Raw genomic sequence first — 72,089 nt, 5'->3', positions numbered from 1 at the left:
GGTAAAGCTTCAACCTTTAGGCTAAAAACTATCGCCTTAGCTTAGTGTTAGTAGGATTAGTTGTCATAAACGTCGTTAGTAACGTCCCTGCAAATTTTGGTTTTTGGGATTTCAGTTTTGAAATTTCTAAGTTAAAAATCATGACCAAAATACCCCTGCGACAGTTTTTGATCCGATAATTTTTCCGAGTTCAGAATACCCTTAGTTACGGCTAATGAAAGCATAGGAACCAAGTTTGATCGAAGAAAAATCGAGCCCCACAATTGTGAAAAGTGGCCGAGCCCTATAGGGGAGGAGGGGGAAAATTCATTTTCCGAAAACTTGTCCTTTCGCGCTAGATTATCGTACCTCGGAGTATGAACTACTTCGTGTAACCTTAGTGAGCATGGATAGCTTAGTTTCCGATAGATTTTGATAGAATTCTGTGGTTTTACTTTAAAGGTTCTTTTGAAGAATTTCCTGAAGATCAAGGAGCTCATTGTGAAGGAACGTTTGAGGAGAACGCTGGAATAACTAGAGGTAAGGGCAACTTACCTTACTAGCTAATGCTTTAGGTGTCGACGCATTCGACTTGATTTACTGTTTATGCACTTGTTTGTGTATGATTGGGAAAATGTTTTCTGAGGCTTCGGCTGACAATGTAGATGATGCATCTACTACTATGTTTTTGAGATTGACTTACATGCTATGTGCTATGTGGGTAATCTAGGATGTGTGGTGCATGATTTATATGCTAAGTGCTACGTGTTTAGTCTGAGATGTATTGTTATATGACATGTTTGATGACGGTGATGATTTAAACTATGTCTTGTACTCATATCTGTGATTCTGAGTAGTGAGAATAGCGGGCAGGTCATGCCGATTTTATTTTGAGAGTTTTGAGAAAGTTCGATAGGACGAATGAGATTCGGGCCTTGTTATGGTTTTTCATGGATCGAGACATTCTCTGGAGTCATTTGGGATTTGGAGATCCCGGGAACTTATAAGATTCGCGATAAGATTAAAAGGATATTATTTTGTAAAGAAAACTCATAAGACATTAAACAACCTCTAAATCTTAAAAAAATGATAATAAACTCGAAAGGAAGCTTGGGATGAAGATCTTAGTTTTTGGAAAACGAGAAGTGTCGTCGGATCCAAGTGTTGAGAAAGTTGAGAAGTTTTGAGTATGTTGATACTCTTGTGCTGTGGGAGCAGTTATGTCGTTGGGCTATCCGAGGGATAAGCCGGGAGACTGATAGTTTTCGAGTATGTCAATACTCTTTGCTCGCTGAGCAGTTTTTGACCATCGGATGGAGATGAGTCGGATGATTCGAAGAATCATCATGAGTACAGTTTATGCCTTCGGGTACAGTTTATGCCTTCGGGTACAGTTTATGCCTTCGGGTACAGTTTATGCCTTCGGGTACAGTTTATACCTTCGGGTACATTTTATGCCTTCGGGTACAGTTTATGCCTTCGGGTACAGTTTATACCTTCGGGTACAGTTTATGCCTTCGGGTACAGTTTATGCCTTCGGGTACAGTTTATGCCTTCGGGTACAGTTTATACCTTCGGGTAATTCGGACATCGACGGGGGATATGATCGACCGTGAGGTTAGGATCGACCTGTTGATTGTCGGGCATAGCGGAGGGAAAAGTCGACCCGCAGGGTTAGGACTGATCCGGCTATGTCAAGGTTGTAAGTGACACTCGGGAGTTATGGTCGACACAATGCCAGTGTTAGGACCGACTCAAACGTGCCCAGCCTACTCTTTCCGGAATCGTCGAGATTGACGTTGCATTGACATATCATGCACTCTAATTATATTCGTTGGGGATTTGGATGAGTAGATGTTGATAAATATCGTATGTGCTTTGATGATTGAATTGTACTAGAGTGTTGATAACATGCTATGTTTAAACCTTAGGGTAGACAATGCAGAACTTATATGTATATATATGACATATATATATATCTATACCCCTTATACTTTACCTGTTGTCTTGTATTCTCTATACTATATTCCGTAAGTTGACCCTTGCGCGTGCTACCTGTGTTTGGGGATGTATGCCCTTTTTGTCAGATGTCGTTGGTGGATTCTTCCGTGATTCCTCGTCGTTCGGGGAAGACCCGGAGCGAAATGACTACTATTGAGCCTTCGACGTGGACCCGGACTTCATGCATGACCAGATGGGAGTCGATGATGAAAGTATGGGGCATGGGTGATTAGAGTCTATTAAGGTTGGGTGTTAGTGTCCTAGCTCTGACTTATTCTTATTTTTGAGGGCTTGTGTTGCTGACACTTGACCTAACATTTTGGGATTGTACATTTTGCCTACGGGCGTTACACTTTTCTATTTTCCGTCATTGGAGGTTACTCGTGACGAGGTCGCTATTTACAGCGGGGGATGCAATATATATTGTATATTAGTTCTGTTGCCTTTCGCATTTGGGTTTTATTTAATTCAGTCTTGTCTTAGTTATTATCAAAAAAAAATATATGTACGTTTTTCCGCATTAAGTTTATTTTGGTTACTAAAGTGACGCCACCGAAATCGGGGTGTTACATTGTGGTATCAGAGCACGGTCGAGTCTTTCTGGAGTTGTTGGGGAATAGGTCTTCTGTGCTAGGTTGTGTGACTCTGCAAAGAGTGAAAATTGATTGTCTGCAAGCGATTTTTCGCTTTGAATTGATTGAAGTTATTGCTTAATCATACTGTATAGTTGTGCCAGAGACTATCTTGTGATAAGTACCAACTGTTTGTTTAACTAAGCATATGATGGTAAGCCCTGACCGAATGGCTTAACTATAGAAGTTACACGAGGTTTAGAATAACACGGTAAACCTAGAAAGTAGTTTTGCACCAATGCGTTTAACAAGAAGTTAGAAGCTGAAGATTGAATCTTAGAGAGATTCCTTATGGGTAGCATACGTGTTATGTTGAGGGTGTGTAGTTCCGTAGCGGAATCATTTAAGGATTTAACATCAGGATATTGTGACTACTGGATGATAGGAACTCATTGACTGTTCCAGTGGGTTTTTCTAAATTTCACCTTCGATAGATTAGGCTTGATCAACTTAATATGAGGGGGTGATATTCGGAATCAGAGCTGGCTATGGACTTTGATAGAAGGATTTGTAAGATTAACTTGATTGGATCCAGGATTAGTCGAGTTGGGAGGAAAAGTTCGCATTAAGTATTAGTTTTCTTGCGAAGGAGTTATAGATTTAAGAAATGGATATTCATTTAGGAAGCATTGAAGAATTAACGGACATTAGAGGTCCAAACTTGGTGAAGGTTCAGGTTTTAAGTCTATGAATTGTTGTCTTAAGTTTCTAGGACTCGAAGTTGGTTAGAATTTGATAGAGAGATTAAGAAGTTGATTGACGAGATGGTGATCAAGTTACAGAAAAGGGAAGTGTTAGTATTAAGATGAACACTTGAGGTTGTCATATTTGGACAAGTTGCTTAAAGTCTAAGAGTGAATGAAACTTGTTATGGATTTCGGTGATACAAGCTAGAGATTAGCGAGTGAATTTTGCTAAGTGGAATGAGAATCTTAGGGTAAAGCTTGACTTCAGAAGCTGGAGATCATATTCGAGTAAGAGTTTTAGTGGTGTTATCATTGATGATTGTAGTTAAACCTCGGCAAGTTGAAAGATGATATGTCTGTTGAGACGCCGTTGGTCAACATTGGGACTAGAAGAGTGAAACAATCGAAGGGAAAGCAGAGTGCTTTAGTAAGAGTTATTTGGAACAAAGACACAGACGATGCCATATGGGAGTTAGAGGAAAAGATCAAGAACAATAGTCAGAGCTTTTACTGGACCCTAAGTTTCGAGGACGAAACTTTCTTTTTGGAGGGTAGTAATGTAAGACCCAAGTTTTTAAGCTTAGAATAAGTGGAAGAGATTTCCATTTACGATTAGGCTTGATGTATCGTGAAAGGAAACCTGAACTAGAGTTTACCAAATGAAATAAATTTATGAAGGAGAAAGTTCAGGAAAAGTCAAAGGATTACATCATGATCGATAAAAGTTATAGTACGATCGTTATACGCTTAAACTAGGTCAGAAACCCTAGTATATAGCTAATTTTCACTTTTAGGCACGACGGAAGTTAATTCCAAAAATCTTCAGAGAAATGTTAGAACTTCTCTTTTTCCATATATCACAATCGTTTCGAGGCGAAACTCTAGGATCTACGAACGTCCGATTCCAATCATCGGAAGTTTGCCGAAACCGAATCCCTGGTATTTCAAAACCCTAGAAATTCTTGACAATGAAGACTTTTTCTATTCAGAGCTTCAAATGAATATTCTACACGCGTACACCCATTTCTCTTGATGATTTCAATCTTTCTTCCGAAGGAAGTTTTCTATTCCGACATTCGATGCAAAAAGCAACTTATCGGGTAAAATAGTTTTATACCGACTATGCATTAGTTGCCAAAAATACAAGGAGACCTCTTTATAGTTTTGGAATTATTTTGCCAAAACATATCTATTAATTCACGGAGAATGACGCCGGAAAAATCAGATTCGCGAAACTTTCATTTTCCCGCGAATTTCCAACCTTTATATATAGCAAAGAAAGGAAGAAAAACTCAAATTTTCCTCCATTTTCTTCATCAAGGCCGCGAGTTCTACAAGGGAGGGAGAAGAGAAGATTTTCTTCATCGTTTGCTTGATCGTCGATCAATCAGTTGCTACTTCAAGGCTTCGAGGTATAGTCGCTAATCCTTACCTCTGATCGCTTTTTCCATAGCTTTTCTGTAGAGTTTTCTGAGCGGATAGTTTATGGGTTTTTGCAAAACTATCCTGAATCTTTCATTTCTGATTCTAAACCTCTTCCTTATGCGCCCAAGATCACTTCTGCCGGGTTAGATTTTCCGTTATGTCGCCGGAATTCCGCCGGAATCAATTTTAGCCTTAAATACCCATTTTTGGAGTTTTTGAGGTAAAGCTTCAACCTTTAGGCTAAAAACTATCGCCTTAGCTTAGTGTTAGTAGGATTAGTTGTCATAAACGTCGTTAGTAACGTCCCTGCAAATTTTGGTTTTTGGGATTTCAGTTTTGAAATTTCTAAGTTAAAAATCATGACCAAAATACCCCTGCGACAGTTTTTGATCCGATAATTTTTCCGAGTTCAGAATACCCTTAGTTACGGCTAATGAAAGCATAGGAACCAAGTTTGATCGAAGAAAAATCGAGCCCCACAATTGTGAAAAGTGGCCGAGCCCTATAGGGGAGGAGGGGGAAAATTCCTTTTCCGAAAACTTGTCCTTTCGCGCTAGATTATCGTACCTCGGAGTATGAACTACTTCGTGTAACCTTAGTGAGCATGGATAGCTTAGTTTCCGATAGATTTTGATAGAATTCTGTGGTTTTACTTTAAAGGTTCTTTTGAAGAATTTCCTGAAGATCAAGGAGCTCATTGTGAAGGAACGTTTGAGGAGAACGCTGGAATAACTAGAGGTAAGGGCAACTTACCTTACTAGCTAATGCTTTAGGTGTCGACGCATTCGACTTGATTTACTGTTTATGCACTTGTTAGTGTATGATTGGGAAAATGTTTTCTGAGGCTTCGGCTGACAATGTAGATGATGCATCTACTACTATGTTTTTGAGATTGACTTACATGCTATGTGCTATGTGGGTAATCTAGGATGTGTGGTGCATGATTTATATGCTAAGTGCTACGTGTTTAGTCTGAGATGTATTGTTATATGACATGTTTGATGACGGTGATGATTTAAACTATGTCTTGTACTCATATCTGTGATTCTGAGTAGTGAGAATAGCGGGCAGGTCATGCCGATTTTATTTTGAGAGTTTTGAGAAAGTTCGATAGGACGAATGAGATTCGGGCCTTGTTATGGTTTTTCATGGATCGAGACATTCTCTGGAGTCATTTGGGATTTGGAGATCCCGGGAACTTATAAGATTCGCGATAAGATTAAAAGGATATTATTTTGTAAAGAAAACTCATAAGACATTAAACAACCTCTAAATCTTAAAAAAATGATAATAAACTCGAAAGGAAGCTTGGGATGAAGATCTTAGTTTTTGGAAAACGAGAAGTGTCGTCGGATCCAAGTGTTGAGAAAGTTGAGAAGTTTTGAGTATGTTGATACTCTTGTGCTGTGGGAGCAGTTATGTCGTTGGGCTATCCGAGGGATAAGCCGGGAGACTGATAGTTTTCGAGTATGTCGATACTCTTTGCTCGCTGAGCAGTTTTTGACCATCGGATGGAGATGAGTCGGATGATTCGAGGAATCATCATGAGTACAGTTTATGCCTTCGGGTACAGTTTATGCCTTCGGGTACAGTTTATGCCTTCGGGTACAGTTTATGCCTTCGGGTACAGTTTATGCCTTCGGTTACAGTTTATACCTTCGGGTAATTCGGACATCGACGGGGGATATGATCGACCGTGAGGTTAGGATCGACCTGTTGATTGTCGGGCATAGCGGAGGGAAAAGTGGACCCGCAGGGTTAGGACTGATCCGGCTATGTCAAGGTTGTAAGTGACACTCGGGAGTTATGGTCGACACAATGCCAGTGTTAGGACCGACTCAAACGTGCCCAGCCTACTCTTTCCGGAATCGTCGAGATTGACGTTGCATTGACATATCATGCACTCTAATTATATTCGTTGGGGATTTGGATGAGTAGATGTTGATAAATATCGTATGTGCTTTGATGATTGAATTGTACTAGAGTGTTGATAACATGCTATGTTTAAACCTTAGGGTAGACAATGCAGAACTTATATGTATATATATGACATATATATATCTATACCCCTTATACTTTACCTGTTGTCTTGTATTCTCTATACTATATTCCGTAAGTTGACCCTTGCGCGTGCTACCTGTGTTTGGGGGGCTATGTATGCCCTTTTTGTCAGATGTCGTTGGTGGATTCTTCCGTGATTCCTCATCGTTCGGGGAAGACCCGGAGCGAAATGACTACTATTGAGCCTTCGACGTGGACCCGGACTTCATGCATGACCAGATGGGAGTCGATGATGGAAGTATGGGGGATGGGTGATTAGAGTCTATTAAGGTTGGGTGTTAGTGTCCTAGCTCTGACTTATTCTTATTTTTGAGGGCTTGTGTTGCTGACACTTGACCTAACATTTTGGGATTGTACATTTTTCCTACGGGCATTACACTTTTCTACTTTCCGTCATTGGAGGTTACTCGTGACGAGGTCGCTATTTACAGCGGGGGATGCAATATATATTGTATATTAGTTCTGTTGCCTTTCGCATTTGGGTTTTATTTAATTCAGTCTTGTCTTAGTTTTATCAAAAAAAAATATATGTACGTTTTTCCGCATTAAGTTTATTTTGGTTACTAAAGTGACGCCACCGAAATCGGGGTGTTACACTTCTCGCCGACCAAGGTGAGGCGCTCTTAAGCCGTTTCAGGAAGGGAAGAGGCCATCTACTACAAAATCATACCTTTCGGACGTTGCCACACTTTCGTTTCATACTAGACAGCGACATATGGGACATTGGTATTTTATTTATGTTTTTTTCCACTTTCTTCTGTGAAGAAAGACTTGTTTGTAGTAATTTGCCGGTAGGGTTTACCAACCAAGAAAGACATGGGATTCTTTGGGCGAAAAAGTAGCTTTCTTATCTTATGAGATTTTTATTGCTTCAACGGCTACTTCACTTCTCTATATGGAATTACTTAGCGTAACTGAACTCAACTAAGCTTACATCTTACTATAGGGTTTTCTAGAACCTAAAGACTCTTAGATAGAGAGTTTCAAACCAAATGTGCAATTCCCCTCCCCCGACAATCCGAGTGGGGAACTAAACCAGCAACGCTACGAAGACTTTCAACAGAACGAGACCTGCCCCTATCCTATATAGATAGTAAATCAAAATAAAATATAGAGTCAGTCGGACTTCCCTTTCCCTTACATAGAGGTCATAAAATACCTATACTGGAGCACACTAACTTAAAGAAATGATTGCCTTGCCTCAGTTACATACTGATTTGATTCCTTGCCAGACCGGAGGGGTACGACTTCGCCCCAACCAGGAGAAACAAGATAAGAATGACTCGCCATTTAAGAAAAAGGAATGGGCCAAGGCTTTTTAGGCTGGTCTAAGATAGCAAGGGAAAGGCCCTACTACAGAAGAAAATGTACCACAGAAAAAAAAAGAGGAATAGGCTGACTGCCTTACTCACTTAAACGATTTAGGAAGTTACACCTTGATGACTTCCCTACCGGTCCAAGGAAAAATAGAATAACCGACATTGCTTACACTGACTTTACCCCTTAACCAACTCGCACAAAACAAGGAAGAAAAGCTCTACTGCTGGTGACAGCTACCGAGACATTAGACTCAGTAACAAACAAAGAAATAGAACTGGACGAGACCTTCCCCTTACAAGCTCAGAAACTCACATAGACACACAACACCGACAACAAGTACAAGGCCTGCCCTAATATTCTACAGCAATACAAAATCATGGATTCAAAAACCAGAGAGTTGGTCCACTAGTTCAATACCTCTGAAAGAAAGGAAAAAAAGTATAAGCAGAAGAAATCCACGTTTAAGACTACAAATGACAAAACACCCTAGAGGGGGACTTCTCGTGCCTTTTGCCTATATCAAGTTGACACGAAGAGGGCTGAGTCAGTAGTTAAATGGCCCTTGTTCTTTTCCGCTAGGAGACATAAAATGACTCCAAAGGGCAGGGTCGGCTTGGAGTGGAGCGAGACATACCATTGAATAGCAAGGGGGTAGCGACTACTTAAGTCTGGCGGAAGACCCTACTAGGACACACCTTCCTATAGCTTAGCCGATGACAATCCAACGAGTTAGAATATGAGGAACTGCTTTGAAGGCTGGCGCTCTAACATTCCCAACGCCTTAAGAAGGAAACTACTATCCCCCCCCCCGAGTAGGTCAAGCAAAAGAATCACTCCATACACTCGCTTCTTTAAGAAGAAGAAAGACTCCCAGGAGAAAGTCATCTCTTTACGCCACTTTAGAAGAAGGGAAGACGCGTAGATCTAAATTAGTACACAGGGATCTGTCCTCTGATTTGCCTTACTAATTTCATTGATAGCAGGGGCGCCTCCGCCTTTCACCTTCTTTAAGGGGACGAGGCTAGGGTCATCTACTACAGCTACCGAGCCTCCACTTCCATGGAATGGATGACGACTCCCTAGGGCTTTCACCTTACGCTCGAAGAAGACGAAAGGCCTTGCTATACCATCTCCAGCGATCCACCATTAGTAGGAACAGATGGCAGAGGTAAGCAGGAAAGCTAGAGCACGATTCGTACGATCTATACCAAACAAAGGAATTGCTAAAAAAACCATTTTCCAACTCTTTCGACGGGACGAGTAGGACCTTCCTGTCAAAATGGAATCTATTCCAAACATATATACCTTGGTTCCTTACTTCGACGGGGTACAAATATCTAAATTTCATATTTTTAGACACGAATAACTGAAAGAAAAAAAACCAATATAGTTATTCATCGAAGTATTATTTATTCAACGACCAGAATTAAACGAGGATATATAGCGCGAAAACGGAGGACAAAAATTCGTTTATTTACATCAAGCTTTCACGGAGCTCATTCAAGACTTACTCGAACTATTTCGCAACAAAAAATAAAAGCTTTGGTTTCGGCTCATCGGGACAGAAATCGGAAAAAAAAAGAAGAGAATTTCGAGGTTTATGGATCAGTCGAATAAATGCAGGAATTGGTGATAACGATAAGAAAAAAAAATATACTATAGTTATAGTAATTTTATGTATAATCTGTACAAGAAGAAATTGCTTCTTAATCGTAAAATAGTTGCACAAATAGCTATATTCAAAGGGAATTGTCTTTTTATGATTGCCAACGAGATCATAACATAAGAATCAAAATTACCCGGAGATCAAACTCCGGGAATGTTCTATCCTAAGAACATTGAATGGGGGTAGAGTACCCAAAGTGTGAGGAGAGTGATACGAATGTGTTAGAGAGAGAAGTTCTAACCGCTAGAGAGAATAACTAAATTTCAATCTGAATATTTCTCAAATGAGCCAAGAGTCCCTTACAATTGGTAACCGTCCCCTATTTATAGGTGTGGAGTTGGGCTTGGCATTACTAATGTATCTTAATGGGCCAGTTGGGCCTCGGGGAGAGAGGCCCAAGTCCCTGGCGCGCTCCCTACTTAAGGCCAAATGCCCCTGGGCGAGGAACCTTGGGGTCTCGCCCAGTCCACAAGACACCGAGCTCGAAGCATGAGAGCTAAGTGTGTCTTTAAGCAGAAAAACTCAAGGCGAAAGCCATAAGAAACTAACCAATGCTAAAACCTAACGCGTTTAACAAAATGAGCAACAGTAGCCAACATGGCCTGGTGAGTAAAGCTTTTAAAATCTATATTTTAGACTTCTTGCTGTGTTCCCCCTTTCCCAGGCGAGCAGAGTCCACAAGCAGTCTTGTGTCAATGGCATTTGGTCCGCTCGCCCCATCACTACTACGCACGCTTTGAATCGTGACACTTTGACATGTGTCTAGTCTTCGCCACGCGTCGCACCCTGAAGTTGTGCCAGGATCAGCGAATCCACTGAATCCCAACTGCTATTTCTGAAATGTCCTTTCGAATCGTAGTAAAGCCTGACAACCTAAATTTAAACCAATAGGCTTCAACTATGGTAACTTTTCATTTAATGCGTCCTTCCCACTCCCCAAAATCCCGCAACTGCCATCGCATCATTTCCTGACGTCATGGGGCATGATTCCCCACTTTTCCTCCATGTCTCTTAACAACTTCCTTTAGCTTCCCCTCACACATTTCCTTCCAAACGTCATTCCTCGCTTAAAAAAGGTGTTGATCTTTTGTTTCCTGCTCCTTGTGCGAACTTTCTCCGTAGTTCATTGCTGTGGCTTTTGTGACTTTCTACTCATCATCCTTTTTCCGGCTAACCCTCGCATATCAGAACAACTTTCACCCCTCGTACCCTTTTCATAATGACACCAAAACGTCAGACCAAAAATCCTAAGCACAAAGTTACTATCGCCACTCCCCTGCGATGCGTTCCTTGTAAGACCCAAGTTTTTAAGTTTAGAATAAGTGAATAAAATTCTTATTCACGATTAGGTTTGATGTATCGTGAAGGAAAACCTGAACAAGAGTTTATTGAATGGAATAAATTTATGAAGGAGAAAGTTCAGGAAAAGGCTAAGGATTGTATCAAAGACGATAAAAGTTATAGCACGATTAGTATACGCTTAAACCTAGGGCAAGAGCGCTAGTAAATAGCTAATTTGCATTTAAAGACACGATGGAAACTAATTCCAAAAATCTTCAGAGAAAAGTTAGAACTTCTCTTATTCGTCTATAAACAAGCGTTTCGATGCGAAACCCTAGAATGTACGAACGCCAAATTCCAATACTCGGAAGTTAGCCGAAACTAAAACCCTGATAGTTCAAGAAACCTAAAATCAACCGACGATGAAGACTTTTTCTATTCGGAGCTTCAGATGAAGATTCCACACTCGTACAACCATTTCTCTTGATGTTTCCAATCTTTCTTCAGAAGGAAGTTTTCTCTTCCGACATCCACTGCAAAAAGTAGTTTTTCGGGTAAAATAGATTTACACCGATTTTGGATCGTTTGATTTAATTCCAAGAAACCTGTTTTGAGTTCTGGAATTTTGTCGCCGGAACCTATCTTAGAATTCCCCGAGGAATACGTAGGAAAAATCGGAATCGCGAAATTTTCATTTTTCCGCATTTTCCAAAACCTATAAATAGCAAGAAAATGAGAAATTTTCACAAAACTTACCCATTTTCTTTCCCAAACCCGCGAGCACATAGGAGGAGGAGGAAAAGAAGATTTTCGCCGTTTCTTGCCCGATTGCTTCACAGTTCGTTGCTACTTGAAGACTACGAGGTATAGATACTATCCCTCACTTCTGATCGTCATTTCTGTCGTCTTCTTCTATGTCTTTCTGTGCTCAAAGTTTGGAGTTTTTTTGTAAAACTGTCCAAATAGCTTGATTTTAGTGTCTAAACATCTTCCCTACGTGCCCAAGAGTACTTCTAGGGGATTACATTTTGCCGAATGTCGCCGAAATGCCGTTGGAATTCGTTTCTATAGGAAATACCCATTTTTAGGCAAAGATTCATCCTTTAAGCTGAAAACTATCGATTTAGCTTAGTGCTAGTCAGATTAGTCGTCATAAACGTCGTTGTTGACGTCCCCATCCAATTTGTTTTTCGAAATTTCAATTTTGAAATTCTGAGCTAAAAATATTGACCAAAATACCCCTGCGACAGTTTTCGATCCGATAATTTTTCCGAGTTTAGATTCACCTTAGTTACGACTAATAATAACCTAGGAACCAAGTTTGATCGAAGAAAAGTCGGCGCACACAATTGTTGTGTGTGGCCGTGAGCTACCCTAGGGGAGGAAGAAAGTTCTTTTTCGAAAACTTATCCGATTTCGTTAGATTATCGTACCTCGGACTATATGCTACTTCGTGTAACCTTAGTGAGTATTGATTGTTGAGTTTCTAATTGATTATGATGGAATTCTGTGGTTTTCTCTTTAAGGTTCTTTTGAGGAATTTCCCGAAGAACAAGGCGTGGATTGTGAAGGAGCGATTGAGGAGAACCCTGGAGGAGCTACAGGTGAGGGCTACGCACTGAACTATTAGCTAATGCTTTATGTGTCGACGCATTCGACTTGATTTACTGTTTATGCACTTGTTTGTGTTTGACTGGGAAAATGTTTTCTGAGGCTTCGGCTGACAATGATGATTATTCATCTATTGATTGTTTTTGAGTTTGAATCACATGCTATGTGCTAAATGGTTAATCTAGGATGTGTGATATCAGCTCTATATGCTAAGTGCTACATGGTTAATCTAGGATGTGTTGATATATGAGCTATGATTGTTGGACTGTGCTGATTTAACTATGCTATTACACATATATATGTGGTGCTGGAGAGTGAGGATAACGGGCAAGTCATGCCAAATTTTTATGAGATTTGGAGAAAGTTTGACGGACGAACGGAGTTCGGGCCTTGTTATGGTTTTAGTTGATCGAGACATTCTCTGGGAATTACTTGGGATTATGGGATCTTTGAAACTTCTAGGAATTACGATAAGACTAAATGGAAACTATTTCTACAAGGAAAATTCATAAGATATTAAACAACCTCTAAACCTTTAAATAATTATAACAATCTCGGATGCAAGCTTAGGACTGAAATATTAGTTTGGGAAAATGAGAAGTGTCGTCGAATCAAAGTTTTAGGGAAATTGTAAGTTTTGAGTATGATGATACTCCTTCGCTCTTTGAGCAGTTTGTTTAGCCATCCAAGGGATGAGCCGAGAAGCTTCACTGAGGCGTGAGACCTCGTGGAAAGCATGGATCTTCACTGAGGCGTGAGACTTCGTGAAAAGCATGGAACTTCACTGAAGCGTGAGACTTCGTGCAAGTGTGTAAATTCACTGAGGCGTGAGACCTCGTGAAAGCATAAAACTTCACTGAAGCGTGAGACTTCGTGATTGTATAAGACTTCACTGAAGCGTGAGACTTCGTGAAAGCATTGATGACTCGAAGAGCTACCGTGAGTGATTGCACTCTTTTTATGATTAATTGTATTTTGTCGCAGAATCGACATTCACCTTAGGGTATTCTTTTTAGAGACAATAAGTTAGCTAGAACACGTGGCGACGTGTCGAGTGAGGTCGGAGACGTTGTTTGGCTAATCACTTTGCATTCATGCACTCATTTTGAGGTTAATACACGGCGGGATACCGGACCTCGGTGGATTCCAAAATGGTCATAAGACCCGGATTTCCATATAAGAACACTGCGGTGATTCTTAGTAGCGGACGGAAATGGCAGACCCTCGGGTTCACTGCTGATCTGACTACACTTTGTGTGGTATAAGAGACACGCGAGCAGAAATGGTCCCACCGTGGCTGGTGTCTGACTCGTTGATGCCCATCCTTCCGGAATGCATCTTGTCAACCGGCATTGCATTTCACGCAACATGCATACTAACTTAGTCGCTGAGTGTGATTGATACTTGTTAAACCTATTTGATGCATGCTAATTGTTATTATCGTCTTTTATATTCATTGTGAAATATACAACTCTATGATGCTATCTCTAACTTATAAGCCTAAGTGGCTACTCCTTATCTTTACCTATTGGATTTATTATTTACATAATTCTTTGGTGTTGACCCTTGCGTCTTCTGTGTGTGCTTTGGCGGACTACGCCCATTGTCAGATGTCTATGGCGGACTGGTTTACGATGGTCCACCCTTCGGGGGGGGGGGCCCGGTTTAAGATGCTGGACCAGGATGACCCCGGTTCATGGGTGGTCGACCCCGCTGGCCACCGTGCAACTTATTCGGGGAGGATTATGGAGGACCGCGTCGACCGACTGGGACACCTGACGGAGGGAGTGCTGAGGAGGTACACTGTGAGCTTCAACTTACCACCCGGCGTGCACTGCGGACCAGGATTGGGAGCACCACCACCACCGTCATCTTCTGATGATGAGGACCTGTGGGAGAGACTTCTGCGGAGTCTAGCTCACCCACTATCGCTATCATAGATGATTTTGGCTCGGGCCTTAAGCCCGTGAGGCCAGCACAAGAGCGCATCGGGGTAGCGAGAGGAGGTAGGATGGTGTACATAGACTCGGACGACGATCACGCTAGCATGTAGTTTTGAGTGCTAGTGTGAGCTCCTCGAGACAGGATTAGTGTAGGAGTAGAGTCTTAGCTCTGACCGTCATGTTTCTAGTTGGGGACAGGGTAGTTTCCTGCCGATAGCTTTTTGTGTGGTTTCTCTACGGAAATCACAGAGAGTTGGTTGGACTAGGGGGTCTTGCTTTAGGCCGTTTGGGCTAACTTATTCTCATTTTTGAGGGATGGTGTTGCGGACACTTAACTTTTCCTTTGGATTGTACATATTGCCTACGGGCGTTACTTTCTACTACTTCCCGTCACTAGAGGATACTCGTGACGTGGTTTGTTTCTTACAGCGGGGGCTGCAAACATTATTGTATATTAGTTCTGTTATCTTTTGTTGTTGAGTTTCATTTCTTTTAGTCTTAAATTTTATTATCAAAAAAAAATATTCATGTTTTTCCGCTTTAAGTTTCTTTTTGGTTACTAAAGTGACGCCACCGAAATCGGGGTGTTACATTCATCCTGTCGCCTCGCCCCCTCCGGGTGGGGCTCCCCTCAAAGAATAAGAAATCATTGGCTTCCGGACGAAGACCTGGGAATCGCTGAAAACTCCCGCCATAAGGGTTTTGCCCCCGGAACGATGCCTAACCAACGGTCCAGCATAAAGAAGAAGTCATCCATTTGGGAAATTTCTTCAGAATCCGGCGGGTTTTGCCACGAAAAACCCCTTGACAATCTTATGTACTACGGTGTCTGCGCAGCCTCTGAACGCCCTTGGATCCGTCCTCAAGACAACTACGTGGGTGCTGACCGTTTCTTCTACGCATACGGGTATATGCTCACGACCTTGGGCATCAAATTTCCTTTTTCCCCCTTCATTTGCTCCGTGCTCCATAGCATCAATGTTGCCCCTAGTCAACTTCATCCCAACAGTTGGGCTTTTTTGCGATGTTTCGAGATCCTTTGCGATGCGATTCAGCAAGATCCTGAACCTTCCCACTTCTTTTATTTCTACCGTGTGTTTGCTCCACCGTCGCCACCACGTAGCTGGGTTTCCCTGGAAGCCAGAGAGGGTCGCCAACGCTTTAACCCCCCTCTGGCCCACCATTACCGTTGGCTTGGTTCGGAAGTTCTTCAAGGTCGTAGTGTCCCCCGAGTATCCCGAGGTTTTCACCCACAGGGATGGTACTGCCCGATTTCCCCTCTACTGGACCCAGGAAGTGTGCCAAGTAATCGACCCGCCCAGGGACTCCCTGACCCCAGAGGACAAAGCTGTCATCGATTTCCTGGCCAGACTTCCGGTTTTAGACTGCGCCCGTGTGATTGGTAAATCCTTCTTCCTTATTTATTTCGTGTTTTTTATTTCCTGCTAGCTTATCCTTGCCCCCTCTACCTTAGAACAATTACATCACGCCAACGGAGAGCTTCTATTCGCCTTTGAGAAGAAGAGAAATGTCTCGTTTCCCTCACGAGTGAATTTGAAGGGCGACAAGACATCCCTGCTGAGGATCCAGGCGAGTGGGAAACGACCTATTGGCGAGGAAGACCCTCGTCCCTCCCCAAAGAGACTACAACCCGCTCCTGCCGCATCGCCCTCCGGTAGAGAGGATTCTACTCACAAGTCGAGCCAAACCGGTGAGCCTTCAAAAGTAATACCGGCCTCCTCATCGAACACCCAAAGCAATTTAGTCGACAGACCCTTTCCTCATTCAACGGCTGCTCCATCGTCTCTTGGTCAAAGCTTAGAGCTACCCGCCAGCGTTCCACCGCCGCCGCCGAGTCGCGCCACTGCCCCTTCCTCGAGCCCCGCAAGCCAGGGATCGCCGTGCTCCCTATCTTTGACGCCCGCTCAAGTGGCAAGGATGGATGAGGTAGTTAGCCAGCACGGCTTGGATAAAGTTTCCGAAGGTGCTTTGGCGATAGTGCTCCACGACTTTCATTGCTACAATCCGTCTGCCAAGGATGCAGATGGGTTGCGATCAGAGGTGGCTCGCCTCCGTGGTCTCAACGCCAAATTAAACGTGGAACGTCAAACGTTCCATGCCCAACTGATCGCCAAAGAAGCCTCCTCTTCCAAAGAGCTGGCCAAGCAATCCAACCGCGCTGCGATTAGCTTAGAGTTCCGAGATAGGAAAATTTCTGACTTGGAAAAAACCCTCGCAGAGATGCGGCAGGAGGCGCAGTTGGAATCTAATGCGAAGGTGGACATAGTAGCCTCCAAAGATCAAGCCCTTTCTTTGATGGAAACTAATCTTGAAAACCTTCGTTCTGAGCTGGCGAAGAAGAACGAGGCCTTATCTTCAGCAAGGACTCAAGCTCAACTTGACGCGAAGGCCTTAGAGGAAAAGATGAGATCAGATGCTGCCGCAAAAGTCGTTTTCGAGCGAGACCGCAACTTTTTCCTCGCCAAAGCCCAAGTCGAACACCTCCACCCACTGATTGACCTTCGCCAGATGGGGGCGTTCAAAAAGGTCACCCCCACAGGGTTGGTTGGGACCGACGATCCCCCAGGCTTCGTCGCCGAGCTTTTCCTGACCAAAGAAGTGTAGATATGTTGGTCAACTCTGTCCAGATGATTTGATCCCTTGTCTTAAATGAGAATTCCAGATTTCTTTTGTTGTTTTGTTGTTTATTTTGTTTTTTCCTTGAAACTTCAATCGAGCTTACGTCCTTTTTCTCTGCTGACGCTGTTCTTGCTATAAACTCTTGGGTATAAACACCCCGCCAAGAAGGCTCTGGCCTGTAAATCATGCGAGTTGTTTTCCCGGAGAACCCTGTCATTTTCTTAACCGCTTCCCTCCAAATTCCGACGGTTATCGTTGACCACCGGCCATGAATACTTAAGCCTTTATTGAGAGTCACATCTTTTTCAAAGAAAAACTCCTCGAGAAACTGCTTCAACAATAACTCCCTGGAGACAGAACTGGGCTTATAAATATTAATCAAAGCATAACAGTCCTCACATCAAATTTGCTTTTTATATCATCGTTGCAATGGCTTCCTTCATAACCCTCATCGAAGAACTAAGGAAAAAATCCTTTGGTGAAGACCTTTTCATCAATGTTAGGCATCCAGAGGATCCTAGCATCTACCAGCGGATCAATCAGCTACTGGGAATGGATCTGAGCCTAGAGATGGACAACATCCTCAGATGGTTCCTCGGCTTCGTGGAGGAGCTGCAGGATCTCTTCTAGCGGGAGCTGGACAACTATGCCAAGATACGTGCAATGGAGGCTTCTCTGGAGGCCATGGAGGAGAGTTCTGAGAAGCAGGAGGTTTGCCGGAGCCTGACCCGACTGGAGTACGAACAACACTGCCTAGAGCTTGAAAAAAAAGAATTTCGTCGTCAATGTATGCTTATAAGGAGAGATCCTCCATTTTAAAAATGTAATGCATTGATATTAATAAAAGTTTTGTTTCTTGAATGACTTAGACATGTCTTATTATGAATGTGTTAAGCGACAAGCAACGAGTCAGTAAAATGACTAAATAGGCAAAGGTTAAATGAGCAGGCGAGGCAAATAAATGAATAATTAAATAATCAAAATAATTAAAGAAGCGAAGGTTAGATAAGCGGCCGAGGCGGGCGGCCTGCTACTTATCTCGCCTTCCATCGTTCGCCGCTTAGCACGTGTTTTCAGTGCTTTAGTCCGAATTTTGCATGAGTAATTTTTCGAGAGTGTGCTGCGTATAACTAAGACTTCCGCTCGGTATTTGACCGAGGCTTTTGTTCACACGCATATTTCCCGTAAGAGCAGGTGTGGCCCCTCCAGCCTTATTAGGTGGGGACTTACAGTTGCTCGGGGCCCAATGACCATATGAGTTTACCCGAGACTTTCAGCCTAGTTAAAAATGCTTCCCACGTTTCAGGAAGACTTGACTCGCCCATATTTCGGGGAGGTTCTTTGGATAAAGAGGCTTATTCGCGCACCCCGCCAACGGGTGGCGACAGGAAGCTCATCCACACATGTCTCCTGCAGGGGCTACGGTCAGCGCCGGACTTTCCGGAGCGATCCCTAGACATCAAGGTCGTGTTGGGATCTCCACCTTTAGGGAATTTTTCCCACCAGGCTGTCGTCTCAGTTTAGTAGTTAGGAGTATTGCTGAGAATATCCTTTTGTATTTGTTTTGCGTAAATTTTTACATCGAGGGATGCCTCGTTAAAAAACTCACGTGTCGGAGAAAGAGAGTGCATTTTTATTTTTAGTCCTAGCTTCCTGGTTGTTTCCTTGGTCAGAGTATCACACCCAATATTCCATCTCCGTTGCCCTGCTTGACCTTCTTGTCGTAAATAGGAATTCATCCTTGTTCATCCTCCCACTCGGCGTGCCGGGCCGACTTCATCGGCCTCTTACTCCCATCCACTAGCTGCTCGCTTTTCCTCTTATCCTGACGACTCTGCCACTGTTTATCCTTTCCTCCAGCCTTCCGAGATAGCCGGTTTAATGTGGGCAGCCCCTTGGAAGTGGTTCCTCTCTGCTCCCAACCAAAGAGGTCGACTTTGTCCTCTACCAGCTCACTTAGGCGTCGCTCCTGCTCGATGGTGAGCCTGGGCTCAATCGCCAGTATACCTCTATTGGTAGCATTCATGTCCCAGCTCTCGCCATGCCACTCACTATCTGTTCGAGTAAAGGATCCACTCTTCCCCGCCCCTTGGGGTTCCTCGTCCTGATCTCTCCTTTTCTTCGCACCGTTCACCTTCTTGCCGACTTGCTTTCTTTGATCGCCTGAGTCGCTCTGGCTCTGCGCCGCTAGATGCTCTTGCTCGCCTTCGGCTACCTCGATCTCATGACACATGTGTCCGTCGCCAGCTCCCCTCCTACCATACAAGTTAAGGTAATGGTCGTGGCATTTCCTGGCCCCCTTTTGGTCTATTGCTATCTTCCCTATCCTTCCGCAGAGTAGCGGATACTTTACCACAAGGTGGGCCGTGGATATCACTGCATGGAGGCGGTTTAAAGTGTTTCGCCCTATGATGACGTTATAAACTACCAAGACCTGTAGGACCAAATATCTTATCTTCAAGAGCTCGGCGTCCTCGCCCACTCCAAAAACTGTGTCCAATTCCACATAGTCGCGTACCTGAACTTGCTTCCCCGAGAAACCTACCAGGTTTCCTGTGTATGGCCTTAAATCCTTGTCTGTCAGTCCCAACTGCTTGAATGCGTCTCCGTAAATTATATCCGCCTAGCTACCTTGGTCCAACAACACCCTCTGTAACACCCCACTTTTCGTTATTAGGTTATTTATTATTTTATTTTAATTATTATACTATATGGTAATTTGATAATTTATGTGATTTAATTTGATGATTAATTGATTATGTGATTTAATTAGATGATAAGATCATTAAGTGATTTTATTAGATAATTAAGTGATTATGTAATACAGATAAATAAGGTTTTTGGGTTTTATTGTGATATATGGAGCGGAGCCCACTATTATTACTAGTTTAGTGTTAGGAGAGATATAAGTAGAAGGAAAGAAAGAAAATTAGGATTAGAGAAGCAACAGAACAGAGAAACACGTGAAAGGTGAAGGAGAGGAGAAAAGGTGGAGAAAACCTAGAATTTGATCTTCAAGAAGAAAAGGGTCTAGGAGGCTTTGTACCGGTGTCATAGAAGGTAAGGGTTTGAATTTACCTTGTATAATTGTAGAATAACAGAGGTTGAGTTTAACATGAAGGAACCCTCATCTTCTTTGAAAATTCAGAACTGAGAGACTGTGTTGAGTGTTAACATGTGGTGAGCAAAATTGATTTTGAGCGAAATTGAGGTTCTAGGGAAAATTGGGTTCTATTCTGTTCTGCCCGCAGATACCCTAACAGTCTGTGTTGTAGAGAGCATAACTCTCTCTACAGAATTCCATATTGAGTGAAACCAATTTTGTATGAAAGCTAACTCATAGGGATATGTTGGGTAATAGTTTCATAATTTTTCAATAGCTGGTTCAATACCAGAATCATTTGCAAGTTCATTATGTTTCTGCCCGCAGACACCCTAGCAGCCTGTGTTGTAGAGAGCATAACTCTCTCTAAAGAATTCTGAATTGAGTGAAACTAATTTTGTATGAAAGCTAACTCATAGGGTTATATTGGGTAATATTTTCATAATTTTCGGATTGCTGGTTCAATACCAGAATTATCTGCAAGTTCACTCTGTTTCTGCTCGCAGACACCCTAACAGCCTGTGCTGTAGAGAGCATAACTCTCTCTACAGAATTTCAAATTGGGTGAAACCAATTTTATATGAAAACTAACGTATAAGGCTATGTTTGGTAAAATTTTCATAATTTTTGGAGTGCTCGTTTAGTACCAGAATTATCTGCAAGTTTGCTATGTTTCTGCTTATTTCTGTGATTGATTCTGGAACCGGTTCTAGTAATTGATATGATACATTTGATGATTTTGTGTTGCTATTTTGTCAGTGGAATAGTGAATGATTTGATAATTATATTGAAGTGTTATTTTGTGCAATTTTGGTGTGATTTCCGTTATGGAATTTGGTGAGAAAATATGTTATATATTTGGGGCTGGAGTGGTCTCAAATTGCATGTTTTAATTTATGAGTTTTTGCATGAAATACACTTCATTTAGTCAAGAGGCAACGTGTCGGTTTTCATCGGAAAACGGAGGTTTGTCCCTGGTTCTGGAAGTCTGGAGTGGACTTCATTGGTGGTTAACTGTCTGGAGTGGACGCGGTGATACCGCTAAGGTTAACAATTGGTACCACATGCATACATTAGAGTCTCACACACTAAGTTTCACGTTTTCAGTGGTTTTATGTGTTTGGTGAATTGTTGGTGAATTGTTTTGCTGTTGTGGTAAAGTCGAATTATTATTCTTCTTAAAACTTATAATTTTCCGAAACAACAATAAGAATTATGAAACTGTCTTGAGAGCAAATATTATAATCACTTAGATTTTAAAGAAAAGGTGAAGAGTTTATAAAGCAAAATCTGAATTGTTTACTTGCTCTTTGTTATGCTATATTTTATACAACGTAAGTTCTTACCCTTCTGTTAGAATGATGTTCTATGCGACATCGCTCAGGTACTGGAGGTAGAGATGTGGCTCATGAGGAGTAGCTTCGGAGAGTCTTAGCTTATGTTATTATTATTATTATTATAATAAAATAAGTGTCTTGCTCTGTAATGTAACACTTGGTAGATATTTTACGTTACTTTTACACTTCCGTTGAGAGGATTTTATAACCTCTCCTTATGGAAGATGTTGAATGATTTTCTAAATTATGGTGATGTCGTACTGTTGATGGCCGAAGTGCTTATGAAATTCAGTTCTGAGTATGATGAAATTTATTGGAATATCATGAAAGATAGACCTATTTAAATAAGTGATTTTATGCATCTTAGTATTATCTGGTTGGTTTAGAAATTTTATTGCCAGAAATAATTCATTCTTTGGAAAGCATATGAACTTATAAAGTTTCAAACATAATCAGTGTTAATTTTAATCAGTTTTCATGAAGAAGTGTAATACTCCCTTGATATGTTTTTAAACTCTGATAAACGTTTTTAAATAAAACAATGGGAAAAAGGGGGTGTTACACCCTCTGCACATTGAAACCTTTAATTCTTACCATTGCCACCAAGGGGCATCCGTATGGGTCTTGATTCCCTCAAAATCTGCGGACGATATCAAGGGATACCCTTGCACTGATGCTGTTACCCCCGCTTGTCTTCGTCCTACTGTTGGTACGCCATCGCCACCCTCAAAACCCCCAACAATCACGTTAGCCGTTTCCACCGTTCCTTTGCCCTCGCCGCTGTCAGCTTCTTCAGCCTCCTTCCTCTTCGCCGCCCGTGGCTGCCTCGCCCTGATTAGCTGCCTGATTTGACCCTTCAGCGTGAAACAATCGGTGGTGTTATGACCTTCCAAGTTGTGGTACTCGCACTACTTGGGCTGATCCTTCGCCTTGTACCCTGGGTCCATTCTGCACTCGCCCTCCCTTTTCATGTCTTCAATTCCTGCTTTCAAGAGTAATTTTGTCAACTCCTTACCTGAGCGCCCCTTCGGCCTCGTTCGCCGGCTTGTTTCCGCTGTTCGCTGAGAACGCCGGTCCCTTGCGTTTTTTCTTCCTGAACTGGGTAGCCCTCCCTTGTTTTTCTTAACAAATCGGTCAGCTTCTTTAACCTTCCGCTCGTGACTTGCTTCCTCATCCTGTATCCGTTTCCTCGCCAGCGCCACCTTCGCTGCCCTCTCGTGCTTTCTCTTGTATGCTTCAATTTCCTCTTCTAGGATGTAGTCTTGCGCTCGGGCGCGGACTTCCGTCAATGAGCATGCTAACTCCCTACTTAGTTCGCGGCTAAACTCTCCCCGGGACAAGCCGCCTTTGAAAGCGCACACGCACATGCGTGGCTCCAATTCCTCGAACCTTGCGGCTGCAGCACTGTATCGCTTCATATACTGTTTCAAGGTTTCACGCTCCCGCTGCCGAACATCAAACAAATCTTCGATCGTTCTCGCGGAGAAATGGTCGAGGAGTTTTGATGAGAAGTCGCGGAACTTGGCTAGGTATCCCTGAGGCAAAGCCATAAACCAGTCCATAGCTGCTCCTCGGAATGTGGATGGAAGCATTCTACACTTTACCACGTCAGAAACTGCGCTCATCGCCATCTTTGCATTGAAACGAAGTAGATGATCCTTCGGATCGGTTTCCTCATCGTACGTTTCCAACACGAGGTGTGTCATACCGTCCGGCACGGTCACCTCTCGTACTGCGGCCGAGAAAGGTTTGACCTCAGCAGCGGCCTCAGCTTCCTCTTCTTCTTGATTCCATTGCCGAAGGTGATAGTACCTCAATTACTCCTGCAGACACTCATTTTGCAACCGTAAGTCACCCCTCAGAACGCGGCGCGCCTCTGAACGACGATGTCTATCTAACCTCGCGGTGCGCGAGGAAGAAATGTAACTTCGTTCCGGTTCCTTGCCACGTCTTTAGCGAGACGGCTCCATCAGGCTCTGTTGATGAAACGAGAATTCAACCAAAAGCCTCTGAATCGCGCAAAATATCACAGAAAATTGAACTTCCCGGAATCAAATTGCAAATCGCGCGGGAACCAAATCACAATCCACCAAGAAAAAACTGAAGAAAAATTGGGCTGAGAAACGAGCTTCACTCAGCTGAATCACGATCCACGTAGTCCGGGAATCAAAATCTACTGATCCCCACAGACGGCGCCAAATGTTCTATCCTAAGAACATTGAATGGGGGTAGAGTACCCAGAGTGTGAGGAGAGTGATACGAATGTGTTAGAGAGAGAAGTTCTAACCGCTAGAGAGAGAGAGAGAATAACTGAATTTCTATCTGAATATTTCTCAAATGAGCCAAGAGTCCCTTACAATTGGTAATCGTCCCCTATTTATAGGTGTAGAGTTGGGCTTGACACTACTAATGTATCTTAATTGAAGGTATGAAAAACGGTAGAAAGGGGGGGTTTGAATAACGTTTTCAAGATAAAGCTTCCACCTTAAAGATTTTGACAAATCTTTCGAGAACTTAAGTGCTAAAGATAAGAGATAGAAAAGCACACAAGGATTTTATCCTGGTTCACTTGATAAATCACTCAAGCTACTCCAGTCCACCCGTTAAGGTGATTTCTTCCTTCTTAGAATGAAGGCAATCCACTAATCAGGTAAGAGTTACAACTGCACTTGAAACCTACAAGTGACTAACAATTACACTGACTTAGCTCACACTAAGATTCACTCTCTTAGTCTTCTCTAGGATCCGATCAACCTTGATCTCCTAAAGGAACTAAACAAACTGTTTATCAAAGAATTGTTTACAAGAAATTTGCTTCTAAAAAGCTAATAGTAAACTCAATGAATTTCAGATGAAAGAAAGCTTAGAAGAATTTGAATTTGTCTTGCGCGTATGTGAATGCTTCTAGCCGCTTCTTTCAGTCTTCAACCTCTTTATATACTCCAAGGATTAGGGTTGAGCGTTGCATGGGAAATGCTACCGTTGGAGGGCAGTTCTGGAAAATCCAGCTTCTGCTGTGTCTGAGACTGTTAGGTAGGTCGTCAGGAAGGTACAGTTGCTTTTGTACTTGGATAGCGACTTGACCTTTAAACCTAGGAGACTTCTGATCAGGGGAAAGCTTCATGTTGGAACTTGTGAAGCCGGTTGATCAGAGTCAGAGGGAAAGCCCAGATCCTCTGACCATTGTTTCTTCTGATTCTGAACTCAGAGGGAAGTACATGGTCTTCAGAGTATCTTGCTTCTGGACATCAGAATTTCACTAATCAGCTTCTGGATCTTCAGAGTCTTCTACACCATCAGAATATCTGAGCCTTCAGTGTTTCTTGGTTATCAGACTTTCTGGATCTTCAGAACTTCTAGTGACTGAGTCCACATCAGAGTTTGTATAACTTCAGAACTTCTGAAGCTTTTCCACTGTTCATACTGAACATGGTGAATGCGAAAGCGTTGCTTGGGTCGCTCTTTATACACAGTGCTTCTGATTTGTGTGAGATTGAGTTGAGGTCAGAGCCTGTAAATAGCACACTCAGAAAAACACGTTAGAGTACCACAATTGTTCATATCAAAAGGTTAACTTGTAATCATCAAAACATAGAGTTGTACTACTAGATCCAAACTTGATCTTACAATCTCCCCCTTTTTGATGATGACAAAACTAAGATTTTTGATGAACAATTCTTAAACATTAAACTGAATTCACTCAGAGTTTAGAGATATAGAACAAGACTTATCCTGATGTGAATAGTTTATCTTGCTCATTCTGAATTCAAGTCACTGCTTGATTCTGAGCTTAGCTCCCCCTGAATCTAATACTTGATGAAAACATTAGTAAAGTCTAGATTCTGAGCTAAATGATATAAGAGTTCAGAGTGAAAAACTTATGACATAGATGAAAATAGAGTAATCAGAGCGCATAAGTAATCAGAGTCACGGACAAGGTATCAGAGTCTTGGGTATCAGAGTCAAATTAGAATCACTTCAGAAGAAGTGAAATGTATTCCTTGTATTTTCCCAGTGACACATCTATGGTCATAAAGGTGGAACTCTTAAATTCTCCAAAAGAAAAATAAATCACACTAACACATCTTACACATCAAAAACTGGGTTTACTCCCCCTTTTTGTCATAAGCAAAAAGCTTGGGGTGTGAAAAACTTAGCTTGAAGTACAAGGTACTCCCCCTTAGAGAAGGTCTAAGTTTAAAGAAAATGAAAACGATGCATGAATCAGAGTTAGGCGAAATAAATAGAAGAGTTAATGCAAGATAAGAACGTTTACCACCGGCCAAGGGAGTAAAGAGGAGGGTCAGTTACCAAGAACTTAACCTCGAGAAACTGTAGGAGCATTAACTTTCAGAGAGAAAGTGAAGCCTATATAAAGCGTTGGAGAGAGGGGTAAGCTTCACAATATCATACCAGAGAAAAATGGCATCATACATGATCGCATTAGAGGAGCTGAGAAAGAGAGCCTTTGAGGAGGACTTGTTTCTCAACATTAGGCATCCAAAGGGTACAACAACCATCTCAGAGCTAACACGGACACTGCTGGAGGAGGACCTGTGTCCAGAGTTGAAGAGAGACTTGAGGGAATTTCTTGCCTTCGTGGAGGAGGTGCAAGAACTCAGCCAGCTTGAACTAAAGCTGTTGGAAGAAAAAGAGATCTTGGAAAAGAAGCTCAAGACTGCAGAAGAGATTCTGGAGAGGGATGAGCTAAAAGACAGGCTCAACAACATCCAGTATGCACTGGAGCGTCTGGAGAAGGAGAGGTCAGAGCAGCGCCAGGAGTGCAGAAGAATGAGGAGGGATCCTCCATTCTAGGATTTTAGGAAAAAGAAAGAAAATGTATGATGTAAAAGCGGTTATGATGAATAATAAAAAAATTGCAAACATAATGTCAGATATATATATATATATATATATATATATATATATATATATATATATATATATGCATAGATAATCACAAACGAGCAAAGTAAAGATTAACAAGAAAGAGCCAGAGGTTAACGAAATAAAACACAGATAAAGAAAAAGAAATCAAAACGAAGAGATCCTAAAGCTAGGGTTTATCAGATCGACGCAGAAGTTCCATCATCATTTGCTTCATTTCAATCAGCAGAGACTCATGAGCGTCAAGACGTTGTTCCACAATGTCGAGTCTGGACGAGTTTGGCTGTGTAGAACTAGAAGGAACATTCTGAGCAGCGTGAGGAGCTGGAGTGGAAGCAGAAGCAGCAGGAGTAAAAACTACGGGTGCAAGTGCTTGGCATCGAAGAGCTTCAGCCTCAGCTTCAAGTCGTTCTGTCTCTAATCTGGCTTGTTCAGCTTGAGTTGCTGCTTGACGTGCAGCTTCTTCTGCTTGTTCTTTCTTTCTTTTGGCTTCTTCAATAGCTTCAAGTAGCTTATGTTTCTGTTCTTGTTCATGAAGAGCCACCCTTCTAGCAAGCCTTTGCTTTGTAGCCTCGATCCTCTGACTTCCCTCTGCATGCAGGAGCTGCATCATAACTGGAACTTGAGCCACTAGCCAAGTGCTCAGATTGTTCCACTCTTCAGCCACATGTTCAGCATTCTCGCTTAGGTCAGTCTGACCTTGCACATTGCGTAGCATCAATGAGGCTTCATGATATAAAATATTGATGCACTCAGAGAGAGATGTGGGTCGGAGGTGAGTGTAAGGAATTATAGAGAGGTTGGTTTCAGGAGAGGCTGGGTGATTGCTGCTGTGAGCTTCAGAGGCACCTTGTGGAGAGCCAATGTTAAACATTTGAGCATTTGGTTCAGAGGTTCCAAGGTGAGGTTCTGAAGTTTCAACCAGAGGATGGGGTGATCTAACTGAGGAGTGGTTAGACACAGATTGTTCTGGTTCAGGTTCTGGTTGAACAGGCTCTTGTTGGTTAGGGGCAGGGTGAGCTTGTTGAGCCAAAGGGTCTGCCTCATGTAAAGGATTGGCCAAGATAGGTTCATCTGGGTCAACTAGACGTTCAGGTCTAGGGCCAGGATATCTCCTAGGGCTTGGACAAGTGAGATAATATTCTTCTAAGGTAGACACCTTTTCTTTTCTAACTTCCATGAATTTTCGAAGGGATTCAGAGTTGTTGGAAGGAGAAGAGTCAGCAACATTTGTTGGGAAGGATACAGGTGTAAGGGCTGTGGAAGAGTCTGTATCCGTGGTTCTGGGAGCCAGACGTTCTGATGCTCTTGGGACAGAGTGATCAGAGGTTCTGGGTCCAGGTTCTGTTTGGTTAGGCTCTGGTTGCTCATGGATGATGGGTTCAGAAGTTAATGGGTTGTACTGGATGGTAATGGGAGAGGTTGGTTCATCTGGCCTAGAGGGTTGGTTCTGGAGCAAATTCCAGAGAGGTGCTTCAGTAGGAGAAGGTTGAAAAAATGAAGACCTTGGGGAATGTGGTGGAGAGGTGGTTTGTGCAGCTGGTTGGGACTCAGGAATAGGAGTGAGTGGATTTGAAGATTGTTTGAGCATGGCTGACATGGGGAGTGCATCAAATAAATTCAAATCATCATCAGAAGCAACTGCAGACTTACTTGATTGTGCTGATGATCTTGTCACTCTGGCAGGAGTTTCAATCCTTCTGATCACTTCAGCAGCTGGTTCCACCCGAGTAGGCTTCACCACAATTCTGACCTGCTTCTTCTTCTTCTTAGGAGAAGGAGGACCATCCTCATTATCACCATCATCACCATCATCTGGCTTGCTGGTTTCATCATGTTTTCTCTTGGATTGACCAGCCTTCTTCCCTTTGGTCAGAGGGACATCTGATTCCTCAGAAGATTCTTCTAGGATCATCTTCCTCTGAACTTTCTTCTTGATAGGAGAAGGAAACTCTGGAGCTGGAGGTAGTCTGCTGAAGAATTCATCGAGATCAATTTCATAGCCTTGAGCCCTTAGGTCTTCAACATAGCACCTAATGGCTTCAGGATTGTCTGCCTGTGTCCACAGAGGGTAGTCATTCAGAGGCACCCTTCTACTTCTGATTTCAGAAGATGTGTCTTCATGGGCAGGAGCAATCTTCTTCTTGACTAGGCCCATTTTCTTTAGAGAATTCGCAGTGAAGACATCACTGACAATGGTGGTCAGATCCTCTGTGCATCCAGCATTTACCAGATCTTGAATGAGGCCACTCTCAATGAAGAGATCAGACAACAGTCTCCCAAAGGGAATATACTTGATTGCTGACTTGATGGAGGCAGTGGTACGAGACTTCCGGATACACTCCTTCAAGTAGGAGAACAAGAAGTAGGGAAGGCAGATCTTCTTCTTGTCTTGGATGAAGAACAACATCGCCTTCTGGTTGAAGTTGATGTAGTCTGGGGAACTGCCCTTTGGTCTCTGGTGTATGCAGTTGAGCAAAATCTTGTGCCAGATCCTGAGCTTGGGATGAAGGTCCATCACTTTGTAATTAGTCTTGCCCGGTTTGTAATTGGTGTACAGGGCCTTGTTGGTCTCATCCTTCGTCTTGGGTTTCAGCTTCGATTCAGTGAATTGGAAACGATACCCAAGAGCAGTTTCTGCACCCAGCAGATTCACGAAAGACTTCTCTGTAATGATGATCTTCCTTCCAAGAATGTGAGATACCACCTGAGTATCATCGCAGTCGGCGTGCTTCCAGAATTCCTTGATCAGTTTGTCATACACCGGTCCTCGAAGCCTGTTGAAGTAATTTCCCCAACCTTGAGCTTGGACTTCAGGACGAAGATCATACCCATTTGTAGCAAGGTTGTCGAGGTCGAATCTCCATTCTGCCAGTACTTGAAGTTCCTCAGGAGCATATACGCAGTGAACGGCACAGCCCCGTTCTGCAATCGGAATAATCTGCTCTTGAGCTTGACCTTGATCTTGATTCGGATTCTCAGGACCTCTTTGACCTGTTGCTAGACCAACTACCATATGAGGGAACTGGGTTGCATCTGCAGTAGCTCTTCTGGTTTGACTCACCATTTTTGGAGCGGTTGAAGGTTTAGGTAGAAGATGAAGGTTGAAAGATGAAGAGAGATCGAGAGAGAAATCGAGGGTAAGCGGTTTTGAAATAGCAGAAGAGAGAGAGAGTAAAAACCGAAAGTGAAGGAGATCGTGTGTGTATAGTGGGTTTTGACAAATAACCGTTGTTGATTCAAAAAGCAATTTAAAATCAACGGTTGAAAATTAAAGATAGATAGTAACAGTAAATACACATATCACACACAGGAGAGAAGCACATCTACACGCAACATGACAGACTGTCACACGGGCACAAGGAACTATGCATCAGAAATACTGACACACGTGTTGCTGTCTCAGCTTCAGAGTCAGTACCAATGGGTACACACACTCTGATTGAGTTACCTTCTAGACTAGACATCTTCTGATCAAGAAGTATCATAGTCAGAGGTTCTGATCCATCTTCACTCTGGACAAAAGTCCATGTTCAGATTTTTCAGAATAAAATTAAATCTATCCTCTGCTAAGGGCTTTGTAAAGATATCTGCCCATTGATGGTCAGTATCAACAAACTTCAGAAGAAGTACGCCCTTCTGTACATAATCTCTAATAAAGTGATACTTTACCTCAATGTGCTTTGCCCTTGAATGCAAGATAGGATTCTTACTCAATGAGATTGCAGCAGTGTTATCACAATAGATTGGGATATTGCTCTCAAGGATCTGATAATCCTCCAGCTGATGTTTCATCCAGAGCATCTGAGTGCTGCATATTGCTGCTGAGATATATTCTGCCTCTGCAGTTGATAGTGCAATGGTTGATTGCCTCTTGCTTGCCCATGAGACTAGATTGCTTCCCAGAAATTGACAATTTCCAGAAGTACTTTTTCTCTCTGTTCTATCTCCAGCATAATCAGCATCACAATAACCTGAAAGCTTATACTCTGATGTTTTCTTATACATCAAGCCAAGGTTAGTGGTGCCTTTCAGATACCTTAGGATCCTCTTAACAGCAGTTAAGTGGGTTTCCCTTGGATCTGATTGGAAACGAGCACATAAATGAACACTAAATAGTATGTCTGGCCTAGATGCAGTTAAGTATAGAAGTGAACCTATCATGCCACGATAGAGCTTCTGACATACTTTACCACTTTTATCTTCTTTCTCCAGAATGCATGTAGGATGCATTGGAGTCTTGGCCACTGTAGATTCCAGCATATTGAACTTCTTCAGAAGTTTTTTAGTGTACTTGCTCTGATGGATATATGTTCCTTCTGGTGTTTGATCAACTTGTATTCCCAGAAAGTACTTTAATTCTCCCATCATACTCATCTCAAATTCAGCCTGCATCATCTCAGAAAATTCTTTGCATAGAGATTGATTAGCAGAACCAAATATAATATCATCAACATAAATTTGCACAATTAAGATATCATCTTTATAAGTCTTGCAAAAAAGAGTTGTATCTACTTTACCCCTTACAAACTCATTCTCCAGAAGGAATGAGCTGAGTCTCTCATACCATGCTCTGGGAGCTTGCTTCAGACCATAGAGTGACTTCTTCAATTTGAACACATGGTCTGGCTTCTTCTCATCTTCAAAACCTGGGCGTTGATGAACATAGACTTCCTCTGAAATATAACCATTTAGGAAGGCACTCTTCACGTCCATCTGATGTAGAACTATGTTGTGATTCACTGAGAAAGAGATCAATAGTCTGATTGCCTCCAGTCTTGCTACAGGAGCAAATGTTTCAGTGTAGTCTATTCCTTCCTGCTGGATGAAGCCTTGAGCAACTAGCCTTGCCTTGTTTCTGACTACATCTCCTTTCTCATTCAGCTTGTTTCTGAATACCCATTTTGTTCCAATTACATGGACACTCTCAGGCTTCTTCACTAAGCTCCAAACATCGTTCTTGGAGAATTGATTCAATTCTTCTTCCATGGCCAGAATCCAATCCTTGTCCTGAAGAGCTTCATCTATGGACTTGGGTTCAATTAAGGACACCAATCCTTTCAGACTGAGCAAGGTCTCTTCAGAGGGTCTGAAGGCTGATCTGGTTCTGACTGGTTCGTCTTTGTTGCCCAGAATCAATTCCTTAGGGTGAGCTGCAGTGATTCTGCTCTTCTTCAGAGTTTGTGAGTCAGAGGGACCAGCTTCTTCCTCTAGTTCATCTTCCTCTGGCTCAGCTTCCTCTGGAGCTTTGCCTTTGTCAGAAACATTAATGCTTAAATCTGCAAACTTCTCAACTAGCTTTGACTGGTCAGAGTCAAGCTTATCGTCAAATCTAACATGAATAGATTCTTCAATAGTCTTAGCATCAGTATTATAAAATCTAAAACCTTTAGATCTCTCAGAATAACCAAGTAATAGACATTTAGAAGATTTAGCATCAAATTTATGCAATCTATCCTTAGTATTGAGAACATAACAAACACAGCCAAAAGGATGAAAATAAGAAATGTTGGGTTTTATGTTCTTCCACAATTCATAGGGAGTCTTATTCAGAATTGGTCTCACAGAGATTCTGTTCTGAATGTAACATGCTGTATTTACTGCCTCTGCCCAAAAGTGCTTAGCCATGCCAGTTTCTTGGAGCATGGTTCTAGCCATCTCCTGAAGAGTTCTGTTCTTCCTCTCAACAACACCATTTTGTTGAGGAGTTCTGGGACAAGAGAAATCATGTGCAATTCCATAGGAATCAAACAGACTCTCAAACTTGTCATTCTCAAACTCTCCACCATGGTCACTTCTGACACGCACAATCCTACAAGCCTTCTCGTTTTGCACTTGGACAATGAAGGTAGAGAACACAGCATGAGACTCATCCTTGCGGGTTAGAAACTTTACCCATGTCCAGCGGCTATAGTCATCAACGATAACCATCCCATATCTCTTGCCACCTATAGACTCAGTTTTCACTGGTCCAAAAAGGTCGATATGCAGAAGTTCCAACGGCCTTGAGGTTGAGACAACATTCTTTGCCTTGAAAGGGACTTTTGTGAATTTCCCTTTCTGACATGCTTCACAAAGAGCGTCTGAAGCAAACTTCAGATTGGGTAAGCCCCTGACAAGGTTTAGCTTGCTCAGCTGAGAAATCTTTCTCATACTGGCATGCCCTAACCGTCTATGCCATACCCACTGCTCTTCATTAACAGACAGAAGGCACTTCACATTCTGAGCCTCCAACTCAGATAATCTGATCTTATAAATGTTGTTCTTCCTCTTGCTGTTAAACAGAACAGAGCCATCGATTTGACTTACAGCCCGGCAGGACTTTTGATTGAATATAACATCATAACCCTTGTCAGCTAATTGACTTATAGACAAAAAGTTATGTGTTAAGCCGTCTACCAATAACACATTATCAATGCATGGACTACTATCTACACAAATAGTACCAGTACCAACAATTTTACCCTTTTCATTTCCTCCAAAGCCAACTTCGCCTCCAGGCTTAAGTTTTAGCTCTTGGAACATACGCCTTTCTCCCGTCATGTGACGCGAGCATCCACTGTCCAGATACCATGATTGGTGTTTCAGTGGAGCTATCAAGGATATCTGCAACATAGATAATCTTGTCCTTAGGTACCCACTTTCTGGGTCCTTTCTTATTAGTTACCCCAGAGGTTCTGATCACCTTGGGTGTCTCAACATGATATTTTAAAGGAATATTTGCATGATATTTAGACATAGAGAAGGATCCCTTTTTAAGAGGGTTTTTAGCAACTTTAGCAGGTAAAGGATCAGGCAATATGGTACCAGAGGGAACAAAACATTCATACAAGGATTTAGCTTTAGACACAGAGGGCTCATTTCTAATTGGTTTAGAATAGCCAATGCCATGCATTCCATTTCTGCTTACGCCATAGATCATTGAAGCCATTAAGCTTCTATCCACGCTTTTAGCTAGGAATCTTTGAAAAGACTTTTAATACTTAGACTCATTTCTACAATCAGAGGCATCACAAGCAACAGTTTCTTCTAACTTAGCAATCTGGTTCTTAAGGACAGAGTTAGAATTGATCAAAGCATGATTATCATTTTTCAAATCAGAAATAATTTTCTCATGTTCAGAAGGAGTCTTGGAAACAGCAGATAAGTCCTTTTTCAGCTTCTTATGCTTAGACGATAAGGAGTTATATTTATCCATGATATCAGACAATGCATGTTTCAGTTCAGAGGTAGAGAAAGAAGCGAATACCTCATTTTCATCGTCTGAGTTAGGATCTCCTTCTGATTCTGAGTCAGAGTCAACAGCTCCCTTTGACTCTGCTTCTTTGTCTTTGACAATAGCCATGAGTCCTTGGACTTCACCATCAGAGTCAACATCCTCTGACTCTGATTCATCAAATGTCACCATCAGACTCTTCTTTGTCTTGAAGTGCTTCTTTGGCTTCTTGTCCTTCTTCAACTTTGGACAGTCACTTTTGTAGTGCCCTGATTCTTTGCACTCAAAGCATGTGACTTCCTTAAGTGAGGACTTCTTCTGACCTGAGGATTCAGACTTTCCTTTTGCCTTTCCAGAGCCTTTGTATTTGCTCTGCCTGTGCTTCCAGATGCGATTGAGTCTCTTGGAGATCAGAGTCAGCTCATCTTCATCAGAATCTTCTGATGCTTCTTCAGATTCCTCTTCTTCAGCTTGAAGAGCTTTTGACTTCTCAGCCTTAGCCTTTTCAGATTTAGATTTCAAGGCTATGGACTTTTTCCTCAGATCTTGCATCTCTGAGCGCTTCAGCTCATGGCATTTCAAAATGCTGATGAGTTCTTCTAAACTCATATTCTCAACATCTCTCGTGAGCTCTATTGAAGTCACTAAAGGCATCCAACTTTCAGGAAGACACCTGATGACCCTTATGACATGATCTTTTGTTGTGTAGCTCTTGTTGAGAGGTCGTATGCCAGCTACAAGCAACTGAAATCTGGAGAACATTTCTTCAATGGACTCATTTGTCTCCATGATGAAGGATTCATACTTTTGGATCAAAGACAATGCCTTTGATTCTTTGACTTTCTTGTTTCCTTCATGAGACATCTTCAGAGATTCGAAAATGCCTTTCGCAAACTCACGATCTGTAATCTTCTGGTACTCTTCATAGGAAATAGCACTTAGAAGAATTGCTCTTGCTTTGTGATGTTGTGAGTACAACTTCTTTTGATCTGCAGTCATCTCTGACCTTGGGATCTTCTTGCCATCTGCATCAACTGGACGCTCGTAGCCATCCACAATAATATCCCAGAGATCTGCATCGAAACCCAGAAAGAAACTTTCCAGTCTATCTTTCCAATATTCGAACCTTTGACCGTCGAACATAGGAGGCTTTGCATTGTAACCATCTCTTTGAGTTTCACTGGTGGTGGCAGCCATTGTTTTTCACACCGGCCCGGATCACTGAACACTGTTAGGTGTGGTAATCAGAACTTGCGCTCTGATACCAATTGAAGGTATGAAAAACGGTAGAAAGGGGGGGTTTGAATAACGTTTTCAAGATAAAGCTTCCACCTTAAAGATTTTGACAAATCTTTCAAGAACTTAAGTGCTAAAGATAAGAGATAGAAAAGCACACAAGGATTTTATCCTGGTTCACTTGATAAATCACTCAAGCTACTCCAGTCTACCCGTTAAGGTGATTTCTTCCTTCTTAGAATGAAGGCAATCCACTAATCAGGTAAGAGTTACAACTGCACTTGAAACCTACAAGTGACTAACAATTACACTGACTTAGCTCACACTAAGATTCACTCTCTTAGTCTTCTCTAGGATCCGATCAACCTTGATCTCCTAAAGGAACTAAACAAACTGTTTATCAAAGAATTGTTTACAAGAGATTTGCTTCTAAAAAGCTAATAGTAAACTCAATGAATTTCAGATGAAAGAAAGCTTAGAAGAATTTGAATTTGTCTTGCGCGTATGTGAATGCTTCTAGCCGCTTCTTTCAGTCTTCAGCCTCTTTATATACTCCAAGGATTAGGGTTGAGCGTTGCATGGGAAATGCTACCGTTGGAGGGCAGTTCTGGAAAATCCAGCTTCTGCTGTGTCTGAGACTGTTAGGTAGGTCGTCAGGAAGGTACAGTTGCTTTTGTACTTGGATAGCGACTTGACCTTTAAACCTAGGAGACTTCTGATCAGGGGAAAGCTTCATGTTGGAACTTGTGAAGCCGGTTGATCAGAGTCAGAGGGAAAGCCCAGATCCTCTGACCATTGTTTCTTCTGATTCAGAACTCAGAGGGAAGTACATGGTCTTCAGAGTATCTTGCTTCTGGACATCAGAATTTCACTAATCAGCTTCTGGATCTTCAGAGTCTTCTACACCATCAGAATATCTGAGCCTTCAGTGTTTCTTGGTTATCAGACTTTCTGGATCTTCAGAACTTCTAGTGACTGAGTCCACATCAGAGTTTGTATAACTTCAGAACTTCTGAAGCTTTTCCACTGTTCATACTGAACATGGTGAATGCGAAAGCATTGCTTGGGTCGCTCTTTATACACAGTGCTTCTGATTTGTGTGAGATTGAGTTGAGGTCAGAGCCTGTAAATAGCACACTCAGAAAAACACGTTAGAGTTCCACAATTGTTCATATCAAAAGGTTAACTTGTAATCATCAAAACATAGAGTTGTACTACTAGATCAAAACTTGATCTTACATTAATGGGCCAGTTGGGCCTCGGGGAGAGAGGCCCAAGTCCCTAGCGCGCTCCCTACCTAAGGCCAAATGCCCCTGGGCGAGGAACCCTGGGGTCTCGCCCAGTCCAGGGAAGGTAGTAGAATAGAGATTTGTGTGATAAAATAGAATTCATACGTTAAAGTTATCAAAATGAACAACCACGCTCCATACATAAGAAAAAAGAAAATTGGCGAAGAAGAAGAAATCTTTTTTCTTACAACACAACAAAATCAAAATTTCCAGTATCGGTGATTGGTTAAGATAGTGTGAATGGAATAATTCCATTCACACTATCTTAACTTTTAAAAAATAGATTAAATTAAGAAGAAGAATTTATATATAATATAGATTCTTTTAGTGTACTGTGTTTCAAATTTATGGTTTCGATTTTTGCAAACTGAATCAGCTCAATTTGCAATTTTAGATTAAAAAAGACTTTCCCATTGGGACCAAATGGTGATCCATTAAGCGGGGAAATCATATTTCAATTAAAAAAAAGATTATGCCCCAAATTTTACAAGAACGGACTAAGACGGTCAACTACCCAGCAAATCCTAATATTTAAATACCGTTACTGTATAGCTAGATTTCGTTGCGAAAGACCTATTACTAGATATTTTATGGGTAGAGCCAAAGAGTGTGAACTGTACAAGTTAACAATAACATTGATTAAATGAAGATTCAATGAAAGAAAGGGCTCCGGTGTATAGAGAAGACCTCACCGTTTAAAAAGTAATCATAGAAACGATGGAACCCGCAATTTCTTTATCTATTTCTAACTCTCACCTAAGCGACGAAAAAGTACCTCCTATTTTTCGAATTCGCAGTTTCAGCAGCAATCAGCTTCAACCCAACAACCTCAAAGAGCCTCAAGCGCAAGAGCAGGTTCAACCAGCGCTGCTACAACATTCTTAGGTGAGACCTGAAAAATATCCCTTTCCGCTAGGTCAGTCTCAGCAATACCTACAAATTAGCCTCTACCTCAACTTCAGGGGTCAGTCAATACCTGGCAAGCCCCTGCTCAACCTTACCAAGATCCTCAACCTTCTATCCAAATCATCCCGCTAGTAGCTCACTAACTCTGCCTGGGGTGTGGGGGTACCTATTATTCGTCGGCGGTTCAGCGCACCCCTACTCACTTAAAGGATGCTGCTTAATTACGAAGGAAATTCTTGATTAATTGGGTTGGATCTCCATGTAACCCGGCTAAACTGAGTAAGACTGAGATCTCCTCCCCAACTAACGAAATCGGGTTGGCGCAGATACAACATAAAGAAAAGCCACCGGATGTTGACCCACCAATCTCGTCTTCCTCGAACTCGGAGCAACAAGGAGATGAGAAGACTGAGGTTTCTACATCCGCGAATGAGGCCAAAACCGCCCTCTATTTATAGGCTTGGGGTTGAGCCTAGTGTCCTTAACCGTCCTTAATGGGCCAGTTGGGCCTCTCGGGAGAAGGCCAAATTCCTGGCTCCTGCAGCGCCCTGAGGCTAGCGTCCCTGGGCGAGGGCCCCAGGGGTCTCGCCCAGTCCACAAGTCCACAAGAGGAAGAAATAAAGATAGGGTGTAGTACCTAAAGTGAGAGGATTACAATGTGAGAATCTAGAGAGAGAGGGAATGTAACTGAATTTCAAGTTTGTTATTTCTCAAATGAGCTAAGAGTGGCGGTGGTGGCGGAGGAGGAGTCGGTTGCTCGGGTTGCTCGCGACGAACCTCCTCATGGTGAGGCCTTCCCCTCACGCGCGCGGTGGAGAAACGCGCCTCTGCTCCAGCGTTTCGTTGCTTCGACGACGGCGAGTTTCCATCGGATTTCGATCGCAAACCAGAATTTCTAACCGAAACTCAAAAATCAGAGAAAATTGCACAAGATTTCAAACTTCTCTCAACCAAAATCACAATCCACGTAGTCCGGCAATCGAAATCTACCGATCCCCAGAGACGGCGCCAAATGTTCTTGCCAAGAACATAGAGATAGGGTATAGTACCTAGAGTGAGAGGATTGCAATGTGAGAATCTAGAGAGAGAGGGAATGTAACTGAATTTCAAGTTTGTTATTTTTCAAATGAGCTAAGAGTCTCTTACAATTGGTAACCGCCCCCTATTTATAGGCTTGGAGTTGGGCCTAGTGTCCTTAACCGTCCTTAATGGGCCAGTTGGGCCTCTCGGGAGTAGGCCCAATTCCTGGCTCCCGCGCCGCCCTGAGGCTAGCGTCCCTGGGCGAGGGCCCAGGGGTCTCGCCCAATCCATCAATAAATAATTATATAATTGTAAAGGAAATATAACGAATCTTAAACCGACAAAAATAATTTTAAATTAGATGTTCATCAACTTATAAGATGTAATAGTCATCCTATTAACAACAAAATTAAGTGTTAACGCCGGGTAGAATTTACCACTGTGTTGATTATATTAGTCAAATCATTACTTAGAAACAAAATAAAATATTAGAAACAATTCTCAATCATAATAAGGATGAAGACTTTAAAAAAACTTAGATTTATACCATTAAAGCAAATATTTGACTTTCGTAGTAATAACTCAATCTTAAAGAGGAAAATATGATATATATGAATATTTATTTATTATGTTTAAAACAACAACAAAGAAATAAGTTGATAGAGACAGCTAGTCAAAGAAGTTTGAGAACGCCACTGGTTCACCATTAAAGTAAATCCATTATAACTCCGTTGATTAATAGTTTGGCTGATCATATTTTGAAGCTCTAACATATTCGGTTTTGATTGTATGCTCAGTAATTATTCAATCTTGTATTCAAATTTTGAATTGAATTGCAGATCACACAGGTATCTTGCCTGATATCAATACAATTCGCACAACAATAATAAGTATAGAATATAAATAAATTACCTAATTTAAAGAGAAATTTAAGGGATAAATAAATTACATAACTTGAAGAGAAATCTATATACTTTGAAAAGAGGGAGGTTGTGAGACCCATCTAGCTGATTTGGAACTCCAAGAATAACTCTCACCCAACCCCCCTCTTTGGCTGACAAGTGTCACTCTCATATTGATTTGGACCAAAATATTACCAGCTCATTTTCATTTGAGTTTTGTATGGATGCCTATTATTGAAAGTATTTTGAATAATGAATCTCTTAAAAAGTCAATTTAAGACTCTAATTCATCATTTCTCTCTGCATAATTTGAATCTCTCTCCATCATTTGATTTCCACAACTCTTAGCCTCTCTTGCTCTTCGGCATTCATTCTCGGTATTCTTCCATATTTTCCATTCAATCGACCTGTTAGATCTGAATTTTTTCCGTTAACTATTAATAAGTTGAGTGCTTTTTCAATTGCAGGTGATGATTACCAGATCATGGTTTGGAACTACCTATGCACAAGTGAAGTCTAGATTCTATTTTCTAAGATATTGTCTATAATGTTAAAATCGATTTTTTCTCCCTCTTTAATATTCACTCATAAAGATTGATTTTAGAAAGAAAAGTTTCATGTGATATATCATGTGCGTTGAATGTCTCTTGAAATAAGAGGGTTGAAAACATTTTTTTTAACCTCTGGAAATAGGATTGGCAAAAAGGTGTTGGAGAAATTCAATTTTTCTGAGGAGCCTACCTCTAAAAAGATTTTGGCTGGGCAGAGCAAATTTTCAAGCCGTTATGTGAGAACAACCCAAAATCTATACTCTGTCTCATGTTAAAGGAAATTATAAAATTTTAGTTACACGTTTATTATATAATGTAATATTGTACATACAAGTCCATTCAAATTTAGGGAACATATGCTCTTTTAGCTTTTTTTCTTGATTCATGTAATGTATTTTGTTTGTTTTTGTTTTCGTCAAACCCATCTCTTCATCTTCTTCTTCCCCTCTTCTTGTTCCCTCAATTACTTCATTATTTTTTTACGTTTGTCATTAAATTTATTTCCTTTCTCACTTTTAAATTACTTTTCTTGTCTTTATCTATTTCTTTCCTTTCTCACCTATTAATTCCCTTTTTTGGTCAATTTTAAAAATTCGTATCAATTATGAATTATTAAAAGATACTAAAGTGATCAATTAATTGTACTTTAAAAAGCTTGACTAATTTTGAATTTTTGTGGATTAAGTGCAAAAAATAGGATTTTGTCCGTTTTTTATTTTTTATAAAAAAAGGAAATAATGACCAAATCAATTAATCAATTTTAGTATCTTGTCAAAAATAGAATCAAGACATTATTGCTATTTAATTCATTTTAATTGTATTCAATTTATTTCCTTATTTGTAGCAAAATAAATGACGACATTGGTTAGTGATTCAAATTTTAAATTTCTTATTTTGTAAAGCATTAATTAAATGTTAATTGCTTTTTATTCTAAATTTATTTATGAAAAAATTAATTGGTTTTAATTCATGACTAATTTATATCAAAATAGAACATTAAATTATTTACATTTAATCTCATTTAATTGTATTCAAATCATTTTCATATATACAGCAAAATTAATGACGACATTGGTTAGTGGCTCAAATTTTAAAGTTTTGATTAAGTCAAAGCATTTATTAAATATTAATTGCTTTTAATTCTGAATTTATTTACCGTAAAATTAATTGATTTTAATTCTTGACTTATTTATAAAAAATAAAACACGACATTATTTCTATTTAATCAATTTTAATTTTATTTAATTCATTTCATTATATATACTAAAATTAATGACGACATTGGTTAGTAACTCTAATTTTAAATTTTTTATTTTTTCAAAGCATTTGTTATATATTAATTGATTTTAATTCTGAATTTTTTTATGGAAAAATTAATTGCTTTTAATTCTTGACTTATTTATAGCAAAATAAAACACGACAATATTTGTATTTAATCAAATTTAGATGTATTAAATTCATTTCCATATTGATAATAAATTAATGACGACATTATTATTATAAAATTATTTTTAACTGCTTTTAATTCTAAACGTATTTCTAGCAAAATTAATTAGGACAATTTTTATTCTAAAATCAATTTTAATTGCTTTTAATTCTCAACTTAATTATAGCAAAATTAGTGATAAAATTATTATTCTTTACTTTTTTAAATTTTTTAATTCTGATACATATTTAATGATTAATGATGCATATTTCTTATTCATTCTAAACTGAATGGTATCTTTTAATTTATTAGTTAAAATATTTTTAAAAGAGTTATGTATTTTTCATCAATTTATGCCCGAAATTATGAACTTATTTAATGGTAATTAGTTACCACATTACATAATTCATAAAAAAAATTAAAAATCACGTATGCTATGTTTTTTTTTATACATATATTTTTAGTCAATCTCATCCTTATAAATCACGTATTTAAAAAAACAGACCCCAATTTATTATTTAATAATAATATGATTTGAAAAAAGAAATTAAATTGAATTGAATTATGAGAAATTTATTACACATTAATATTCAGTTAAAATTTCAATTAATTATACCATTAATTATTATATTCTTTAAATAGTTTTGATTGCTTTTAAATCTTTCCTTTATAATAGAAAAATTAGTGGCAACGTTAAGTACCTTAAATACGTTCATTTATTACTGTAATCAATCCAAAAAGTTCATCAACTAGATAATTAATTATTAATAATTGACTAAAAAAATTAAATTATTTAATAAATTAAATTTTTTAACTCCATCTAATTCTGACATTCCATTCAAATTTCAGCGCAGACAATTTCATGTTACTTTATGTTTTGCAATGATTATAAGTAAAAGTCAGGGGCAATCTTTATCTCATGTTGGACTGTATTTACCAATGCATGTCTCTACTCATGTGCAGCTATATGTTGCACTTTCTAGAGTTAAATCTAAAAAATGGTTGAAGATGAATCATAGATGAAGAAGGAGTTGTATCTAACACTTGGTGTATCAAGAAGTCTTCGATAATATTTGACATGTAAGTGCTGATTTATCTTACAATTAATTTAAATTTCAATTTTATTAATAGGAAAACTGATATGGTTATTCTTTTTATTGTTGGCAGCATAAAAAGATGTCAAGCAGTTTATTGATCATCTAATTGGAAGGGTTATTGGCGTTTATATAAGGTTTGTGTTACATTTTCAAATTATACACAATTTACATTTGTATTGGTTACTGATTATTACTCTTATATAAATTTTTTCCTTTGTAGGTTCTATAGCTCAAATATGCTTGACTGACAACAAGATCAGTTATGCAATTTTTATCATTAATCATAGACTTCAACTTCTAATAAGCGTTAATGTTGTTTGAAGGTATGAAAAACAGTAGAAAGGGGGGTTTGAATAACGTTTTCAGAATAAAACTTCCACCTTAAGATTTTATCAAATCTTTCGAGACACAAGTAAAGTGCTTAAGATAAGAGATGAGAAAAGCACACAAGGATTTTATCCTGGTTCACTTGATAAATCACTCAAGCTAGTCCAGTCCACCCGTGAAGGTGATTTCTTCCTTCTTAGAATGAAGGCAATCCACTAATCAGATAATTGTTACAACTGCACTTGAAACCTACAAGTGACTAACAATACACTTACTTAGCTCACACTAAGATTCACTCTCTTAGTCTTCTCTAGGATCCGATCAACCTTGATCTCCTAAAGGTAAGTTAAACAACTGTTTAGAAAATATTGTTTACAAGGAAATTGCTTCTTAAAAGCTTGTAGTAAACATAATGAATTTAATGAAGAAAGAATGCTTAGAAGATTTGAATATAGCTTGCGCGTGTGAGATTCTTCCAACATCATCTTTCAATCTTCAGCCTCTATATATACTCCAAGGATTAGGGTTTGAACATTGCATGGGAATGCTACCGTTGGAGGGCAGATCTGGAATTTCCAGCTTTTGCTGTGGCTGAGAATGTTAGTTTAGGTCGTCAGGATAGTACATTTGCTTTTGTACTTTGGATAGTGACTTGACCTTTAACCTAGTAGACTTCTGATCAGACGAATGCTTCGTGTTGGAACTTGTGAAGCTTGTTGATCAGAGTCAGAGGGAAGCATGGATCCTCTGACCGTTGTATCTTCTGATTCTGAACTCAGAGGAGAAGTACTTGGTCTTCAGAGCCATTTTGCTTCTGGACTTCAGAGTCTTCACCTTTCAGCTTCTGGATCTTCAGAGTCTTCACCTTTCAGCTTCTGGATCTTCAGAGTCTTCTACACCATCAGAACATCTGAACCTTCAGAGTGTCTGGGTTATCAGCACGTCTGGATCTTCAGAACTTCAAGTGAGTCGAGTCCACGTCAGAGCTTGATTGACTTCAGATCTTCTGAAGCTTTTCTACTGTTCAGAATGAACATAGAGATTGCGAAAGCGTTGCTAGGGTCTCTCTTTAAGCATAGTGCTTCTGATTGGTGTGAGATTAGATTAAGGTCAGAGCCTGTAAGAGCACACTCAGAAAAACACGTTAGAGCATAGAGTTGTACTACACGATCAAAACTTGATCTTACATTGTTGTCATTGTTGTGTTTATTTTATAGGGTCCCCTAATGTGCACCATTTTAATAGTGGTGTAAAATTGCACCAATGCTTTTGACCTGATGCATAGGTTACTCAAATAATTTAATGTTTTTATTTTATGAATTAATATAAATAAATTTACAAATTAATGTTTTTTATTTTATGAGTTAATGTAGATAATAAGATAAATTTACAAAAAAAAACGTGGTTGGGTTTGACAGAGATGCAGAGGCAGGAGGGTAGTCCACCGGTTAGAGCAACGACGTCGACCGAGCTGAATGTCGACGGAGGGCGAGACCGATTTCGTCCAGAGTGACGGCGGCGAGGAGATGGCGAGGCTATGAAGGAGACCAGCAGTTCGAGTACGGTGCAAATTTAGATCTGCTTCTCCTATTGGATGCTAGAGAAACCAATTTCACCAGAAACCCTCTTCCTCTCTAGGAATCAACAACACATCTGAGTGTGTTTTGGAATACAAAAGAGACATGGGAACTTGGATCTCTCCTTCACCAGAAATTTGTATTTTCATACCAATTCCAGGCTCAAATGTAAAACTGTGATGGGTCTTTCCCCTCTTCGTTGGTAGCAAATTGAGCTCTATCCAAACCCAGATCTGCTTCTCCTCCTTTCAAAGATTCTCTTATTTCCCATTCACAGCGAAAGAAGGACATGCAATTGTGTTTCAGTTCTCAAAACGGAACAGAGCATCACTTACTACCAACGTCCTTCGCTTTCAACGGTCGTCGGCGACGTCGTCAAATACAAATTGCGCCTCCTCGTGATGGTCTCTCATTCACCCTTTTCATGGGAATCCCTTAGCTTAACTCAGATCCGTCAAGTGGGGTGGCTGCGGTGGCTCTCGCCATTGAAGCAAATTTGTTATCAATTCCAGTACGGTGGTGGTGGTAACCCTCACCGTTGATCTCTCCGTCGCTACTGAAGCGAATCGTGAAGCCGCTTCTAGTGTGTCGGTGGCGGCGACGCTCGCCATTGAAGGACATTGGGTGCGCCGCTACCAGTGGTGTGGCGACGATGAACAAGCCCTGGATCCTAATCTTTCCTGATCTCAAATCTACAAGCCCTAAATGGTCATAATGCATATTGTCACATTTTCAATTATTAAATTCTAAAAAGGGAACTAACCGGTTTTACCTGATGTAGCCGGTCAAATGCATTGGTGCAAATTTACAACAGTTTTAAACTAGTGCACATTAAGAGTTACCTTATTTTATTTCAATTTCAATGTAATGCATTCCTTAAAAACTTGGTTTTTATTACTATTCAAATGTTGACATAGTGAGGTATATACAACATCATCAAATTAATATTTTTACTGTGGTCCATTCATCTACGTGTTTGTAACATATGTTCGGTTCCATATCTCATCTACTTACTAAAAAGAGCCTAAACTAAGTAAAAACATATTTCTACTGATTCATCTTTACAATAAATTTAATCGTAGTGCAACACATAGGTAAAGAACACTAGTTTAAGGATAAATTACCTAATTTGTGGGTACTGTAGGAAGGTAATAGAACGCGTGATTGACAACGACACTAAAGAACCATGACGGCGGCTCAATGTGGCTGTGAGCAGCGACGATGGGAGTTTCAGGTAAAGGATCAACGAAAGAAACTAAAAGAGCAAATTGACAACATGAGAAAAGATGATTTAGGATGAGGGTTTGATGGGTATATTTTTTTTTTGCTGAACAACGCAAGTAGGGATATATTTTCCTTAGCCATAACTATAAGAATAGAAAATCATTCTAACAAATATATCAAAAGAGGATGAGGAAAATAATCTAATTACTCAACAACATTTATGTCAAACACATACACAATAATCAACTTACACAATTATCAACACCACATGAAGCAAGTTGCGTACTCGAGTGATCTTCCTCATTTTTCCTCCATGCCAACCGGTTCACGGTAGAGGCACATAGGGGAGGCGATGGCTGATGCAGTATTAGTAAGGAGTAATCTAGGTAAATCATAGATAATTAAGACAAATCTTTTAAAATTTTAATATTTTATGAAAACGTTTCTCAGATTTAAAATTACCTTTAAAAAATCGGTTTCAAGATTTGTTATGAAAATAAATTTTAGGTGAAGAAAAAGTTTATTTTTAGAGTATTAATTAAATTTTATGTTATTTTATTAAATTTTTGGATTTTTATTTAATTAAGGATTTTATGAGTTTTTATTGTGATTTGGTAGTTTTTATTAATTAACTTTTTTGGTATTTTTATTGAATTTAATTTTTAGTTTTTTATTTAATCTAGGTAAATCTTTTTTTTTAGAAAGGTAAAAGTATATTAGCAAAAAGCTTGAGAGCAAAACTCTCAAGCAGCAATTACAGATCAGTCGAGCTCGGAACCAGAAAAAAGAAACCATCGAGCCCGGCCAAAAACCTACCTGCGACAAAAAAAAAATTAGGGCAAATCTTTTAAAATTTTAATATTTTATGAAAAAGTTTCTCAGATTTAAAATTACCTTTAAGAAATCGGTTTCAAGATTTGTTATGGAAATAAACTTTAGGTGAAGAAAAAGTTTATTTTTAGAGTATTAATTAAATTTTATGGTATTTTTATTGAATTTTCGGATTTTTTATTTAATTCAGAATTTTATGAGTTTTTATTGTGATTTGGTAGATTTTGATAGTTTTTATTAATTAATTTTTATTGAATTTTTTGGTTTTTTATTTAATTTAGGTAAATCTTAGATAATTAGGTCAAATCTTTTAAATTTTAATATTTTATGAAAAAAAGTTTCTCTGATTTAAACATCAAAAGTTATCTAACAAATTGACACGTGAAATTTGTTATCTAACAAATTGACACGTGGAATTATGTTTATGAGAATTACTCTGGTACTACCACATCAATAAATGAGTCTGATGTAAGTTCTTCTTTTATAATATATATTGATTGATATTGATTTTTATGGATATTGATATTGATATTAAACCAAAAAAAAAACTCTCAACCTTCTTCTTCTTCCCACAAAAACACTGAACAAAATTCAAAATTTGAACGCCACCAATCACCCAAATAAATTGTATACCCTCTAGAAAGCAGAGATATCCAAAACCTGAACAAGAACTCTTATAAATATTATTAAAATAGTGTTTAATATATATTTTATGTACTATTAATACATATTTATTATAAAATATTATTTAATATTTATATATATTTATATTATAATAAAAATAATTTAGTATTTAAAGGGTTTGACTCAAAACTGCATCTTTTGAATACTAGTTTGAGTTCAAAATAACATTTTTAAAATTCAGAGTAAAAAGGAGATGATATTGTGGCATGTCGTTTACTATTTTGTACGAGCATTAGCGACGAGAGTATTAGTCATTGCTTTTGGTGGTGGATACTCTAGACTCATTGTTGAGCCATGCATTTACTATGTTCCCAACTTGAACTAGTAATTAAATAAGTTAACATTCCTACTTGGATAGTGAAATCTTGGTTTAGCCAAGGATTGGACGTAGCTCCATCGTTTGTGGGTGAACCAGGATATATCACCGAGTTTCTATCGTTTATCATCTCACTTATAATTATCCGTTTTACCAAACTATTGCGAAAATATTTTGAAAACTTATAATCGTTTGAAAAACTCAAGTTTTAATTATAAGAATACAATTCAAATCTCCCCTTTTTTTGATGCAAACTCTTCATTAGCGACCACTAATTTTATTTTTGAAGTATCATAGAAATCTGCATTAAGGAACAAAGCATATTCCTCAAATAATCGCTTGATTACGAAATTCTTACGTTAATTTCTCAGTTACCACACTGAACTCTCTCTTTTTTTATAGCTATTTCTTTCTAGTGTCCTACGTCAATATCATTAGGTGTATACCACATATACACATGGCGTTATTAGTTAAACGGTAGCACATATACATCTTAAAATCCTCAACAATGATTCCTAAACATAACTACAGTAAAAACATTAAAAAATACATTTTTCTGTGGATTTTTCTTCGGAATTTCCTACGGATTTTGTTACGAATTTTTCCTTCAATAACTTGTGAAGCAAAATCTGCAGGAAAATTCATAACAAAAAGTGGTGTTTTTTATGTCCATACTATATGAGTGTTTATAAATCATTATTGGGTACAAATCCCCCTTTTGAATTTGAATAATAATTCATTAACACTCTACTTTTTATTATATCTCATTTCCACATATTTTTCTTATTACATCGTTGATTTTTCTCATTCTCATTAACACTCTTTTCTCATTCACGCCATCAGTCCTATAAGGTGGAGGTAGAAAAGAGTGATGAATTACTCTTTTGAAACCCATGTGACTTAGTTGATTTTGGTAATGAAGAATGAATATATAAAGATAGAAATAATATATCCTTGCGTTGCAGGACAAGGACCTGAACACCGAGGAGAATCTTTTTTTGTTGTCTTCACCAAGGTATCTCCACAGCCGATAGTCGTGAGACTAATCCCTCGCCCCGCAGTCAGCGCACTAAGCGGTAGGGAGTTGACCAAAGAGTTTTCTCTATTCTCAAGAGTTGAGATTCAAACCCCCAATTATTTGCTTAAAGGATGAAGTGCTGAACCACTACACTAATGTGGACTGGGCGAGACCCTAATGTCCCTCGCCCAGGCGCGCCAGCCCGGGGCGACGTGCAAGCCAGGAAATTGGGCCTTCTCCCGGGAGGCCCAACTGGCCCATTAAGAGAAGTTAGGGGCGTCAAGCCCAACCCCCAAATCTATAAATAGGGGACGATTACCAATTGTAAGGGACTCTTAGCTCATTTGAGAAATAATAAGATTGGAATTCAGTTACTTTCTCTCTCTAAGCGGTTACACTCTTACTCTCTCTAAGTCCTCACATCACGATCCTTTCACTCTAGGTACCGTACCTCATCTCTATGTTCTTGGATAGAACATTTGGCGCCGTCTGTGTGGATCGGTATATTTCGATTCCCGGAATACGTGGATTGTGATTTAGTCGAGAGAAATATGATTTTTTGTGCAATTTTACTTCGATTTTTGGATTTTCGGTGAAACTCTAGTCATCTAACGGAACTTGATGCAGTCACGTCGCCGACGGTGCAACGAGGAGCTGGAGCAGAGGCACGGTTCCCCACCGCGTCGCGTAAGAAGGAGGCTGCGCCGCGAAGAGGAGCATTGTGCACGAGGTGGCGACGTAAGACAGGAAAACGATTGTTTACAGGAGGAATTAGAGCACTATCGCCTCAAGCAGTGGGGTGAAGAAGTGAGGGAAGCCGAGGCCGTCGCGAAGTTCGAGTCGTTCTCAGCTGCGGTGAGAGAGGTGGTCATACCGGATGACATGAGGAGCCTTGTGTTGGCAGTGCACAGCGGGCAAACTAATCCAAATGATCATTTGCTTTACTTCAATATGAAGATGGAAATAAGCGCAGCTTTCGATGCGGTGAAGTGCAGGATGTTCCCATCTACATTTAAGGGCGCGGCGATGGCTTGGTTTATGACTTTGCCAAGGGGATCCATAGCAAAGTTCCGCGACTTCTCGTCGCAATTCCTTATTCAGTTCTCTGCAAGCAAGATCGAGCAGGTAACAATTGAAGATCTGTATGACGTTCGACAGATGGAGCGAGAAACTTTGAAGCAATACGTGAAGCGATACAGCGACGCGTCCATGAAAATAGAGGAGTCAGAGCCTTAGGCATGCACGCGCGCTTTCAAAAATGGATTGTTGCCGGGAAAGCTTAACAGCAAGCTGAGTCGGAAACCAGCGCACTCGATGACAGAGGCTCACGCCCGGGCGAGCGCCTACATCCTAGAAGAGGAGGGCGATGCATTCAAGAGGAAACGTGTAAAGGCAGAAAAAGTAAGTGGCCGAAGGAATGTGTCGCTGGCGGGAAAACAGATACGGAGAAAGGAAGCAAATAGTTCGAGAAAGGAGGACGTTGAACGTCTACGCCCGCGGCGGACAACCGGCCCTCGCCGGCGTGGGAGGCCAAAGAGGTGCTCGAACGAAGAATTGGCAAAGTTACTCCATGCGATGGAGGTGACGCAAGCAGTTGAGAATGGCAAAAATTGAATTGATTCATGGCGAAGGGTGGAAGGTCAGACAAAGTGGTGCGAATATCACCCCTTGGAAGGCCATGACACCAGTGTCTGTTTCACGTTGAAAGGCAAAGTCGAAAGGTTGATCAAAGCGAGGCGATCACGAGCAACGGACTTCGAATCAGACAAGGACCAACAGGGTGGCCGTCGGCGAGCGCCAGCAGCAGGCAGGAAGAGGACGAAGGTGGCAAGGAAGAAAGGAGCTGAAGAAACTTTCAACAACGATGTCAAGTCATCAGTTGAAACAATCAACACAATCGCAGGGGGCTTCGACGAGGGCGGCAGCACGTCGGCGGTGAGACGAAAGCATGAGAAGACGGTACCATCAGTACAAAAGTATCCGACCCCATTTTGTTGTCAACACCCAGATATAGTGATATCGTCGACAGATTTTGAGGGGATTGAGATGCACAAGGACGATCCAGTGGTGGTAATGGTAAGAATCAATGGCTTTAATGTGCAAAGAGTGCTTCTAGACCAGGGCAGTTCCGCGGATATCATTTACGGAGATGCATTTGATCAGTTGGGATTAACGGACAAGGATTTGAAGCCGTACACGGGGACCCTGATAGTTTTCTCGGGGAAGCAGGTCCGGGTGCGCGGCTACGTGGATTTGTTTACGGTCTTTGGGGTTGGTGAAAACGTTGAGCTTCTACGCATAAGGTATTAGGTCTTGCAGGTTGTGGCGGCATACAATATCATCATAGGACGGAACACGTTGAATCGCCTCTGCGCAGTGATATCAACGGCTCACCTGGCGGTAAAGTACCCAATGATTTGCGGTAAAGTAGGGAAAATCGCAGTAGATCAGCGAGGGGCGAGGGAATGCTACAACAACTGCCTTAATTTGTATGGTAAGAAAGGAGCTAATGATGGGCATAGGTGTCATGAAATTGAAGTCTCTGAGGGCGGACGGGAACAGCCAACTGCGCAGGACCAGAGCACCGCAAGCAGACAGGAGTAGCAGATCAGCGAAAGCGTAGAAAGGTCAAGAAAAGAACAAAGTCAGGACAGAGAAAATCGAGAGATATGGTTGAATGAACAATCTACTTGCACCATTGATAAGAGGCGTTGGGAGAATTGGGATATGGACACATCCAATAAGGGCGTGCTAGCAATTGAGCCCAGGCTTACCGCCGAGTAAGAGGGGCGCCCGGATAGGTTGGTAGAGGACAACGTGGACCTCTTTAGATGGGAAGAAGAGGAGGCAGCTCTCCGGAGATTGCCCACATTCAACATGCCAGTACAGTTGACGAGAAGAAAGGTGAAAAGGGCGGAGCTACAGGGGGCAAGCAGGGAAGTTGGTCTGACTCAGGGTAATGGGAAGACGGAGGAAGAAGGGAACCAGCCATAGTGTCGTCAGGATAAGAGAAGGAATAATACGAAGTGCGAGAAACCAGCGGAGGCCGCGGGTATGAGGCCAACAAAGGCGGACCGACGCGTCGAGCGGGAGAACGAGGTAGGAAAGCCTCCCTTTTACTATAGGGTCGTCGAGCAGGGCGACGGGCCGAAGGATGGGGTGTTAGGTGTGGTGCTCTGATCAAGGGAGCCGGCGACAGAGCAAGGGCGCGGCGAGGAAACTGAAGAACTAGGACAAAAATAAAGATGCACTCTTTTTCTCCACCACTGGAGTTTTTTAACGAGGCATCCCTCGAATGTAAAATCTTTTTACAAATCAAATATACAAGGATATTCTCAGCAATACTCCAAACCCTCAACTGAATTGAGACGACAGCCTGGTGGGAAAAATTCCCTGAAGGTGGCGATCCCAACACGACCTTGATGTCTGAGGATCGCTCCGGAAAGTCCGGCGCTGACCGTAGCCACCCGTTGGCGACGTGTGCGGATAAGCTTCTTATCCCAAGAACCTCCCCGAAATATGGGCGAGTCAAGTCTCACCGAAACGCGGGCGAGCATTTTTAACTAGGTCAAGCCTTGGGCAACCCACATGGCCATTCGGTCCCGAGCAACCATAAGTCCCCGCCTAATAAGGCTGGTGGGGGCCACACCTGATCTTATGGGAAAAGCGTGTGAACAAAGCCTCAGTCAAAGACTGAGTAAAAATCCTAGTTATACCCAGCACATTCTCAAGGTTATTCACGCGAAATTCAGATTCAAGCACTGGAGACATGTGCGAAATGACGACATAACGTAAGGCGAGACACGTAACGGGTCGCCAGACTCGCTCATTCATTCATTCATTCATTCATTTATCTGTTCACTATGTATTTGCTCATTCATTCATTAAATCACGCAATCATAAAGAAAAATCATTTTATTCATTACAATTTTGAGTACATTAAAAAGGAGGGTTTCTCCTCATCTCTTGGTATCGGTCGAGCATTCCAGCCAGTTACCTATCTAAGATGCGCCTCTGAAATATCAGCTGCGCCATCTCATTCTTGCACTCTTCTTGTAAGACCCAGATTTCAGAACTGGATTAAATAATTATTTTTCCGACTCACGCGTAGGATCGGTGTAAGCGTGATAGGAGTTTGCTTTTTGGGAAAGTTTAATGAAGAAGAAAGTTCAGGAATTGGTTGAGGATAGTACCATAGACGTTTTAGGAGTTAGCACGAGTCGTCTGCACACCCGCCTTATGGCGAGAGTGTCCAGAATAGGCTAATTCCGCTCTTAAAGAAAAGTTTAAGCGAAATTCTAAATCCTTGGAAAAATAAGAAGTTCTCTTTATTTTTCCCTCGACCAGCGTTTCATTTCGGAACTCTGGACTGTACGCACGATAGGTTTCATTTCTCGGAAGTCTGACGACGCTAAATTCCGTTCTCTCAAAACTCCAAATTCAAACGCTGAATGAAGACTTTTTCTATTCGGAGCTTCTAACGAAGTTTCCATCCGCATTGCCAGTTTTCTTTCGACGTTTCCAATCTTTCTTCAGAACGAAGTTTTGTCATCCGACTTTCTTCGACGTTTCCAATCTTTCTTCAAATTCAAGAGACTTGTTTTGAGTTCTGGAATTCTGCCGCCAGAATCTCGCTTAGAATTCACAGATGAACGTACTGCAAAAATCGGAATCGCGAAATATTCATTTTCCCACAATTTCACTCTTCTATAAATAGAAAAAAAATCACAAAACTCTCCCATTCCCACTATTTGAGGCCGCGAGCAAGGAGGAGAAGAATGAGAGGGAGAACTTCGTCGTTTCTTGACAGATCTTCGTGCTGTTCGTTGCTATTTCGCGACATCGAGGTACTCTTGCTTATTCTTACCTCTGATCATTCTTTTTATCGCGTTTCTTTATCTCTTTCTGAACTCAAAGTTTCGAGCTTTTCGTAAAATTGTTCGATTTTCCCGATTTTTCTTTTGAACTACCTTCTATAGTTGCCCAACAAGCTAAATCACTCGCCGATGCGCGCCGATTTCGATCGAGTCGCCAAAGATCTGAAAAACTGTATAAAAACCCATTTACGCACATATTGAAACTTTATCTTCGAAAAGCCACAATCCGACTTAGTGCCCTTAGGATTAGTTGCTATAAATGTCGTTGTGAACGACCCCATCAAATTTGTTTTCCGAAGATTCAACTTTGAGTTTTTGAGCTTTAATTTTGGACCAAAGTGCCCCTAACTAGTCGTAATTCGACCCGGTCGTTCTAAAATTTTTCCGACAATTTATTTGCCCTAGTTTTACCCTAAAACTACCTAGGAATTAAATTAGATCGAAGAAAAAACGCCGGAACCCTTTTTCCCTTGAGTGGCCGAGAGCATGTTCTTGAGGGGGGAGAAATTCGTTTTTCGCGATAACTCGTCCTCTCGTGCTCGATTGTTATACTCCGAAGCTTCAAACGCTTTGTCTATCGTTAATTAATTTTTTTGTGATCTAGCTAATCGATTTTGTATTGATTTTCGCTTTGTTTTCTCCAAGGTTCAGTTGAGGGAACTTTGGGTATTACTGAGCTAGATTGTGAGGAAAACCGACACCGCGAGGCTGGAGCAACTCGAGGTTAGGGCAACTTACTTACTAGCTATTGTATTGTAGGCGTCGATAAATTCGACTTGAATATTGTTTGATATTGAATATTGCTTGGATTTTATTTATCGCTTTGAATTGGAAAATGTTTTCTGGAGGCTTCGGCCGAGTAAACTTATATGAGACGTGTGTCTCCGTTTTCTGAGAGGCTTCGGCCGTTTACTGGTTTCTGTCTTATGATTTCCGCACTGAATTATTGTTATATTGATATTGTTATTGAACTGTGCGCTTTGTCGCGACTACGGAGTGTGGTATCATGGAACGTCCTACTTGTATTATTTCGGGTTGAATGAACAACCCTAGGCAAGTCCAAACCCGAGGTTTGAGATTAAGCCTATTGGAACACTTAGGCTTTCCCCGGGGGATTACATTTGGCGGGATTTTGGCAAACTTGGAATGATTAGAATTTGGAACTAGAGATCTTAGGGAACTTAGTTTTCAAGAATGAAACTCATAACTTGAATAATCCAACTTTAAATAATTTTATTAAACAAATAAAACCATAGGGAACTTAAGTGGAGAAATGATTGCGAAAGAAGGGGAAATGTCGACAAGTTTTGGAGCTGCTGAGATTTGATGGTCGTCACGAGGATGAACCATAGTGACCAGAGATATGTCACTGAGTACGATGCGTACTCCGGCTATTTACAGCCCAGTCATAGAGTCGACTTTGACCTTCGGGTATTATTGAATTAAGAGTCGTAGCTAAACATTATATGGTGATGACGATACCATGTTTGGCTAACCATATTGCATCATGCATACATTCGGGGCTTGAGACGATCGGAGGATCGGGCTTCGGTGAAGTTGAGACGGCTTCAGTCGGCTTCACGAAGGTTTGAGACAGTCAAAATATTGGCCTTCATCGAAGAACACCAAGAGTGTATCTTCGGCATAGCGGGCAAAATGGTTCAACCAGGAGGGGTTAGAATTGATCCGACTATGCATGGGTTAGTAAGTGACACCCGAGCGGAAATGGTTAAACACTAGGCCGGTGTTAGGACTGACTCGATGGTGCCCATCCCAATTGACTTATCCGGATCATTTGAAACACATTGCAAACATACATGCACCCTGACTGGAATTGTGTGCTATTGTCTATTGAATTATTGTTAGAGCCGATAACATGCTAGGAATATATATAAACATATATATATCTATACCCCAATCACATGTTGTTTGTATATTTACTCTATTTCGTGAGTTGACCCTAGCGCCTTTGCTTTGGTTTCATGTTTGTGTTTGGGCGATCGGCCTGCTGCCAGATGTCGATGGCTGATTGGTTTTCGATGGTCTCTCCCTCGGGGGGGATCAGGTTTGAGCTGGTTGACCGACATGCCCCCACCGCTTGCGTGATCGATCCTGTGGATCATCGGGCGACGTATCGGGGAAGGGTCATGGAGGACCAGACTGATGAGCGTGGACGTCTGACGAGAGGAGTTCTACGACGCATGGAGCTGAACTTCAACTTACCACCTTCAGTGCGATGTGGACCGGGCACTGGCCGGAGACCACCTTCACCACCTTCATCTTCATCCGACGACGAGGATCCATCTGAGATCGAGGCTGATTCTGAGGCACCTGTCCCGCCACTTCCTGCTACTGTTGTCGATCCTACCGACGTTGCGTCATCCTCGAGGCTTGTGGAGCCGAAGAGGGAGCCTGTTGTTCCGTCTGCCTCTTGTCGTTTTCCGTTTACTCCATCACGCGGCTACCGCTTGGAACCCCTGGTTCGTGTGGTGGAGGAGGATGTCCTTCCTGAGGAGGTAGATGTTGAAGTGGGTTCGAATAGGGTTGTACGCAGGACAGTCAGGAGGGAGGTCGTGGACTTGGACACTGAGATGATCACGGTGGACTCTGATTCTGACACTGATGTCGACTACTACGTCGGAAGCGACGAGGAGGAGGAGGAGGAGCTTTGAGCGGTACTGGAGGGTAGGTTTAGGCAGGAGTCATATTTTGTGTAGAGCTCTGATTCGTTTTTTTTTTGGGACAGGGTAGGTTCCCGACGCATAGCTTTTTGTGTGGTTCTCTTGCTGAGGGATAACAGAGAGTTAGTCGGACTGTAGGGGTCTTTTCTTAGGCCATTTTGAGGGCCGACTTTCTTCTGGAGGATTGTATTTATAACTTTGTCACTCACGTTTCTGGATCTGTAAATATTTGCCTGTGGGCACACTACTTTGGAGTCTTTGCGAGAGCGCGTGACGTTGGAGTGCAGCTGAGGCTGTACCTGTTTATATGATGTACATCGGTTAGGTTTAAATTGTGGGATTATGTCTTTATCTTTATAACATTTTCATTTCAACAAAAGAAACAAACGAAAAAAAAAAATACATGTTTTCCGCTTAAAGTTTATTTTTAAGTTACTTAAGTGACACTTGGAAATCGGGGTGTTACATTGTGGTATCAGAGCTTAGTCGAGTCTTTTGGGAGTCTTTGGGGAATAGGTCTTCTGTGCTAGGCTGTGTGACTCTGCAAAGAGTAAAAACTTGATTGTCTGCAGAGCGATTTTCGCTCTAATTGTTTGCGTTTACTACTTAAACTTTGACCTTATGATTATTATCCCTACTAGGATCTTATTCAAAGTTGCTCGTGATTTAACTATAGAAGTTATACGAGGTCTAGAATAGCACGCTGAGCTAGGAAGGTGTTTTACCGATGTATCGATTAGGAAGCTAGGATCTTAGGGAAATACCTTATGGATACTATACACATGATATTAGGGCGTTTAGTTTCGAATCGGAGACGTCATAATCTAGAGAGTAGGAGAGACTCAGATGTGCATGGTATTCAGTGGTTCGAGATTTCGCTGATATTTTTCCTGGAGATGTACCTGGACTACCGCCAGTACGCGACGTGGAGTTTTTGATTGTCATTGTACCCGGAACCGGACCGATTTCGATCTCACCTTACCGTATGGCACCTGCAGAGCTAGTGGAGTTGAAGTCTTAGTTAGAGGATCTTTCGGCAAAAGGATTTATTCGACCAAGTGTTTCACCGTGGGGAGCGCTAGTGCTTTTGGTCAAGAAGAAAGACGTAAAGTCTAGATTGTGTGTGGACTATCGACAGCTCAACAAGGCGACGGTCAAGAACAGATACCCGATGCCAAGGATAGATGATCTGATGGATCAACTTCGAGGGGCTGCCGTATTCTCCAAATAGATTTGAAGTCGGGCTATCATCAAATCAGAGTGAAGACTGAGGATATACCGAAGATTGCTTTCAGGACTCGCTACGGACACTACGAGTACCTAGTGATGTCGTTTGGAGTGACGAATGCACCTGCTGTTATCATGGACTACATGAACCGTACTTTTCATGAGTTCTTGGATCGGTTTGTGGTGGTGTTTATCGACGACATTCTGATCTATTCGAAGGACGCTAAGGAACATGAGGGACATCTGCGTCAAGTTTTACAAGTGTTGCGGGAGAAAAAGATGTATGCGAACCCTTCCAAGTGTGAGTTTTGGCTTGAGGAAGTCAAATTCTTAGGTCATGTTATCTCAAAGGAAGGCATAGTTGTGGATCCAGCGAAGGTGGAGACTGTTTTAGCTTGGGAACAACCGAAGACAGTGACAGAAATCAGAAGTTTTGTGGGCTTAGCTGGATATTATAGACGTTTCATTGAGGGTTTTGCCAAGATTGTTGGACCCTTGACTCAACTTACGAGGAAGGATCAACCTTTTGCATGGACAGAAGCGTGTGAAACAAGTTTTCAGACCATGAAGGAACGTTTGACGACGTCACCTGTGCTTATTTTGCCACAACCGGAGGAACCTTATGAAGTCTACTGTGATGCTTCACATCACGGCTTGGGATGTGTACTGATGCAACATCGGAAAGTGGTGACTTATGCTTCGAGACAGCTGAAGACTCATGAGAAGAACTACCTGACGCACGATTTGGAGTTAACTGCTATTGTGTTTTCGCTTAAAATCTGGAGGCATTACCTCTATGTTTGTACTTTCACGATATTTAGCGATCACAAGAGTCTAAAATACTTGTTTGATCAGAAGGAGCTGAACATGAGACAACGACGATGGATGGAGTTCATCAAGGACTAAAAGTTTACGTTGCAATATCACCCTGGGAAGGAAAATGTAGTTGCTGATGCTTTGAGTAGGAAGATGCATGTCTCGTCAATGATGGTTAAAGAGCTGGAGTTGCTGGAACAATTTCGAGATATGAGTTTGGGTGTGACACCGTCTGAGGGAATGCAGAAGTTCGGCATGATCAGAATCGCCAGTGGACTGATGGAAGAGATTAGAGAGCAACAATTGCAAGATGTGTTTCTGCTAGAGAAGATAAACTTGGTGACTCAAGGGAAAGACCCGGAGTTCAGGGTAGGAGCTGACAACATCCTACGATGCAAAGACAGAGTATGTGTACCCAACAACCCAGAATTAAGAAGGCTAATCATGGATGAAGGACACAAGAGCAAGTGGAGCATTCATCCTGGAATGACAAAGATGTATCAAGACTCAAAACTGAATTTCTGGTGGCCGGGAATGAAGAAACAAGTGGCCGAGTATGTAGCTGCATGTTTGACTTGTCAGAAGGCGAAGGTAGAGCATCAGAGGCCTGCTGGTATGCTACAGAGTCTAGACGTGCCAAAATGGAAATGGGATAGTATCTCCATGGATTTCGTGGTGGCTTTGCCAAGGACACAGAAGAGGTATGATTCGATTTGGGTAATTGTGGACCGTTTGACCAAGTCTGCACATTTTATACCAGTGAGAACTACCTATAACGTGGAGAAGTTGGCTGAGATTTATGTGGCCGAGATTGTTCGACTACACGGAGTGCCGACGAGTATTGTTTCTGACCGAGATCCGAAGTTTACTTCGCACTTTTGGGAAGCTCTTCATGAGGCGTTAGGAACCAAACTGAGATTGAGTTCGGCGTATCATCCACAAACTGACGGGCAGACAGAGAGAACTATTCAGTTGTTAGAGGATCTACTACGTGCTTGTGTGTTGGACAACAAAGGAAGCTGGGATGATCTTCTGCCATTGATCGAATTCACCTACAACAGTTTTCATGCGAGCATCGGTATGGCACCGTATGAGGCTTTGTATGGTCGAAAGTGTAGGACACCTTTGTGTTGATATCAAGATGGGGAGAGTTTTTTAATTGGACCGGAACTTCTACAACAGACGACTGAGAAGGTTAAACAAATCAGAGAAAAGATGAAAGCTTCGCAGAGCAGACAGAAGAGTTATGCCGATCAGCGGCGCAGGACCCTAGAGTTTGAAGAGGGCGACCATGTGTTTTTACGAGTTACTCAGACTACCGGAGTTGGCTGGGCTATTAAGTCGAGGAAGCTCACACCAAAATTCATTAGACCTTACCAGATCACTCGCCGTGTTGGGCCAGTTGCGTATCAGATCGCGCTACCACCGTTTCTTTCCAACATTCATGATGTTTTTCACGTGTCGCAGTTGAGGAAATACATTCCAGACCTGACACATGTAATCGAGCCAGACAACATTGAGCTGAAAGATGATTTGACTTTTGAGGCACCGACATTCAGCATTGGGGACAAAAGAGTGAAACAGCTGAGAGAAAGCAGATTGTTTTAGTGAAGGTAATATGGAACAACGACACGGTTGAAGCTACATGGGAGTTAGAAGACAAGTGTAAGACCCGGATTTTCGGAACAAGTTAATTTCCGACTCACGCGTGGAATCAGTGTAAGTGTGACAGGAGTTTGATATTTGAGAAAGATTAATGAAAAAGAAAGTTCAGGAATTGCTCGAGGAATGTGGCGTTGTTTCTTTCGGAGCTAGTGCGAGTCGTCTGCACACCTGCCTTATGGCGAGCGTGTCCAGAATAGGCTATTTCGCTCTTAAAGCAACGTTTTGAGTGAGATTTCGAACTCTCGGAAAATTTAAAGTTTCTCTTTATTTTTCCATCGACCAGCGTTTCATTTCGGAACTCTGGACTGTACGCACGATAGGTTTCACTTTTCGGATGTCCGCCGACGCTAATTTCTTTGCTTCGAAACCCTATTTTCGAGCAATGGATGAAGACTTTTTCTATTCGGGACTTCTAACGAAGATTCCGTTTGCCAGATTTGTTTCGACGTTTCCAATCTTTCTTCAGAAGGAAGTTTTGTCGTCCGGCGATCACAGCAAAAAGTAGTTTTTCGGGACAGATTTAACTTACACCGCTTTTGAGATTTTCGATATCGTTTTCCCATATCATAGATATTTGTTTTGAGTTCTGGATTTCTGACGCCAGAATCTCTCTTAGAATTTCTCGGTGATCGTGCTGCAAAAATCGGAATCGCGAAATTTTCATTTTCCCGCGATTTCACCCGCCTATAAATAGCGCGAAAAAGCAAAAATCCTCTCATTTTCACCATTGGAGGCCCAAATTCGTGGAGAGCAAGGGGGGAGGAGATTTTCGCGAAAACTTGACCAATCTTCGTGCAGTTCGTCCCTACTTCTAGGTATCAAGGTAACTAACACGATTCCTACCTCTGATTGTTGTTTCTGTTGCGTTTCTGAAGTCGTTTCTGTGCTCTAAGTTTTGAGCTTTTTCTAAAATTGTCCGATTTCTCTGATTTCTCGCTTGGGTTATGTTTCTTATGTTCCCCTGAGTCTAAAACCTCTGTCAGTAAACTCTGATTGCGATTCAGTTGTCCAGGATCTGAAAAATTGACTCAAAACTCTTTTTGTCTCACATTTCGAAACTTTATTGTCGTAAAGCTATAATCTGACTTCGTGCCTTTAGGATTTGTTGTCACGGATGTCATGAGGATCGTTGCTGTCAAATCTGTTTTCAGAACGGATAACTTTGAAGTTTTGAGCCTTTATTTTGGACCAAAATGCCCCTGCGTAGTCGTATTTCGGCCCGATTGTCCGAAAATTGTTCTGACAGTTTCTTTGCCTTAGTTTTACCCTAAAACTACCTTGTGAATTGATTTGATCAAAGAAAAAGAGCCGAAGCCCTTTTTCCTTTGAGGCCGTGGACTATTTCCTTTAGGGGGGAGTTTTTCGGTTTCGAAAACTTGTCTTTTCGTACCTGATTGTCCTATTCTGAAGCTTTAATGCTTTGTCTATCGTTTATGTATTGTTTTGCGATCGAACTAATCGATTTTGTTTGGATTCTGCTTTGTTTTTCTCCGAGGTTCAGTTGAGGGAACTTTGGAAGACTCAGAGCAATTGTTTGAGGAGAACTTTGTTTGCGAAGCTGGAACAGCTCGAGGTTAGGGCAACTTACATATATATTAGCTATGATTTCATAATAGGCGTCGATAAATTCGACTTATGCTTTGCTATGATATTGATTATGATGATGGTTTATTGTTATGAATGTTTTCATAACTTATGATGTTGATGTTGTGTTGGATTGAGCGTTTTGACGCGACTTCGGAGTGGAGATTCATTGATCTGGTGATCTTTGACATTTCGGGTTGGATGAACAACCCTAGGCAAGTCCAAACGAGGGGTTTGAGGCTTAGCCATTTGTTGGGATTCGTTTGAATACTTAGACTTTCCCCGGGAAACTTCCTTTGGAGGGTTTTTGGAAAACTTAGAATGATTAGAATTTCGAAAACTAGAGGCTCTGGGAGACTTAGACTTTGAGAAGTAAACTCATAACTTGACTAATTCAATTCGAAACGTTTTTACTAAACGAATAATCATAGGAGAACTAAAGGGGAAAATATTTACGAAAGACGGGGAAAAGTCGGCTTTTGTTGTGGGTTTGGAGAGTTTTGGAATTGGGGAAAGCCACTAAGGTGAGCTATGGTGATGATTGAAAGTCACCGAGTACTCTAGTACTCTTGGGAGTGTTGTTCGAGTCGTGCTGTATTGACCGGCACAGACTCTGGGTTTTGTTTGGGCTGTGTTGTATTGACCGACACTAGACCCTCGTGTATTCTTGTTGGTGGAGTTGTGTTGTATTGACCGACACTAACTCTTGGGTTGTTTTGAGGTTGGGTCGGAGCAGTTTTTGACCATCGAGATTTGATGAGTCAGATGACTCAAGAAGTCATCAAGGGTGATCCCACTCCTTTCATAATTAATTGTCTTTTGTCGCCGAATCGACATATACCTTCGGGTACAGTATATCTATATACCTTCGGGTACAGTATATCTATATACCTTCGGGTACAGTATATCTATATACCTTCGGGTACAGTATATACCTTCGGAGCTTCACTGAGGCGTGAGACTTCGTGAAAGCATGGAACTTCACTGAAGCGTGAGACTTCGTGAAAGTGAGTAAGCTTCACTGAGGCGTGAGACTTCGTGAAAGCAGAAACTTCACTGAGGCGGGAGACCTCGTGGAGACGGGAACCTTTGCTGAAGCGGGAGACTTTGCGGAGGCGTGCAACTTCACTGAAGCGTGAGACTTCGTGAAGGCGCGAAACTTCACTGAAGCGTGAGACTTCGTGAATGTGTGAGATTTCACTTAAGCGTGAGACTTCGTGAAAGCGTAAGACCCCATTGAAGCGTGAGACTTCATGGAAGCGTGAGATTTCATCGTCGTTTACCCTAGGGCAACGACAGGGAACATTGGTTTAGTTGGATACGTGTGTGTTGGGAGGACGATACATTGTTTGACTAACCTTATCACCTAACTTCATATGTTGAGATTATGATGATTTGATGTTGATGAACATCGTTAGGTATTAATGATTGAACTGTGTAGGAGATTCGAGAACATGCTATGTATATACCCTAGAGTAGGCAATACATAACTTATATGTATATATATACAACATATGTATATATTCCCTTTATCACAAGTTGATTGTATATCTATTGTATTCTGTAAGTTGACCCTAGCGCCTTGGCTTTGTTTGTATGTTTGTGTTTGGGCGGTCGGCCTGCTGCCAGGCGTCTGTCAGCCGGTTCGTGATGATTCGTTGTGCGGGAAAGACCCGGAGCGGAACGACTATTACTGAAGCTTTCGACGAGGACCCGGACTTCATGCTTGATCGAGGGAGGGTCGATGATAGTAGTGTGGGGTATGGGTGGTTAGAGTCTTTTGGAGTTGGTTGTTACTGTAATAGCTCTGATTCGTTTTTCTTTTGGGACAGGGTAGGTTTCCGATGCATGGCTTTTTGTGTGGTTCTCTTACGGAGGGATCACAGTGAGTCAGTCGGACAATAGGGGTCTTTGCTTAGGCCATTTTGAGGCCGACTTTCTCCTAGTGGTTTGTAATTATAATTTTCTCACTTACAGTTCTGGTCTGTATATATTCGCTTACGAGCACGCTACCTTGGAGTCACTGCGTGTGCGCGTGACGGGATAGTGCAGCAGAGGCTGTACCTTTGTATATGTTGTTTATCGGTTAGTTTAGTTGTTGGGCTTTGTCTTTACTTCTTTATCGTTTTGATTTAAAGGAATCAATCGAAAAAAAATTACCTGTTTTCCGCGTAAAGATTATTTTTGGTTACTAAAGTGACACCTGGAAATCGGGGTGTTACATTGTGGTATCAGAGCTTAGTCGAGTCTTTTGGGAGTCTTTGGGGAATAGGTCTTCTGTGCTAGGTTGTGTGACTCTGCAAAGAGTGAAAATTGATTGTCTGCAGAGCGATTTTCGCTCTAATTGCTTGCGTTACTACTCAATCGGATTGAGTGGTTTGTCTAGTGCTACCGTATGGTTAGTACTAATCGGACGTTCGATGGGATATAGGATGGTGGATCTTAACCGGATGGCGGAGGCTACACGTGAGCATCATCAACGACTGATGGCGACAGCAATGTATCAACAAAGAGGAATGAACCGAACTGGAGCTGGGGGACCAATGAGGTCAGGTTCCCAAGGCTACAACGGAAGGAAGAGCTACCATAAGTGGGGACCATATCAGCGTTCCGAGGGAAGAAATATTATCTCAAGAGAGTACAAACCGACGACTGCTGATACTGGGGGGGAAGCCAGTTGGTGACAAAGGAGTGACATGTTTTCGTTGCAGAAAGTTTGGGCATTTTGCTAACAAATGCTCAGTGATTGGACGGAGATGCTTCAAGTGTAACCGAGAGGGGCATCTAGCTGTGAACTGCAAGACCAAAGAAAGTCTATGCTTCAATTGCAACCAACCGGGACATTTCTCCCAAGATTGCAAGGCACTCAGGGGCGAATCATCAGGGAATGTTGGGAAAGGAAAACAACTTGCTCCAGAGGAAAGGATTCATGCCAAGGAGGGCAAGAGCTGAGGAGTTGAACGAGGAAGAACGTGGGAACGATGTAGGACCTTATTCGAGGTTGCTCGTGATTTAACTATAGAAGTTACACGAGGTTGGGAATAGCACACTAAGTCTAGAAAGTAGTCTTCCACCGATGCGTTTATGAGGAAGCTAGTAGTTGAAGAACGAATCTTGGGGAGATTCCGTATGGGTAGTATACGTGTTATGTTGAGGGTGTGTAGTTCCGTAGCGGGATCCTTAAAGGATTTAGTATCAGGATATTTGTGACTACTGGAGGATAGGAACTCATTGACTGTTCCAGTGGGTTTTTTCTAAATTTCCACCTTCGATGTATTAGGCCTGATCAACCTAATATTGAGGGGGTGATATTCGGAATCACAGCTGGTTATGGACTTTGATAGAAGGACGGGTAAGATGAATTTGAATTGATTGAGGATTAGTCGGATTTGGGAGGAAAGTTCGTGTTAAGCATTTGATTGTAAAAGATTAAGATTTGAATCTGTGGAAGTCGATGAGTGTCGTATAGACATTGATTGGTTAGTTCGTGTGATTACTCCAAGTAGAGGTAGACTAAGTCAAGAGGTTTAATGCCGGAAAAGTATTAAGTAGTTTCTCGGAAGTTATGAAGTCATAGGTTATGTGATTACTGAGTGGAATTGTTAGAGACTAAATAAGTTGAATGTAATCAGGTTTTAGATGATAGCTTGATGGTAGCGAGATTGAGAAGAATTAACTCTGAACTAGATTGTTATAGTCGAGTTCGAGGAATAAGTTTTGCTAAGCGTTGGAGTAATATGTGGAGACATTATAGTCTTAAGAGATGAATTTTCGCTTGAAAAGTGTTGAATTAATGATTAAGTTGGAGAAAGAAAGTTTTAGCATAAGTTGAATACTTGAGGTTGTTGATATGGATTCCAAAGAAATATGCTGAGATTACTAAGTGAGATATACTAAGTTGGATTGAAATCTTAGGGTTAAGATTGAATCTTGAGAGCCGAGAATCACGTACGAGTAGGAGATCTTATGGTTGTAGGTGTGACAATAGGAGTTGAATCTTAGAAGATTGAAGACCTGAAGGTGAGTTTCGGGTTAAGACCATTGAGGTGTAGTATAAGAGAGATCTTGAAGTAAGGGAATTCTGGGTTGTGTGGAGTGTTAAGGTTGGTGATCGATTGATGTTGATTATGAGGTTGCGGACATAATGACCATGTGATAAAATTTGAATGATGTTAGCATAATAAGTTATGATTATGGATAGCAGGATCAAGTGGTGAGTGTGGAAGCATGACGACATTTATCAGGTCGTTTGGGTAAGTGAAGGAGTTATAGTTTTTTAAGAAGCGGATATTCATTTAAGAAGTATTGAAGGATTAAAGGTCACTAGAGGACCAAACTTGGTGAAGGTTTAGGTTTTAAATCTATGAATGTCTGTCTAAGGTGTGTAGGACTCGAAGTTTGTCAGAATTTGATTGAGAGATTAAGAAGTTGAGTGACGAGATGGTGATGGAGTGACAAAAAGGAAAGTGTTAGTATTAAGATGAATACTTGAAGTTGTTATGTTTGGACAAGTTCCTCAGAGTCTAAGAGGGAATGAAACTTTGTTATGGATTTTGATGGTGCGCATTACGGGTAACAAGTAAATTTTGCTAAAGTTGAATAAGAATCCTAGGGCTAAGGTTGTCCTAGAGAGCTGAGATTCCTGTACACATAAGAGATTTGGTGGTGTTAGCGGTTACGGTAAGAGTTAAATCTCAGAATGTTGAAGGATCGGATGATAAGATGGCTAGTTAAGTCCCTTGAGGTATAGTTATGATGTAATCTTCTAGAGGATAAGTCTCGATTTGTGCGAAGGGTTAGGGATTTCAGTAAGTGTAAATAGGTTTGAGTGAGGGAAGTTCTAAGGAAGAAGACGATAATAATGGATTGTTAGATATTAAGAAGAGGATTATCTTATAAGTTGTTGATAACTTGATGTTGAAGGGGATAAGATTAGTGAAGGACAAGAAATAAGGACATAAGTCGAGCTTTAATTCGAATAGTGACTAAGTAGAAGTGTGATTTCTTGGTGTGTGTAAAAATAGTTACGAAGTTAGAGGTGTTTTAATGGACTAGCGGTTTCCAAGGGGGAGGATTCGTCTAGAAGTTATCGAACGAACAAGTGGAGTTTTGGACTGTAGATGAAGATCACGAGGACAAGTTGAGTATCTACTTTGAGATGACAGAGAGGCACCGAGTTTAAGAAGGATTCCGGACGACCGAAAGTAAAGATGTAAGTGGCTAGGTTGTGCGACTGCACGGAGTGCCAACCGGTATCATTTCAAGCAGAGATCCGACGCAAAGTGATCGAGCCAGACGACATGAAGTTGAATGATGGTTTGTCTTTTGAGACACCGACAGTTAGCAGTGGGGATAGAAGAGTGAAACAGTTAAGGGAAAAACAGCTTGCTTAAGTAAAGGTTATAAGGAACTATGACACGGGCAATGCTACATGGGAATTGGAAGACCAGATCAAGGAACTGTATTCCGGAATTTTCTCAGAACTCTGAGTTTCGAGGACGAAACTTCCTTTTTGGAGGGGAGTATTGTAAGACCCGGATTTTCGGAACAAGTTAATTTCCGACTCACGCGTGGAATCAGTGTAAGTGTGACAGGAGTTTGATATTTGAGAAAGATTAATGAAAAAGAAAGTTCAGGAATTGCTCGAGGAATGTGGCGTTGTTTCTTTCGGAGCTAGTGCGAGTCGTCTGCACACCTGCCTTATGGCGAGCGTGTCCAGAATAGGCTATTTCGCTCTTAAAGCAACGTTTTGAGTGAGATTTCGAACTCTCGGAAAATTTAAAGTTTCTCTTTATTTTTCCATCGACCAGCGTTTCATTTCGGAACTCTGGACTGTACGCACGATAGGTTTCACTTTTCGGATGTCCGCCGACGCTAATTTCTTTGCTTCGAAACCCTATTTTCGAGCAATGGATGAAGACTTTTTCTATTCGGGACTTCTAACGAAGATTCCGTTTGCGTTGCCAGATTTGTTTCGACGTTTCCAATCTTTCTTCAGAAGGAAGTTTTGTCGTCCGGCGATCACAGCAAAAAGTAGTTTTTCGGGACAGATTTAACTTACACCGCTTTTGAGATTTTCGATATCGTTTTCCCATATCATAGATATTTGTTTTGAGTTCTGGATTTCTGACGCCAGAATCTCTCTTAGAATTTCTCGGTGATCGTGCTGCAAAAATCGGAATCGCGAAATTTTCATTTTCCCGCGATTTCACCCGCCTATAAATAGCGCGAAAAAGCAAAAATCCTCTCATTTTCACCATTGGAGGCCCAAATTCGTGGAGAGCAAGGGGGGAGGAGATTTTCGCGAAAACTTGACCAATCTTCGTGCAGTTCGTCCCTACTTCTAGGTATCAAGGTAACTAACACGATTCCTACCTCTGATTGTTGTTTCTGTTGCGTTTCTGAAGTCGTTTCTGTGCTCTAAGTTTTGAGCTTTTTCTAAAATTGTCCGATTTCTCTGATTTCTCGCTTGGGTTATGTTCCTTATGTTCCCCTGAGTCTAAAACCTCTGTCAGTAAACTCTGATTGCGATTCAGTTGTCCAGGATCTGAAAAATTGACTCAAAACTCTTTTTGTCTCACATTTCGAAACTTTATTGTCGTAAAGCTATAATCTGACTTCGTGCCTTTAGGATTTGTTGTCACGGATGTCATGAGGATCGTTGCTGTCAAATCTGTTTTCAGAACGGATAACTTTGAAGTTTTGAGCCTTTATTTTGGACCAAAATGCCCCTGCGTAGTCGTATTTCGGCCCGATTGTCCGAAAATTGTTCTGACAGTTTCTTTGCCTTAGTTTTACCCTAAAACTACCTTGTGAATTGATTTGATCAAAGAAAAAGAGCCGAAGCCCTTTTTCCTTTGAGGCCGTGGACTATTTCCTTTAGGGGGGAGTTTTTCGGTTTCGAAAACTTGTCTTTTCGTACCTGATTGTCCTATTCTGAAGCTTTAATGCTTTGTCTATAGTTTATGTATTGTTTTGCGATCGAACTAATCGATTTTGTTTGGATTCTGCTTTGTTTTTCTCCGAGGTTCAGTTGAGGGAACTTTCGAAGACTCAGAGCAATTGTTTGAGGAGAACTTTGTTTGCGAAGCTGGAACAGCTCGAGGTTAGGGCAACTTACATATATATTAGCTATGATTTCATAATAGGCGTCGATAAATTCGACTTATGCTTTGCTATGATATTGATTATGATGATGGTTTATTGTTATGAATGTTTTCATAACTTATGATGTTGATGTTGTGTTGGATTGAGCGTTTTGACGCGACTTCGGAGTGGAGATTCATTGATCTGGTGATCTTTGACATTTCGGGTTGGATGAACAACCCTAGGCAAGTCCAAACGAGGGGTTTGAGGCTTAGCCATTTGTTGGGATTCGTTTGAATACTTAGACTTTCCCCGGGAAACTTCCTTTGGAGGGTTTTTGGAAAACTTAGAATGATTAGAATTTCGAAAACTAGAGGCTCTGGGAGACTTAGACTTTGAGAAGTAAACTCATAACTTGACTAATTCAATTCGAAACGTTTTTACTAAACGAATAATCATAGGAGAACTAAAGGGGAAAATATTTACGAAAGACGGGGAAAAGTCGGCTTTTGTTGTGGGTTTGGAGAGTTTTGGAATTGGGGAAAGCCACTAAGGTGAGCTATGGTGATGATTGAAAGTCACCGAGTACTCTAGTACTCTTGGGAGTGTTGTTCGAGTCGTGCTGTATTGACCGGCACAGACTCTGGGTTTTGTTTGGGCTGTGTTGTATTGACCGACACTAGACCCTCGTGTATTCTTGTTGGTGGAGTTGTGTTGTATTGACCGACACTAACTCTTGGGTTGTTTTGAGGTTGGGTCGGAGCAGTTTTTGACCATCGAGATTTGATGAGTCAGATGACTCAAGAAGTCATCAAGGGTGATCCCACTCCTTTCATAATTAATTGTCTTTTGTCGCCGAATCGACATATACCTTCGGGTACAGTATATCTATATACCTTCGGGTACAGTATATCTATATACCTTCGGGTACAGTATATCTATATACCTTCGGGTACAGTATATACCTTCGGAGCTTCACTGAGGCGTGAGACTTCGTGAAAGCATGGAACTTCACTGAAGCGTGAGACTTCGTGAAAGTGAGTAAGCTTCACTGAGGCGTGAGACTTCGTGAAAGCAGAAACTTCACTGAGGCGGGAGACCTCGTGGAGACGGGAACCTTTGCTGAAGCGGGAGACTTTGCGGAGGCGTGCAACTTCACTGAAGCGTGAGACTTCGTGAAGGCGCGAAACTTCACTGAAGCGTGAGACTTCGTGAATGTGTGAGATTTCACTGAAGCGTGAGACTTCGTGAAAGCGTAAGACCCCATTGAAGCGTGAGACTTCATGGAAGCGTGAGATTTCATCGTCATTTACCCTAGGGCAACGACAGGGAACATTGGTTTAGTTGGATACGTGTGTGTTGGGAGGACGATACATTGTTTGACTAACCTTATCACCTAACTTCATATGTTGAGATTATGATGATTTGATGTTGATGAACATCGTTAGGTATTAATGATTGAACTGTGTAGGAGATTCGAGAACATGCTATGTATATACCCTAGAGTAGGCAATACATAACTTATATGTATATATATACAACATATGTATATATTCCCTTTATCACAAGTTGATTGTATATCTATTGTATTCTGTAAGTTGACCCTAGCGCCTTGGCTTTGTTTGTATGTTTGTGTTTGGGCGGTCGGCCTGCTGCCAGGCGTCTGTCAGCCGGTTCGTGATGATTCGTTGTGCGGGAAAGACCCGGAGCGGAACGACTATTACTGAAGCTTTCGACGAGGACCCGGACTTCATGCTTGATCGAGGGAGGGTCGATGATAGTAGTGTGGGGTATGGGTGGTTAGAGTCTTTTGGAGTTGGTTGTTACTGTAATAGCTCTGATTCGTTTTGCTTTTGGGACAGGGTAGGTTTCCGATGCATGGCTTTTTGTGTGGTTCTCTTACGGAGGGATCACAGTGAGTCAGTCGGACAATAGGGGTCTTTGCTTAGGCCATTTTGAGGCCGACTTTCTCCTAGTGGTTTGTAATTATAATTTTCTCACTTACAGTTCTGGTCTGTATATATTCGCCTACGAGCACGCTACCTTGGAGTCACTGCGTGTGCGCGTGACGGGATAGTGCAGCAGAGGCTGTACCTTTGTATATGTTGTTTATCGGTTAGTTTAGTTGTTGGGCTTTGTCTTTACTTCTTTATCGTTTTGATTTAAAGGAATCAATCGAAAAAAAATTACCTGTTTTCCGCGTAAAGATTATTTTTGGTTACTAAAGTGACACCTGGAAATCGGGGTGTTACAACAAGATCAAGGAACAGTATCCCGGACTTTTCACGGAACCCTAAGTTTCGAGGACGAAACTTTCTTTTTGAATGGGAGTATTGTAAGACCCAGAATTCAGAACTGGATTAAATAATTATTTTTCCGACTCACGCGTAGGATCGGTGTAAGCGTGATAGGAGTTTGCTGTTTGGGAAAGTTTAATGAAGAAGAAAGTTCAGGAATTGGTTGAGGATAGTACCATAGACGTTTTAGGAGTTAGCACGAGTCGTCTGCACACCCGCCTAATGGCGAGAGTGTCCAGAATAGGCTAATTCCGCTCTTAAAGCATAGTTTAAGCGAAATTCTAAATCCTTGGAAAAATAAGAAGTTCTCTTTATTTTTCCCTCGACCAGCGTTTCATTTCGGAACTCTGGACTGTACGCACGATAGGTTTCATTACTCGGAAGTCTGACGACGCTAAATTCCATTCTCTCAAAACTCCAAATTCAAACGCTGAATGAAGACTTTTTCTATTCGGAGCTTCTATCGAAGTTTCCATCCGCATTGCCAGTTTTCTTTCGACGTTTCCAATCTTTCTTCAGAACGAAGTTTTGTCATCCGACTTTCACAGCAAAAAGTACTTTTTCGGGGCAATTTAACTCACACCGCTTTTGGATTGTTTTCTTCAAATTCAAGAGACTTGTTTTGAGTTTTGGAATTCTGTCGCCAGAATCTCGCTTAGAATTCACAGATGAACGTACTGCAAAAATAAGAATCGCGAAATATTCATTTTCCCGCGATTTCACTCTCCTATAAATAGAAAAAAAAATCACAAAACTCTCCCATTCCCACCATTTGAGGCCGCGAGCAAGGAGGAGAAGAAGGAGAGGGGGAACTTCGTAGTTGTTCGTTGCTACTTCGCGACATCGAGGTACTCTTGCTTATTCTTACCTCTGATCATTCTTTTTATCGCGTTTCTTTATCTCTTTCCGAGCTCAAAAATTCGAGCTTTTCGTAAAATTGTTCGATTTTTCCGATTTTTCTTTTGAACTACCTTCTATAGTTGCCCAACAAGCTAAATCACTCGCCGATGCGCACCGATTTCGATCGAGTCGCCAAAGATTTGAAAAACTGTATAAAAACCCATTTACGCACATATTGAAACTTTATCTTCGAAAAGTCACAATCCGACTTAGTGCCCTTAGGATTAGTTGCTATAAATGTCGTTGTGAACGACCCCATCAAATTTGTTTTCCGAAGTTTCAACTTTGAGTTTTTGAGCTTTAATTTTGGACCAAAGTGCCCCTAACTAGTCGTAATTCGACCCGGTCGTTCTAAAATTTTTCCGACAATTTCTTTGCCCTAGTTTTACCCTAAAACTACCTAGGAATTAAATTAGATCGAAGAAAAAGCGTCGGAAACCTTTTTCCCTTGTGTGGCCGAGAGCATGTTCTTGAGGGGGGAGAAATTCGTTTTTCGCGATAACTCGTCCTCTCGTGCTCGATTGTTGTACTCCGAAGCTTCAAACGCTTTGTCTATCGTTAATTAATTTTGTTGTGATCGAGCTAATCGATTTTGTATTGATTTTCGCTTTGTTTTCTCCAAGGTTCAGTTGAGGGAACTTTGGGTATTACTGAGCTAGATTGTGAGGAAAACCTACACCGCGAGGCTGGAGCAACTCGAGGTTAGGGCAACTTACTAACTAGTTATTGTATTGTAGGCGTCGATAAATTCGACTTGAATATTG

The 72,089-nt window shown here is 41.2% G+C and overlaps 1 protein-coding gene across 1 annotated transcript; it reads right to left on the bottom strand.

Annotated features, from left to right (window-relative positions):
- Positions 1-22,593: 22,593 nt before the first annotated feature.
- LOC130712658 (uncharacterized) lies at positions 22,594-23,391 on the bottom strand. The gene has a single exon (XM_057562477.1). It carries the CDS (start codon positions 23,389-23,391, stop codon positions 22,594-22,596), a length of 798 nt encoding a protein of 265 aa, XP_057418460.1.
- Between the last annotated feature and the right edge of the window lie 48,698 nt (positions 23,392-72,089).

Source organism: Lotus japonicus, chromosome 4 (genome assembly GCF_012489685.1).
Source record: "Lotus japonicus ecotype B-129 chromosome 4, LjGifu_v1.2".
NCBI lineage: Eukaryota > Viridiplantae > Streptophyta > Magnoliopsida > Fabales > Fabaceae > Lotus > Lotus japonicus.
Note: the sequence above shows the minus strand (reverse complement) of the source record. Positions and strands in the feature narration are given on the sequence as shown.

Coding starts and splice junctions, on each gene's coding strand:
- LOC130712658 (XM_057562477.1), bottom strand. CDS start 23,391: ATGACACACCTCGTGTTGGAAACGTACGATGAGGAAACCGATCCGAAG.